This window comes from Larimichthys crocea, chromosome XIV (assembly GCF_000972845.2).
Source record: "Larimichthys crocea isolate SSNF chromosome XIV, L_crocea_2.0, whole genome shotgun sequence".
Lineage (NCBI taxonomy): Eukaryota > Metazoa > Chordata > Actinopteri > Sciaenidae > Larimichthys > Larimichthys crocea.
Window position 1 is genome coordinate 10,107,448 of NC_040024.1, and position 72,089 is coordinate 10,179,536.

The window sequence follows — 72,089 nt, forward strand, 5'->3', positions numbered from 1 at the left end:
GGGATAAATATGTCTACTTTCTCTTTTTGCGATATTTCTCACTGTTTCCGTCACCTGCTTGACACAAATGCATAGGCCTCATGAGCTATTTCAAAATAAAAGCCTCTCCCCATTCAAAGTGGAAACTGTGCATATTGGCGAGAGTTCCCACTTTCATCTAAACATGAAAGCAAAGAAATGGGGGTTTTACACATCAGGGAGGTTGTAGCAGACATATTTTACAGATCTTTTAGACATTTCCAAAGCCACATTTGATTTGTCTTGCAGTGGAGCATTTGTTGGGTCGATCATGCTAAGACCACAAATGGATTTGTGTCTATATTAAGGGTGTAATTTCTTCTCCATTCTCCATACAGCCTTGAGTAAGATGTCCAGCGTGTGCATCCCTGTTAGGACTTCATCACCAGGCGCACTGTTTGTTTGGGAAAGCACAGTGACCATTTTACTTCTTTCAAGATGTTTGCCTTTGATTAATAGAACAGCCTTCCCTCTAATTTAATCTTCAAAACATTTTTCCATATAAATCAGGGAGTAAGTTGTTTGCGTCGACGAGGACTTTTGTTTAAAAAATGACTTTTTCTAATTGGAAGCATTGAAATCTTCGTGGGAATGTTTTCATGGACGCATATTCTCGATCTTTCAAGTATTCTTAATTGCATTTCCATTTATTTTGTTCGATTTCACTAAATGCTCAACTTTGATCATTTCTATTGGCATTACTCGACTTATTTTTTTACCCTTACCTTTAATCTCTCATTTCCATTTAATTACTTTTGGGTTTGTTTTTTTCTTAGACATAAGGCCTGGTCCAACAAAAAGCAGCATAGTATTATCTGCTCATCTTTATAATGGTTTAGAGACATAGTGACTCCAACATATCCTAAAAGACTGAATAGGTCGATTGCCAATGACTCCCGAAATCACATATGACCATCCCCATAACTGAACCTTTCTTGGATTACTTTGTGAAACAGTTGCAGTCTGGTTAGGTTCAGGTACCAAATCTGCTTGGTTAGGATTAGGAAAAGATCCTGGCTTGGGTTAAAATTAGTTTATTTACCTTACATACATAACGTTAAGCACATTACATGAGTTAACTTAATATACTTATCTTACTATGTAAGATAAAATAGGTGAATATTGACTTTTGGTTTCAGTTTTGGAACATCCTGATGCGGGCATTTCATACTATATCACCTGATACTTTCGAAACTGTAGAGCCACTAGAGTTCACTGCCAACAATAAATGTACATATGGGTCATAACCAAGCGGTAACCTCCATGGCTGTGAAATTAAGCCAATGCAGAAGTTCCAAAAACTGCATTTTCTAAAACGGCCTATTGAGGCAATCTCCATAAGACTCCATGTTAAAATACCCTACGTGTTTATAGCCTGGTACAGAAAAAAGTACAGTTTGAAACATGCTCAGTCACAATATCTCCCTAAGCCTCTTTCTATTTTCTCTGTATTGAGTAGTTTGCTTTTTTATTGCACATCATTTAATTAAAGAGTGTTTGAAGAAAGACGGGGAAAAAAAAGTTCATTCAAAAGACATAGTCATGAAATCAAAATGCATCAATCGTTCCAGTGCAATTTATTCTCTACCTTGTTCAGACTGCCAGCCAAAGAAAGCATCTTTCCCTTTAATACGTTTCCACTTTATAAGCTTGTGTTAGTTTGGCTAAATCTATATTTTTCACTTTCTTCTTTTTTTCTCTTTTCATTCCTTCTCTCTCTCTCTCTCTCTCTCTCTCACGCTGTGATTTCTAAAAGGCTCCTTTGTGAATGTTTGTTGACATTTTAACTGTATCAGTTATGTTAATTTGCTTTTGGACACAAACCGAATGTCCACCCAAGCTTAAGTCTGGCCTGCAAGAGGCTTCCAACATTGTGTGTGCGCGCGTGTGTGTGTTCAAATATACGTTTGTATATGTACGCGTGCATGTATTTACGTGTCTGTCTGCCTACGTGTGTGTATTCACGTGTACGTCTCGTGTGTGTTTTGCAGGGTAGTTAGGATAATTGGGAATGGGCTCAGAATGCCAGTCTAGGAAAATAGCCGGGAACGTCTCGGCTCCTGTGGATGTGTGTGTGTGTGTGTGTTTGTGCGTCTCTGTATGAGGGTCGGTTTTCCGGACAAGGAGCTGGAAGCTGTCAGGTGGAGGGTATCGAATATCGGAATGCTGATTGGAGCTTGGTATGTGTGTGTGTGCGCGTGTGTGTGGAGACAGAGGATAATTAGCTTAATGGTCAAATGGCTCAGCTAAATCCTGTTAGTATCCCTGTGAAAATAGCAAAATTGCAGGCACACAAACACACACTGATACAAGCCGGGATAGGGTCTACTGTCTATATAACAGCATACTGTTTCCATTGAAAAAGAAAAAAAAAAGAACATAATGAGAAAGAAGCCGGTGGCGTCAACATTCCCAGTGGACATTCAGTTTTCATCATAATCATCATCATCCTCCTCGTCCATGCTCTTATTGATTGGGTCCTTGAGTTACCCTCGTTCAGCTGGTTCTCTCTTGTTTCACTTAATTTATTGAGAGATACGTGCAGCGTATTGGCTCATCAGTGCATCATGGTATATATTTATCATTTTGTAAAAATCCAAACATTTCTGAAGGGGGGGATTCAAGTTACTGCCTTCAACTTTCTTTCTTTCTTTCGGCATGTCCTCAGAGATCCAGTGAAGAAACCCCCGTATGATTAAAGCACCGGCATTTGTTTGAAGTGAAACGGGAGTCTACACTGTGGATGATACAGCCGTGCTAGCAGATCTGAGCAATGGTTGCTTTGAACTAAATGCTAAAATCAAGGGTGTCGTTTAGCTCAGTTGGTAGAGCATCCAGCCCCATGCAGAAAGACTCAGTCCTTGCCGCCGCGGCCCAGGGTTCGAATCCGACCTGCATTTGCTGTATATCATTCCCCATTCCCCAATCTTGAAAAGGCCAAAAAAAAATAAATCTTTCAATCCTTTAAACAGTTGCTAAGATTTGTAAATTTGGATGAAAGTGGTGGACTCCCATTGCCATCATTAGAGACATGACAATAGCGACTTTTTTACAAATAAGCTGATAAGAACAGTTGTCAAATTACAGCTTCAAATGATGACAGGTGAGAGCAGAGTCTGAGATATCCTAAGATGACTAACATGCAGACAGTAAACTCTCACATAGGTAACTACATGGTGTGTCTTTTGCACTACCCTCAGGCCAAACCAAAGTTTAAATATCAGTGTGTCAGTGTTGACGTTCCAAGCGTCAGTGTAACAATATCTGGTATGCAAGCGTACACTGGGAATGGCGTTGTCATGATTGGATGACTACCCTGTCAGTCAAGCTTCTCACGACGCCGCCTGATGGTCTGGAACTTTACTTGCCTTCACACAAGTTGTGACCTTGACTTGCGCAAGAAAAAATGACTTTGGCTCGACTTTCATGAGACTTGGACCGAATGAATCGCGTGTCTGCAACGCACGACGATCGAGTTCTTTGGCTGTCCCCGTATCTGTTTATCTTTCCTCTTATTCAATCTTTCTTTTTGACTCCCTCTGTTTTGTTCGAGTTCATTATGGGCCCCTGTTCTAACAAATGTGTCATCAGCCGCCCTTAAACATTTAACACACTTTCCCGTGTGTCTCACAAACACAGCACTGTTCTGAACACCCCACACATCTCTTCTCTCTCCCATCTTGTAATAATTAGTATAAATTGGAAACTTGCGTCGTCAGGGTTTGTTCTGGCTCGCAGCTTCCAACTTTTCAGGTCATACCCTCGTTGACACTTTCATTTTCTCCGTCTCTGTCATTTTATTCTTCTGTCATTTAATTACCTTTCATTTCTAGTGTGCTTTATTGGCATGAAGAACAATAGTACCCAGAGCAAATTCTGCTCCGTCTACAAATTGTAAACAGATTCAGTTTGAAGCCTTGACATTACCAGCAACCACTGATCCAGTAATGTCACATTCAGAGACCAACAAAACAACAAATGCAACAGATCTATCTCAGACTTTTAGACTGGACTTAGACCGACCAACTGTAAATGCGGAAATCACAGTTGTTATCTTTAATTTGTTTGATTAGTGCTTCAAGGAATTGTCATTGTCACCTTAAAACGTCTGTACTTCATGATCATGAACTAAGCAGCATGTGCAACATTTCTGGAAGATACTGGTGGTACAGGAGAAGAAGGAAAGTTCCAAAACAAATGTGATATATGTATGTTTTCATGTTTCCTCGCAACTGGTTGCAGGATATCAAACGTGTTGTAGAGCATCTCCAAACGGCTAACTCACAGGCCGGTTCCACATTAAGACACATCACTCACAGAGATGCGCAAGGGTTCAAAGGAAACTGGAAATGAGCCACTGGATCTGGTCGGCAAAAAAATCTGGCGTCTGTTGAAAGCGCCTCATCTGAAGGCACCTCAAGAGTGACGGATCACACTGTTGCGTTTTTGTCTGTGGAAAGACTGGAGCTCACCTCTGGAGAAACATTTGGTCAGAAACTCAGTTTAGTCAACACCTGGAGTTGGTTTGACCAAGATAGATGATGGCTGAGGCCCTGACACACGGTCAGACTTCAGATAGACAAGTTCATCAGTTGCAGTTGAGTATTCTTTACATTAACAGTAGATAAACATACTAAAGTAGTGCGTAAAGAGATGGTTGTAGTGCTGAACCCTACAGAGCCTTTTACCCCACAATGCTAAATCCCTAAAAAAACACACTGTACAATATCAGGAGACCAAAACAGCTTGTCCCACCGTCCCCAAAAGAGGACAGTGAGCATTGGTATTAAACTCAAGTTGTAAGGGTCCTTACATTACTTTTGTGTCTGCTGGATCATAAAAGCTTTCGTAGTCCTTTTAAAGTTGTGTTGAGGTTGCCTTCAGGTGACCTTAATGCTAATTGTTGCCATAGAAAGTTGTACTGTCACCACTTATATTATTTGAAGATGCATCTGGACTGATCAACATCTCACAGGGCTGCGGTCACTGCAACCAAACTGATTTAGCCTGGAAGCCAGACGTGCACTTCTACTTTTCTACTGTGAAACATTAGAGTTCATGTACAATTGAGTGGATAGAAAGTCTCTCTCTGTCTTTTCTTTTCATTCCATCTTTGATTGCATCTTTGATTATTGTGGAAAACTAAGAGGTCACACACACACACACACACACACATACATACAAACACAAGTCTCTAGGGAAGGGACCACAGTCTTGTTTGTCTCTGCGCAGGGACGGGGAAGCGAACTGGAACGTACATTGTTTTCAAACCAGGCGCTCCCCACAAATATCTCCCCCTCAGAGCTCAATGGGAGGGAGAGGACGTATTTTAGGGGTGATGTGTGTGTGTGTTTGTTGGGAGATGGGGGGGCGGGTGGTAGGAGGATGGCTTGGTTTTGGTCATGTCGGTGTGTTTGCCAACAGCAAAAACCAAAGCACAGCTGAGCCTGGGATCCCTCATTATGGTCTCTTCGTTCTTTTCACTTTCTCTCACTGTTTTCTCCTCTTTCTTTCTGACCTCCTTCTATCATTTTTAATCTTTGACTCAATTATTCAATTTCTCTCTCGTTCTCTTTCCTTTTGACTCCCTTACCGTCTTTTACTCTCACTTTTTTTACCTCTCTATTTACTACTATTTTCATGCACTCAAGGAAACTCAAGGTCAGCGGGAGACTTGAGGCCAAGTTCCAAGGCTAAAAATCATTTGCGCATGGAATATTTTGTGCTTGGAGATTGGTGATGAAGTGATACTTGAAATTTGTGGGTGACGACTGTAATATTCAAGCTTTCTCCACTTCGGACTTGTTGGTTCTCTCAGTTGCTTAAAGGTTAGCGCTGTCAGGATGGTTTACAATTTGGTAACGGTGCAAATTCACGTGTCAAAGTCAGGAGTGACCAAACCTAAAGTCAGGAAGTGTGTTTTTTACTATTTTTGATTTATTTTTAATCATTTAATTTAGTGCCTTCAGTTTCAGAGTGCAATATCTCTGTGGTAAACACGTGCATTTGTTCTGATTACTTATGATCAAAAACTAGCAAGTCGACAACTTTGCCAACATCAAGCAAGTTCCACAACACAAGACGTAGCAGCCAGCTAATATTACTTACTAGTCCAACATAGCAGTCAGCCCAGCTCGGCGTCAGTCCCAGATTTACTCTTGTCTGGCGGCTTCTTGCTCTCTCACTTTCTCCTTTCCTCTTCTTAGCTTCCTGCATCAGTGTCTCCTTTGTTCTTTTCAAATCTTTCGACTGCCGAGCCTCCATTACATTACCCATTTGTCAAGCTCCGGTTCTGGCATGACAATGGCTGTGCTGCTGTCCTGGCTAATAAACTCCAGAAAATCCAGTTTCACCAAAATCAGTGAAATAGCTGGTGGTGTGAAGTGTTATGTACTTCTTGTGGGTAAACCGGAGCACAAAGTTACCTCGTGCATTGTTTCTCTGTTTATTCTTTCTAATAAATGTTCTTTCTTTCTGTTTGCTTTTTTTTTTTGCATCATCTCAACACAAATTTAATGTCCCTTGTCCCTCATGTTTTCTCTTGTCTTCTCAATTCTTTTGGTTGTATTTCCACACTTTTTCAAATGCTTCAGTCTTTCCCCTCTTTTGCCCGATATATTCTACCTTTTTTTGCCTTTTTCTTCACCTCTCTCTCTCTCTCTTACAAAGAGAATCAGGAGTCAGCCAACCTCATGGACCAATCAGAGAATGGCTTCTCTCCCGTCCACAGCGCTAATTTGCATAAGTGGTCAGCCCGCGAAAAGAGTCATGACTTTTTTAGAGAACACACTCCTCGATGCATGTGTGTGTTTGTCTACTTAAATCCCCGAATACGATATATGTGTGTGCCAATGGATACACAAGTGTTGAAATCCTTTGTGCGTACTACTGTGATTTTCCATGTATTTACATATATATGTGTGTGTGTTCAGTATTCGCCAGCTTTCCAGCATCTTAAGCCCCCTCCAGTCTCTCGTGGCATCAGATGAACTTCAGCAGAGGTCTGGGACACAAACCAACATCCCAGTTACTACATTAAAGACCATCATACCCGCTCCCCTTCCCCAGCCAACAATATGACAACAATAATATTTTACCCCATCGCTTTCTTCTCCAACAATACATGGAGAAGATCTGGGATTTTAGTTTTTTAAAGAGGGGGCAGGGATTCTTTTGGGATTTGGTGACAGTAGGAATAAGAATCCATGAGATTTAAAACATTGGCAGAGATTTGCTCAAGTTTAGTCGTTAACGTGGCATTTTGAAGAGAATACTGGGGATGTGGTCTTTCATTTTTTCCATTTTCTGTTTTATTTATTTACCTACTTACAATGCTAAATGCTGACGCTGCTGGTGAGAGCAGTTGCAGTTCAGCAGGTGTGGTTTCTGAGAGTGTATACCGGATTTGCACTGGTACGCACCATTTGCAGGAAAAAGCAAAAGCCTCACACCTTCTACTGCCTCCTTCGCTTTTATATGTTACCTGCCAGTGATTGAAAACGGAAACATTACAACCTTAAACAGTGTCTCGAATTCAGCCGGTGACTGACTGAAACCTGTTTTCCCCTCTGGGCTTGCTGTGTTCTCAACTCGACCAACTCAGCTCTGTACAAGATTTCATTATGTTATCAGCTTTATGTAATATTTTGAACGAATTATGAACCATAAGTTGTTTTACTTCTACTCAGAACCAGCACATCCAGCAGTATTTCCAGTGAACAAGTGAAAGATAATCCAAACAGATGTAGTTCATTATTACTTCAGTGTACAAGTATAAGGAAAAGATCAGCAGCTGTCTGTGATGAATAAAAGAAAACAAAAAAAGCACTGTGACTGGAGCGTAGCCCCAGTACGAACATGTCCATATATTTGAGCCTGTCTAACTTCATCACTGGATCTCTTAAGATCCAACATGGACTGATTTACTTTCCATTTGTATGTTTTGAATATTTATTTTTTTTATCCATTGTGCTTGCTCAAAGACAACCTTTGACCTCAGAAGTTGTGACATTTGAACATGGGGACTTATGGAGACTGACATACTTCTGGAGCCAGCCTCAAGTGGACGTTTGAGGAACTGCAAGTTTTTGGCTTTGTTTCCAGTCTTAAAGCAGCTGCTTCACATTTAGCTTACACATATGAAAGTGGCTTCTCATATAAAAATATTCCCTCAAGTCACAGCATGTTTTCCGATATGAGAGATTAATAAATCCAACGAAATGAGAAAACAATCACACCATGAGAACATTTGGCCACTTTAGCCACTTATAACTTACAGCAGTACTATAGTTGCACTGTTAGTTAATGGCAGTGCAACAACATTAGCTAACTACTTCCTCCTCATTACCGAGGCTACAATTCAAACTGTCTTACCGTTCAGTTTGTGTTGGCACGGACGCGGCGAGCAGCACAGATGCAGTGAAATAAACTATGAACATTTCGCTCATTGACAAGCTTTCAGCACTTGGCTGCTTTTAAGATCTTGACTGTTTGAAATCTGCATTGGTGAAAATCACCAGCTTCATGCGTCAAAGAGACCAAAATGAATTAAAAAAAATGTCCTTGGCTTTCTGTTAATTTACCTGGGCGGTCCGCCTGGATATTAGCACTGTGTGGGAAATGCTGATTTTGTAAATGAACTCTTCAAGTGTCAGCATGACAAACACACATTTATAGGGCAAGGATTCATTTTATTACAAGGTCATGTATAGCTGGAAGAGGGGATATTTTCTCTTGTTCTGTTTCACTTACACCACTTGTTGAACTGCCAACAACCAAGGGCAATAGCAGTCCACACTTTTTTGTCCAGTACTTTCTGCAAAATGAAGGTTAATAAAGGTTTTTATCGAGCAACAGATTCTTGATTATTCAAGATTGTCCGGCAATTGGTATATTAACTTCCTTCAAGAGGCTGAAAACGTGATTCCAATGTATTACCTTAACAAACAGCCGCTATTAGTTCTCATTTGCTCCAACATCCCTTCGATGTTATGTTCTTCTCAACATGACCATGGCCTTAAAAAGTCGATAGCTTTAGGTCAATTTAAGGATGTCAGCCCATCACCTCCATCCAGACTCAACTACTAATTTGGTTTAGCACCACACTTTGAGTCTTTTAGGAAACATCTCAACAAGTATTGGTTGTATTGTCATGAATTTTCTATAGATATGCATAGTTTACAAATGATGATCCTCTAACTTTTACGTTAGTGTCAAATTGCTGCTGGATGGATTGCCTTAAATTTTTTACAGACAAAAGGATGAATTTGACTTTGGTGATCCACTGACCTCCTGTCAAGCCAGCAGCAGGTACAAATTTGACTTAGTTTAGGACCAAATACTGACCAGCCTGAACTGTTTCCTTGTGTGAGAGAACCAATGCCTCATGAGAACACTTATTTCGCTCACTGATCAGATGTGAAAATGTCCTGAAGAAGGTCCTATCAGCAAAAATATTAAGAGGGCAACACACAATATAGTCCAGATCAGACTTAAATGCATCAGATACCCTGGATAGATGTTATGTTGTTGTTTTGTTGTGCACGTTTACCTCAAACCTCTAGATTTAGTCTTGTAGTTCGGTCAGATCGAAGTCGTTTCGTGTTCCCACCACAGTGGAAATGCTCTACAATCTCAGTGCAGTTGCTTTCGTCCACACCGGAGTTCGATTGTTGTGCTCAGATCCACCCTAACAAATCATAGAAGAGATGACAATGAGTCCAATTCAACCAGACCAAACAATTTAAAAATGTCCTTACTTTTGTTGTAACCCAAACCATGATTTGTCCCCAACTTTACCCAAGTAGTTGTCATGTTTTTGAGCTTACACTATAAGCTTACTTAGGGTGGTATTGTATCTAGTGGTCAGGACTAATTCCTGATGTCTGTCCTTTCCTTCCACAAAGACACACAAGTCAGGTGGATCAGAACCCAAGACATTTCCCTGCCTCATGCTTCGACCATGCTGGGACTTGCCCCAGCTGCCCACCAGCCCCTTAAAGCACATATAAAGTATGGGAAATGAACTCTTCACTTCTTTGTGTGTTTGTTTCTTTGTTTTTTGGTCTTTCTTCTGCTAATGAACAACAGTGCTGCTTCTCTCCTCGTCCCTTTCTCTACATCTGTCTGGCTTTCCCTCTCTCTTTCTCTTTCTCTCTCCCACTTCTCTATCTCTTTTTTCCTCCCTCCCTCTGTGTCTTGTTCTCTTTTCCATAATAATTAGCTCCCCTCCAGCCCGACTTCAAACCCTGTGGTCGGAAATCTGCATTCCGTGGATGGAGAGAGGCTGAGGAAGACGAGGGGAGAACGAGAGGAGAAAGAGAGAGTTGGACAGAGAGGGAGGGCAGACGGCTGAAAGAAGCCATTGTTCCTTCATAAAAACAGATAAGAGCCCAAGAACTGGAGGGCAAGTGTAGTCAAAATAGTCAGTGTGTGTATGTGTGTGTGTGATGGCACTGATAAAGAACTGGAGTTTGCCTCAACAATTTAGATGTTAATGGGCTGATAGAGGAGGTCAGCTGCAAGAGCCAAGACACAAATCCGATACACACCTCCTCCTACTTTTGCTTATTTTCCCCCGATATTTTACTTTTTTTTACCATTATCTTCTGTTATTTTATTCTCTCTCATCATCTTCTTTCTGTCTTTTTCATTTATCTTCTTGTTACCTTTTATTTCCGATTCATTGTTCCTTCCTGCCTCGTTTCTTCACCTTTCTTTCCACCCTTACTTTTTCTCTCCTTTCCAATCCCTGAAGCGAAAGTTATCATACTGTTTATCCGCCCTTTCTCCTCCTCTAATGTTTAAGTAATTTTTGTTGACTTTACTCCCCCTATCCTCTTTTACCTTCTTTGATTTCTCCACTGTGTCTGCCATCCTCGGTTCATCAAAACCCATCTGAGTCCAACTTTTGTTCCCCTTTCCTTCATCTCAATTGTATCTCTTTCCCTAGTTTTTCTTTCTCCTTTTCTTCCCTCTCTTACTCCTCTCTTTTTCCTTCACTTCATTCTGACCTTGCTGTCTTTCTCTACTCTTTTTCCCTTCTCCACCACTTTCCTTGTTCTCCTTCTTTTTTGCATCTCTGTTTTTCTCTTCACCTTCCTTCTGTCTTCTTTGTCTTCTCCTTCTTGAATTTATCACCCAACAGTAGTTGCTCTGACTCTTTTTTTTTAACCCCAACCAACCACTCAAAGCACTTTTTGCAACACTTCACCCACTGACTGATGGCAGAGGCTGCCATGCAAGGTGCCAAATGCTCATCAGGAGCAGTATAGTGATTTCTATCCAATGCACTCACCCATGCACACACATCCACCAACACCACAGCCACCAGGAGCATTTTGCAGTTTAGTATCTCTTAGACACTTTGTTTAGACTGGGGAAGCCAGGAATTGAATCTGTTACCCTCAGATTACAAGACAACCCGGTTCTACCACCTACTCAGTTGTGTCTGCAAATGTTTCTCTTTTTCCGCTTCTTTGATTTCCAATGATTGATTGAGCAGTATATTTACAGACTGGAAAGATACCTGAGAATGTGATATCCATTAAACTCAAATAAAATAAAAAATGTGTTCATGTAAAGTACATCATAAAAAAATCAGATCCTATTTGTATTGTTGTACAAAATATTGACCCATCACTTTCATTGATCTTCCTCATCTTCCTTATCAATCAGCTCTATTGATTATAGATACATTTGACTCCCCTCTTAGGGTTTGGGGTTACAGAAAGATTATACCAAAACACATTAAGATGAAGAGATCATGTTTCTTTTTACTGGCACGTCAATTTGTCATCATTGATCCTAACCCTCTGCTATACAGGAAGATAAATAAGAGAGCTGTTTTTTGTCATCAGTCACTCCGAGGATCCATATTTCTGGTCTAGTCCAGTTTTGTTTTGATCTTAGACCAAGAAATCTGTTTTTGTAGTAATAAATATCAGACATGAGCCAGTCGGTGTGGTCTTCCTCTGATATTCAGGATGTGCCTTTCTGATCTGAAACTTTCTGTGTTCACTTAGGGATTCTTTCTAAGACTGGGATTAATCGTAGTCTTTAAACTGAACAGCAATAAAATTGAAACCGTAGGCAGTACCTCCAGCTTGGTCCAATAAACCCTACTGGTTGGATAGCTGGTGGAAAGCTGACATTCCTGTCACAACACTCTATTATTTGGTAAGGACTTCCACACTGAGGTGGAGCATGGGATTTAGCATAAAGATGTACACCAGTTATGCTCTTCCAATGACACTTGTGAAATGTCTCCATAAATAAAAGCAGAGCCTGATGACATGTTGATATCATATAGTTATATTGGACTAGGTGTCACCTGTAATTACTGCTGTTTTTTTTTGATAGAGGTCTACTGTGGCCTTTCCTGGTCCACTAGGACCAGTAAGTACTTTATTGGAATCTGATTCATGCACTGGAAATTACAGGCTGTATAATAAAGTTGTACTCAGTTGGTCAGTATTTCCCAAAGAATGATGGTAGCAGTGGGGGGTGGTGGTGTTGAGCTGGCTTTCCTACAGCATTTGTCTTACTCTCTCTTCAGCGGTGAACTGACATAGCTCTGCTGGAAAGCGAAAGTCTGTCTGAGTGCAAAAATATTTTTGGTTCATTATGAAATTGTGGTGGGACAAATAAGACTATGTTGGCCCCCCACAGTCTAGGTAATTAATGGGAACACTGCCACCTGCAATAAAATGTTGCATGACTCAGGGATAGATCAGACAAAAACACATTGCTACAGCTGCTTCAAAAATGCATTGGCAAAGTCTGTCGGGCAAAACAGTTGCGCCCTAAGTACAACTGGGCGATCAAATATGATTAACTGTTGTACTACTGGAAGAGTAGGAGAAAAACCAATAAAGCCAATAAAATGTGGAGGTCTTTGGGTTCATGACATACTGACTACATACTGTGTCCTCTCGTCTAGTCCTACTGTTCCCATCACATCTACCAGAATCAAAACAGCAAGGAAGTTGCAAAGTAGTAGTTTTTTGCTTGATTTGATTGGGTTCCTTGGCTGAGTGGGACATTGACGAGTCGTACTGAGAGATTAGAGTTTGTTAGTCATGGTTTATTTCGACATGAGTGCAAACTCTACTTCCCAAAAGAATGTTGTTTTTCAACCCTTCAATATTGTTAACGTATTATCTGAAGGCATTAACTAAAATGTATCACCCATCTGTATTTGAAATATGGAAAATGTTTCTCGTTCTCAACTATTATTTGTGAGTTAATAATAAATGTAATATTCTGTGCATGCACTGAGATTAAACCGATTCCATTTGTTTGGTTTAAGTGGACAGTATAATGTAATGTTCTTAAGTGGCATTTCATCCACCAGAAAATAAATTCTTGGGATGATCTGACTTGTGAGCGTAAAACCAGTCAAATGGAGATATAATGAATACAACAACATCTGTACTGACATCAAAGAACGCTTGAATTGCCACTAAAACATCTGTAAACACGGAATACTTAACGTGGACATGTGTAAGTGGATATGTAAAAAAGTCAAAGATCAATAGAGTGATGTCATAGACGGTCCGAACCTGATACAAATCTCATTATCATCTTCATCAATAATTCAGCTTCTCTGGGGTTGCTCTTTCTTCCAGTATCTGTGTAGATTCTTATAAAACACATATGTACTTTGATTGTATCTTTTAATTTCATTAAAATATTCACGTCCTTATTTAATATTCCTCTACAAAACAAATTTTATTTGATGATGTATACGTTTGCTATACATCCTTTTTTTAACAAATCATTTAAATAACCAATTTTATATTCCACTTATATGTTTTTACTGAGGGTTTTTTCTACCCTGTATGCTCCCGTTGCATTTTTACAAAGACGCTGTTCAGCACTGTAGGAATATCTGTGAATTCTCTAAGTGTTAATGTGAAAGAATACCAGAGTGCTGTAAAAGTGAGATGACTGCTGACGGCTGGCTTTCATGTCAGGTCATGCGTGTTTCACATCAAAGCATGAGCGCTCCTTGGATTCACTTCACACACAAAGTTAATACATTTTTTATATGTTGTTCGAGCTACTGTGCTGCATATGCGTTCTGTTGTTTCTGAGACTCTTTTTTCGGTGTGTGTGCCTTTGATTCACGCGCTTCTATCGTTGTGAGGACCGACTAGAATTTTAAGCATTTCGAGGACGTTCTCGGAAAGTGAGGACATTTTGGACGGTTAAGGGTTAAGACCTTTTGGACGGTCTTAAGAGAAAGATTAGTAAGATACATTATTGCAAGTCCTCCAAACTAGTATATGAATACAAACTTTTAAGTGTGTGCTTGCATCTGTCTGTGCTTGTTCTTTGAACTCTGTTTGACTTGTGCACCTGCTGGGCTTTAGATTCATCATCATGAGTTCACCGAAAGTTCATGACCCTTCACATGCACACCTGTGATAACCGGAGTTTATCTGCGATTTTATCTTGCCATCATCACCTACGCCTCCTGTCACTTATTCTTTTGCTTTTCCTTGTTACGATGACGGGGCTTCCTTCTAATTCCTTCTCTGCCGCCCACACTCTCGCTCCCTCTGTCTTTTTCTCTTTCTGTTGCTCCGTCTTTTTTTTTTGTTTTACTTCACTCTGCCAGTCATGTTGTTACGCAACAGTTACTTCCCTGTCTTTCTTCCAATTCTCAATGAGTCACACCTTTTCTCTCACTTTCATTTTTTTTTCTCTACTGGAAACGGAGAATTACATAAACGAGGAAGTTTTAACTGCACACTGTTTCATTATGTGACCTGGGTCAAAGCAAAAGTGTTTGAATATCAACTGTTCTAATGGACTTCTGGGGGTCATTGGCAGCAAAAGGGCTAAATGAAATGGAAACAATGGATTTTTTTTTGTGTCAAAATCAACAAAATCTTCTGTATGCATCTTTGTTTTTTAAGAGTCCTGTGGGGACTGTGGAAAAACCTTGTTTCGATTACTTTTAGCCAAGCTCGCAGTGTGGCTTCAGGGATGCCAGTGTTGGTCAGTGGGTACTCTGAAACATGGCTCTGACTTGTAAATGAATTACCGTGAAATTTAGTACAGACATTTATGGTTCTCTAGCAGATTGACTAAGATTATGTTTTTGGCCTTTTTAAGCTTTATTTGATAGAGACAGCTGAAGAGTGACAGGAACGTGGGGAGAGAGAGACGGGGAATGACATGTGGGAAAGAGCCATAGGTCGGATTCGAACCAAGGACTGAGCCTTCGCACATGGGGCGGCTGCTCTACCAACCGAGCTGGACGCCGCCCCGAAAATTTGTGTTTTAAATCCTTAGTCCTAACCTCTGAAATGTCTTGACAACTACCTGATAAACTTCCGTGCAATTTGATCAAGGTATTCATAGTATTTGTGAACACTTGTGAACTTTTTTTCATAAACAATGAGATAAAACGTATTGTTGTCAAGGTGTTGATCCTAATTCCTGAATAGTTGACACGTTTGTGATGCATGATTTTCAGTGAAAAACAGTGTATTACGCATTTTTATTTTATTTATTGGGACAATCACCTGGACTTGCACTCAAATCATTGTCACATTAAGTTAAAAAAACGTATTTAAATTGTTTGCCTGAATACCCCACATGTCAATTTCTTTTGGTTAAGAATTCTGTTGAGCTTCCTCTTCTCATTTGACAGTCATGGAAGAACTGGAAATATCCGGATTGTATACAACAGAATTCATCTGGAAAACTAGAGAAATAAAACATTTTCTGACTGAGTTTCATTCTCTGTATATTTGGCTGTACACAAGACTGTGGAGTGATTGATCTACGGATAGATGGAAGGAGGGTGCAGCCTCCTCAAATGGGAATTTCACAAACAAAATATTACTGTACATGAATCAACTTGAAAGTCCTTGACATGAAAAATCCTGGAACTGTCTTCCACTTTTTGACGAGACTAAGAAAGCAGACTTCCAAAACAACTTCCATCTCTATTCATTCTTTCTATTGATTGCGAAAGGATGTTCACCTCTCTTGGCAAAAGCTTGGAAAAACAACATGTCGTGTTGCTGAGAATATTTTTGTCATACCAGCATTGGGTTGCCATTACTATTTTCTTTGGAGGTCTGTCAGCCACAAACTGCAGCAGGATGTGTCAGATGTGCGTTTCCCCCGCTGGAGTTAAGAAATTACAAACCAGAAGCAGTTCACACATGTTTGACAGACCATGTAGGGAAACCCCATGATATTCCACTGAGGAGAATTACACACCTACATACTGAAACACCAGTTTAACGGACGTTTCTGATGACACTGACAACACATGCATGCGAAGTCATATGCAGGCAATGAATGTAATAAATGAATTGCACGTACACACATGATTCCAAACCCTTGTGTTCCCCAGATTTCTTTTCATTACAGCAGACGCTGTCCATAAACACTCCTCTCTTTGATTTCGATAATTAATAAAGTTTTATTAGTTTTTATTCTTGGACGTGAGATTGACTGTTTCCTTCTTCAGCTTTGGACCAACAGTTCCTGCTGCTTCATAACGAAAAAACATGCAGCTTCTCTTATGAGAAACAGTGAAATGAAACTAGATAAATCAGTTTCTGTCAACATGTGTATCCTTTATAAACATTAAACAGCAGTTTGCCCTCAGGGCAACCCTTACGCAATTAACCGTGCAGACACTTCCTTCAACTTTAGGTCACACCAACTCTTGATCTCAACCTACCTGTTTATTGAATATGATCACACTAGTGGAATATAAGTTAAATGTTTCCAGTAAAATTCCCCGTGCATCCATGCGTGAATTCATTGCCAGGAAACATCTGTAGCTTTATCAAATAAGGAAACAATCGTCTGTTAACGCTGGCAACTATGAATCATGAGCTGTAACTTTCCAAGCCGAACAAAAACCCCTAAAATTAAAGATTGATAGAAGATATCTTACACAACAGTCTACAATCATACTGTTGACTGTGGGGCCTTCCCTTGAGTTACAGTGCAGTGATCTGAACTATTTGTTAACACCCTCATAGTAGCATGCTCATAATGACAATGCTGATGTAATACAAACACTTATTAAAGTTTTGTAGTGATTAGCTACATTTTTATGCTATTTCACAATCCATATCTTTTGAGTTTTCTCATACTCCAATCTAGAAATCACTTCAGGGGCACTTACATACATCAAACCTTATAGTTTTTATCCCATCTATATTCTGAAGGTTTTTACAGATGGGTTTGTTTATCCAACAAATGAAATTAACCCTGTTCACCTGTAGAGTCTCTCACCATTGACGAATGTATTACAGTTTCATCCTAATGACGCTGGAACTAAATTTCATGGAAATCTTTTCAATACATGTTGAGACATGAGCCGGTAGTCACAGGGTATGTGACGTAACCCCAAAACACCGGCTGTTGCCTCCAGAGGCCCAGTCGTCATCAGACGTTAGCTCATGGGTACATTGTCCACAGATATCTATGGATGTCTGTACAAAATTTCCTGCCAATCAAACGGTTGTTGATATGTTTCGGTTTGGATTAGTGTTGGATCGACCGCTCAACAGAGTGACACCAATGTTTGCATCCCTGGAGTTGTGCCACTAGTATTGCTTCTTGTAATTCCATGCATTTAAAGAGATATAGAAGCATTTAGAAAGACAAATAACACATGGAGACAAACAACAGTGTAGCATGTAAAGTTAAATTTGCCCCTAAGAGTCTCTAAGAGTTTAGTTTGTAGGAATACTTTCATGTCTTTCTTCATCTTCAGCACTTTCTCTCTATGTAACTTTCACTACTCAGACACACAGGATTTGGATTCAGAGATCTAAGGCATTAAGTTTGTGATTATTCAGTTCCTCTTCTCTCATTTTAGCTGAACCGCATCATCCTGTGGTGAGATGGACGGTCACACTTCTGCTTCCAGAGCAGCCTGAATCTGTTGACTCAGTGTGCGTGCTGATTGGTTATTTTCGGTGCTCGGTATTTCTTATGATCCCTTCATACCTGCAGCTGAGGGTTCAGCTGTGTGTCTCTGCATCCAGTCCGGTGGATAATAACTGGTTTAATCCTTCCGAGGAGATGAGTGTCACAGCTGAGAGGACTCTCAGATTCTTTGCTTCCTCCCCTGTCTCCGCTTCTTCATTACTTTCTCTTTGTCTTTTCTAGCTTTTTGGTTTTTTCTTTGTTTCTTTCTTTCTTTTTTACTTACACACAAATGTAGAATCAGAAATCCCCCGCCAAGAACACTTACACACTATATCAAATCTGTTTGACATAAACATAAAACGGTTCTGTTTTCCGGTAGATATGCTGTATTGAAATACACCGTAAATGTCCTTCAATCATGAAATGTAGTTTTTCCTTAACTTTAGCCAAGTTGTTCTCAGGACAAAGGGTTTTTATCTTATAGTGATGTGTTCGAATTCTGCTTTGGTAAGAAACTCCCCAAAACAAATTTAGCCTCTTTTCTTTGAGTCGTTTTCTGTTTTTTGGGGGGTTTTTTTGCTTAAATGTAACATTTCAGGGTTTTTTGGTTTTCAAATATCATCCAAGTGTAACAAAAGATTAGAGAAGGTTTCATCTCTCACCGTTTTACTCTTAATGTTATCATTGGAAGCATGTCGCCCGAAGCAAATTTTTCGCCTCGTAAAAATTTTGCTTACTGCAGTCGTATGAACCTGGTTTTGCCCCGATTTTATTGCAACAAGCGGATCAAAAGGATGCCAAAGTAACTACAGCATGATGTCAGGTCTGTCCACAAGATGACAAGCAAACAGCTTCGGATCAATGAAAGCTACATGCTATAGAGGCACATATTTTCAGCAGATACCAGATAGTCAAACCTTCTCTCTTGATTTGTCCGGTCTCTGTTTAAATATGAAGTAGTATCATGGAGCTCTGGGTGGCCACAGATGGCTACAAGTGGAGGACGGCACCTCCGTTACTCGCTGCTGCACACAGGTTGATAAATCCACATTTTAATCCCAAAGGTTTAAGAATTAAACTCCGAGCTCTTGTCCCACAGGTTTTCAGATCAGAGCAGAATCCGGGTGTTTATTCCTCCAGAAGCTCCCCGGCACTCAGCAGCCGTCTCGGTCCTCCAACACCAAACACTCTGACTTTGTCAATCAGAGTTCAATGGCTTCAACTGAGTCAAATGGCATGAGAATGTGAAATTCGTGCAGTCACACGACCCAGTTTGCAACACTCACGTCGCCTGGCGTGACTGGTCACAAATTTGCGTCTGTACATTCTCTTTTCTTTTCTATAAATACACACTTAAGCAGTACTCTTATAGAACAGACATGAAAGTACAGAATATATCCTGAAACAGTTAAAAGGATAAAAAGAGGCCACTGAGTCAGTGATCACAGAACTTCAGTCCATTCATGAAAACCATCAAACACACACACTTGGTTCCCTTGAAGTGGTTCATCTTGGAGTACTTAGTGTGGCAAACAGTCTCTCCTGGCGGCGAAACTACAGACAAACAGAATTGAACTCCTTGTTCCTCTCACAAGCTGCGTGCATTAACAAGTACTATATGTGTCCAAAGGGTTTCTTTCAGTCACATTTCATATTCACGTTATTTGTATGAATCTGTGCGTTTCTTTATCCGTCGCCATGTGGGTGCACACGCCCAAACCATGTCTTTGAAGTGAGTGTAGTTTTTTACATCGCTGTAATAGCTTTCTCTCATTCTCTGTCTGTTTCTGTCTTCCATCAAGCTAAAGGAAAACTCCCGGCGAACATCACAGCCTGTTTCTTCTTGATGTTCACAAACCACAGTGATCTGCTTGCTGGGAAATAAAAACAGATATGGAGGCATTGAGACATCAGTCATTCAGCGTGCTGAGAGTTTAAACCAGACCACCAGTTTCTGTGTGTTCTCCACATGACGAGTCTCAGTCCCATTGTTAGACTTGTTTTGAAGAGTTCAATAACAAACTGGTTGCAAAAACAGGAAATTATAAAACAGTTTAGTGTTTAATTTCATTTACAGCAATGCATTGCTGAATGCATTGCTGCCAAACGTCATTTTAACAGATGGAGCAATCTGGCAGAACCATACTTCAGGAAAGAGTAACTTAATCAAGTCTGTGGACTTCTTTGATGAGAGATTTCTTAAATGGTGTGGATCATGTCATCGTAGTCAAAGAGACCGACTATAAGAAATGAACAATGAACATTAAACCTCAATCTACCAACTGGCATACCTGCTGATCCCAGAGGTTTACATTTCATCACATTCATCATCTTTATTCACTTTTATTTCCTACCATTTCCCAAAATACCAATGGATAGGCGGCCTGGGGGATTTCCTGATGAGTAAAACTGCTTCAAACTATAACTGCTGTTATCTCAGTTTGTTAGCCATCTACCCGGTCCCACTTGGTCCAAGGAGGTTTACAGGAGGTGGGCGCAGGGGAATGTTGTTGGGGAGAGGAGCTGGTGTCGTGCCAGAACCAGAGCTGGGCAATGTAACCGGGCTCAGCAGCCTCTATAGACATACTGAAGGGGACATGGACATAGGAAACAAAGAGATAAAATGAGAAAGTGACCAAGCAAGAACCCACTGGACAAGACTGACTGACCAGTGCTTTGTGAAATAAAAGGCTGGAAGACAGATGCCGATCTGGGCGTCTTGCTATTGGACTTAAAGGAGAGTTATTGGCTGTTATCACCACTTTGTATTAATATGTTCAGCTCAGGAATTTTGTACATTGAACATTAGAAATCAGACTGTGTTCTGGCGACCAGACCAGAAATCAAATCTGGTAACAATCTCTGGATAACATATTAACTGTATACAGCATTTTAGCTGCTTAACTGCAACTATAAATTCTTCTTCATGTGCAGACATTATTGGAATATATATTTCAGCATGGCAACTTAACAGGTTGGTGTATTGTAGAAGATACTGTTGATGAAATGGTGCATCTCTGCAGCTCTTACTGCCATTACCAGTTTATTTAAACTGACAGAAGGCACCTGGTCTCACTTGTTCCCCATCCACAAGCTTTCTGACCATTCTGATTTACATGTTAGTGCTTTCAGTGTCCCAAACTCGTTAACATATACACAGGCTGCCCGCCATCTGTTTGATTTGCGCGTTGGATGTGCTTGCTCACATACTTTTTATTGTTGTCTGTGTGCTCATTTCATGTGGTTTAGTTGCTTTCACACTTTATCTACGCATGCATTACCCATTCTGGAAGTGGTTTGAGATGTCTGGATCTTCTCTGCATTAACAACTTTATGTGTTTTATCAGAATACAGTGTTAACAGTCACGGCACATGGTAATGCCAAGTGTATTTATGTTGATCAATGATCAATCTCCTCTTGTCAAGCTGTTTTACATTTGTAGCCAAGTCCATTTTATCTTTTATCTCTAGACTGTTGCACAGCTGCTTCAGCGAAGCCTCGTAACCCTTAGAGTACAAAATCACTATTCAGATATTGTTTTACTTTATACTTTATTACAGGAGTACATTTAACAATCACGGTAACAAAAAAAAAAGAAATGGAAGAAAGTAGAACAAGACATTCATATTTAAACTAAATGAACATTTTTTTCCTGTAAAAGAAATACAAATATTATGTACAGATTGACATAAGACAAGTTCAGAGAAACCAACAGGTGTGAGGAAGGGGAAGTGTAGTCGCATGGCACTTAAAAAATAGACATACCTCGCAAGTGCTTTCTGTTTTCCATAATTAATATCAAATAAAATGCAGTGATAATAAGTCTGAATAACAAAACAAATAATAATTATTACAGTAATCAAATCAACAAATATTAACATTTTAAACACTGTTTACAATATAACTGAAATACATAACATTCTAAATACATCCAATATTTACCAAAGACCTTCTCATTTAGGCTAAAAACTCTAAATCTGTAATAGAATAAAAAATAGCATTTCAAATATCTTATAACAACAATATTAATCGTACAATAACATTAATATTAGGTTATTAGTAGACGTAAATAGCTGATTTTCCCCATGGCTTGCTAAAGAAAGGAATATTGTACAAATTAATATACACTATAACCTATTAATGCTCTTTTTGCTTTCACAAAATGCAAATATTTTAATCAGCTACATGTATATATGTATATATATATACATATACATATATATGTATATGTATATATATTATAGGGAAAGAAATAGCAAGTCTCACTCGATACAAACTATTGCAATCTAGAACTCTCAATTAGAAAATATACACAAGAAAAGCAGCAAAAAAAATCTATTTTTTATATAACTTTTTTTTATCATGAAGAAATCAGTGGTGTGGTTGGTAGAAAGAGTGAACAAATGTCTAGCGCAGGAGTCCATCTGGAGGATGCTGTATTGGACAACACGGATTGTCCAATGAGAAAAGCCCTCTGAGCATGACCCCGCCCTCCCCCTGAAACCTCATTGGTTCTTCTCTCTCAAGCTCCGGTTTTGAACTCCGAGATGTCCGAGAGTTTTCCACTAACGAGTCCCAGAGTCCCGCCACAGGAAAGCACGCTCCATATACGGGTAAACAAGAAAAAAAAAACATCTTCCTCTCTCTCATCCCAGATTTATGGAACAAGCAAAAGCTCTGAGAGTTCTGATTGTGCAATCACCTCAAACAATAAATCTCTTTTTAGCTAATAAAGTTGCTTAAACCGTGGAACTTATTTATGTTTTTTTTTGTTTTTGTTGTTTTGTTTTTTTTTGCATTCTTAGCGTTGATTGGAGGAGCAGCAAGACAGGATGTCACCTTCTCCACAGAACTCAAAATGGCTGCCCCAAGGAGACGGATAAAAACAAACAATAATAGCATACAAAATGAACAAACATGACAAAGCAACACTCAAGCAGCATGTATGTAGGTCTTCTCCTCCGTCTACCCCCCCCACCTTATCCCTCTGTCTTTTCTCCTCCTCCAGCTCAGGAAGTTGCGCCGCTTACGCGGGAGCGAGTTCTTTATATCTTATCCTCGTTGCGGGATAAATTCACCGTCTGAGAAGTACGATCTCAACGCAACTTGAAAAGTGTAGTTTATGTATCAAAGCACAGGTTCAGAGAGTTTACAAAAACAGACCTGGACCTCATTACTGTCTGATCATCATTCATTAACTTTGACGCCAATTGGCAATTCCTGTTGGTTGATTCTGCTTGCGCCACCAAAATTGCTTCCTTTGGGAGGGATACAAAATGGTTGCAGAAGGTAATACATCAAGTGAGAACAAACGCTTATTGGAAACCCCTGATATCTTCTTGTGGACAGAAAGCAAAGTAACTGACAGCTTTTCAAAAAGTAATCGGTCCAGCTCTGAAACTACAACAGTGAGTAAGTGACATTATTTATGTGCAGTCAGTCAGAGTTAAATATCAAAAAGCAAAGGCTTATTCGTTATTCACCACAATGTCTACTCTGCACCTGAGTTCACGCCACCAAGATTACTGGGATATGCTATATATAGTGTATATGGGCAACATTTTGAGTCAACGCTGATGGGCAACCTATGGGTAGCAGAGACTTAAGAGGAGACTGAGACTAAAGGTAAAGACATAAGATGACACCTACTGAAACCTTTTTTGGGTTTGTATTTTGGAACCCCAAGATGCAATCGATTTGAACCCTCTAGGGTCCTGTCAGTGGTCCTATGAATTGCTTTTGCAATCGTGGGCAATTGTTGGGATCCCAGAGGGTTTGGAGAATGATGATGGCATTAATCTCCCAGCAAGGATTTACTTCCTCAAGATTATACCCTTAAGCGTAATCTAAAACTACCTTGCTCCTCTCTGCCTCTTTTACTCAAGCACTTAATCACTTGAATAAAAGCTCTACAGTTGTTACCCTTTATATCCTTTTACGAGTGGGAAAGAAGGTCGTAAGAAATTGAACGAATTCCCCAAATAACATCAATTCAAAATGTTGTTTGCTCTGCCCCTTAAATACACAGCCCTGTATATCTTCCCCATCAGAACTACATTGCTCATTTCTAAGTGCAGCCTTTTCCTCCGCTGCCTGAATTGGTACTTGACTTGAATTAGCAGTACAAATTTAAGCCAAAGTAGTTATTGCATCATGACACACTTGGCTCGAAGAAATGGTGCAGCGCCAATCTGACAAGCTGAGCAACACAGTGTATCTGTGCCACAACCTGCTACCCAATGTGCTATGATCCCTTTGACTGCATCTGTAAGCTAGTAAACAATCTGAGTCTTGATGGAAAACACAAAGCCACTACTCAATTCTGTCATTCTTTCAAATCTTTTTTTTCAAATAAGCAGAAAACATGAGTTGATTCTGGGTGGCACTACGAAGAATTCTGGCTCAAAATTGACCAATTTCGACCAAAAAATCTGGAACTTTCAGTCTATATATCCATCTCTTTTACCCTGCTAGACAACTGAAATGGTTCACTGCATTTGATTAAGCACAAGCAAAATGCTAAAATATCATATTCTTTCATCCTATACCCTGTTTCATCCATCACGCCTTCCTCCCACAACCATCTTTACTTTCACTTTTCTAATTTCAACACTTCATTTCCCCAAAAGTACCACCATACTTCTCTTTCTCCCGTTGTGCACTACCCACATTCTCTTTCAAATTATATTACATAGCTTTTTTTTTTGTACATACATTTTGTTTGTATATTTCTTTAAAAAAATACACAGAATAGAGCATAATTAAGAACTTTTTTGGCAGCTTCTTCCTTTCTCAGAGGAAAGTCCCGATAATCATCAGTTGTAACAAGAGACGAAGACTTCTGCTTTTCTTTTAGTCTGAAAAGGAACCTCCAACTTGGCAGAGCAAAGGTGGAGAAGAAAAAATAACTCTGAAATTCTTTCTTTCCTTCCTTCAATCTTCTCCCTAAAGACTTTTTCGATCACTCACCCACCCCTACTCGTCAACTCTCCCTTCAAACAGTCGCTCCCAGCAGCTCTTCTGACTTGGCCATGATCTCATTCTGGTTGGAGTCTAAGCCGTAGAACTTGACCTTCAGCCCATCGACAGGGTGGACCACAGGTACTGTGACCACGCGGGGGAACTGCCGGGTGGCCAGCTCGAAACGGCTTGTGCTGGCCAGCTCGATAGCCAGGATGCGAAGGAAGAGGGTGGCAAGCTGCTTGCCCAGGCAGGACCGGACGCCGCCGCCAAAGGGCAGGTAGTGGAAGCGTCCCTCTTTGTCTTCTCCCCGTTCCTGACTGAAGCGGTCAGGGTCGAAGGCGTCTACGTCCTTGAAGACGGCTGCAGTGTCGTGGGTGTCTCGAATGCTGTACATTACACTCCAGCCTTTTGGAATCTGAACTCCCTGAACACAGAAAGACAAAGAAATGAAGCCAATGAACAGGGTGCAATTATGGCTGCAAATAGGCCAGAGACTTTGGAAGTTCATAATCGAGTGGCTACAGTATTCAGTCGGGAACTATCTCTAGGCTACTCACGTCAAGTTCAAAGGTCTGCATGGCAGTTCGATAGGCCCCTGAGACAGGTGTAAAGAGTCTCAACACCTCCTTGATGACACAATCCAGGTACTTGAGGCTCACGATGGTGTCCAGCCTCAGCTCTCCTTCGGGGCATAGGCAACCATTGTGGAGAAGGCCCCTGGCTCTCAGCTCCTCCCTCAGGCGCTCCAGGACTTGAGGGTGGCGGAGGAGCTGCATGATGAGCGAAGTGCTGGCGCTGGCTGTGGTGGCGAAGGCAGCGAAGATCAGCTCGATGGTGGACTCCTGTGGGATGATAGATGATAGTAGATAGTGCGTTAGTGCTTGTGATAAGAGGGCTCTTCATTTTCCTATTGGGTAAGTTTGGTAAGTATAACCATGTCCGTATACAGCCCACACTAGTCACTACGCAGCCAGAGTTTAGGAAAAACAGCAATTTTAGCGTGAGCACAATCTTACACTGTGTGGAGGGCATATGAGTTGATTTGTCTTTACTTTGTGGGCAAGCCAGCTGAATTCCCCCTAAGCTCCTGATGGACTAATTGCTTGTCACTTGAATAAAGGGTCCGGAGAGTGGAAATATAGATGGTGGCGTTATGCGCTGAAGGGTCAGGGTGGATATTAGCCAAATGCCCAAGCATAGGCACGATTGCTGTTCTTTAAGTCGTAAAACCACGAAATAGAGAACGCACGATGATGAAGAAAACACATCTACTCATGCTGTGTGTCATTTTTGTAGCTACCTTACCTTTAAACCTTACTTACTACGCTAGGGCCAGAAAAAAAAGCCAGTACATAATAAAAGTATGTTGTTTTTAATTCCTGAAAAGTAGCGTGTTTGGGAAATATGAAGTCTGAATCCAATAACAACATTTAGCATGCTGTGCCAGGCCCATTATTAAGGTAGTGGAATAAATAACACTGTGGTTCGGGGCAGCACGACTCTTATTATAAACCTCTCATCTGCCATCATCTGTGTCAAAACACATCTCAGCCTCACCCTACATGTGTGTGTTATATATGCGTGCGTCAGAAAACTGCAGGAGAGTGCTTCAAGCCTGGGCCTCCGCGACAGGGGCTCCCCAGTTCACTTTGAGTGTGTATTTATATATATATATATATGTGTGTGTGTGTGTGTGTGTGTGTGTGTGTGTGTGCGTACAGGAGGCCTCTTTCAGACCCCTAGCAGGGGGAGTGTTGACTTATTTTTGGCCCTGGACTTAACCCAGAAACCACAGAGAGAGGCAGAGAGAGTTGAGTTTCCACAGAATTCCTCAGAATTACTTTAATAGGTAAATAGAGGGTGTGCCTGTCCATGAGTGTGTGTGTTATACTGTTACTGTCTGCCCATGGGCATCAGCTCAGCATCCCTGCAGTCATATTTTACATAAAGCTGTGTATCATAAGTCACTTTCATTGCTTATGTTCCCAGGATTATTTCTCGGACAAATTACGATGATTGTTGATGTATATGTGTTCAGTCAGCCACGACAGGTTCCCTTTGGCAGCACTTTACTAGGTAAACAGCGATCCTTATGTGTGACTGCGTGCAGGTCTGAACACACGTGTGTGATCTGAGTGGCTTCTTGTGCATCTGGCTTCTCTCCGGCGTATGTTTGCGCACCTTTTCCTCTCCCGCTCGGGCGATATTTGTGCGTTTACCTTCAGTTCCTGCATGGTGAGCTCGGTGCCGTTCTCCTTGGCGCTCTCCATCAGGACGTCCAGCGCGTCGCTGTAATCCTTCCCCTGGGAACACAGCGGCTTCTCCCTGATGGCCTTCTCTATGCTTTTCTGGAGGGTGTCTCTCGCTCGGATACCCTGCGAACAAACGCACAAAAGGGCGATTTAACACTTGTCTACGACGAGCTCTGCAAAGTTTGCAGCTTTAAAAAGGAGTAGACGTACCTTCCTGTAGCCGCTAAACGGCAGGTCTATAGGCAGGCTGAACAAGTTATCAACAAAGTCCTGGAAGGTCGAGAACAGATGCCTCATCTCCTCTTCGGACACCCTGAATCCCAGCAGCACCCTCACCGCCATGGTGAACGACAACCGCTGGCTTTCCCTGTGAGAAGACAACCAATCAGGACCTCGAATTAAAGCCACTGTTGCTTCTTTCTTCTTGAGTTCTAAGCAGCCTGAACTTCTTCTTTGGAAATTCATGTCTACTCTGATGTTTCTACCATTGTTCCAAGTCATAATGTTTTTCCATAGGTCATGTTTCTTCTTGTAGCTATGACATCATGATTTCTGTAGACTATATTAGCAAGATGATGATCCTACCTCCAATTTCTAGGTGCAATAACAATGACATGTCTACCTCTACTATGGGGACCGCACTGGTACCTGTAGACGTTGATGGGCTCAGGGTTGGAGCTCCATACCCGGAGGCTCTCCTGGATGACCTGCTGGATTTTTGGGAGGTAGGACTCCAAGGCCTCATGGCTGAACACTTTGGCAAACACCTGTAGAGACAGAGTAAAGGAGGCACGTAGTGTCATTTTAAAAATGCAGAATGTGACCGCACCTGTCTGTTCATGACACACACACAGATAAAGATCAACCTTCTTGTAGATGCTCGTAAATTTTCCGACTTGGCGCACAGACAGAAAGCGTAGAGAAGTCTGTTTGAACCAGTGCAGGTGCAAGCAGAGGACAAAAGCACTGATTGAGCTAACAGACTGTATGTCATCTACACACAGTACAAACTCTTTAGGAAAGCTCTGAGCATTGCAAATCCTGAGTGACACCGTGTGTGAACAGATGTCTGCTATAATATTTACACTTATTAAGGTTTTTCAGTCCCATTTGTTTGTCTGTCTGTCAGTTTGCCGAACATTTCAAATATAATATAATCTCTCAGTGATTTGCAAACATATATCCGAACATATATCTTTCTATATAGGTCATTTTTTTTCCACCACTCCTACAAACTGTATCCAAATCATTGCACCAAAAAACGATTCATGACTGTGTATACTTTTTTTTTTATTTCATTCAGTTTTCCAGTAACTGGCGTGATCTATTTGTCAAACTCTTGAGCAACACATGCACATCTCAAAGACGAGCAAAATGTCACGGTATTCCACCTATGGATACAGCAGCATAAAAGGTGGCTTTCACTCAACGTTCGTGAGTCTGACTCACTTGACATTTCGCAAAAGTTGATCCATGTACAAATTTCCTAATATTACCCTTTTTTTTCTCTCTCTCTCTCTCTCCTGTCATATCTCTATAACGTTTTCTATCCACTAATCCCCTTCTCTCCTCTCTCGTGAATTATACCTAGACAAGACTTTCCATCGTGGGTTCATTCTTATTCATTTTCTGTGATGCCCATTCCTTATTCATCCCCAAATTTCTCCTTCACCCCCACCTCTCTCTTTACAGAGACTTATACATTGTGGAGGTTTTTTTTCCCTGTAGTCAGCAGAACTAGAATGACAGGCAGAAAAGAGCAGGAGGGAGGAGGAGGAGGGGGGGTTTAAGTCTTTCCTGGCCGCTCGTAGTATTTCTTAGTATGAATCAGTCATCAGTCGTCAGTGTTGTTTGGACAAATAACATTCCATCTGATTTAACCTCCAAAACTGCCCTTAAAACAGTCTTGGAAATGATTTAGAAGTGGAGAACATTGGAGAGGAGAGGAGAAATGTGAGCAGACCGGACTAGAATAGGGCTTTTATATTAATATGAATCAGTCACTAACACTCAGCTTTATTTGGATAAATAACTTGTGCACTTAACCTTTAGCGCTCTCCCCAAAAACAGCCACAATTCGGGTCTAAATATACAAGACGAGAGAATAATTAATATCGCCGCTGGTTGGGTCTTCGAAATGTCAACTTTTCAGTGAGGAACACGAACAGAAAGAGTACAGTGTTCGAAACCGTGGAGGGAGATCCTTTAAATTGAGTTTCACAGACGTTACGATATTTGGTTTTTATTCGATCGGCAGCCGTTGCATTGTCGAGTGCGGCTGAACGGTACACATGTTTTGCATTTTCTAGCCCAGTGAAATGAGGCTGGAACATTTGAACAAAGCAAATTTGATATTGGACATGAATACGTTTGTCTGATGATCAGTGGCTGGTCAATCAGACCCCTCAATTTTACTTTAAGAGCCTTACGATCGTTTTGGAAATGCTAGTTAAGATGCGGGTTGAGCATTTGCATGTACATTTGTTTGGCTTTTTTCTTTATTTTGAAGAACGTTTTGTGTTTTTTATTAGCTCCTTCTTCATTTTCTAGCCTGTTTTTGTTATTTTTTTCAATTTATTTTATCACCGTGGGTTCTTTTTACGACTTTCCTTCTACTTTTTATAACCATGCAGGTGTACTAAAGTAGGTTTAATATCATTGGACACTTTCTATGACGGGTTGTCCTCTTGTTAACTTCTTTGACTTCTATCCAGAATTGGAAAACCATCGTGAAGCACGCCGTGGTGTGTTTACATTCATAGCTTTTTAAAGCACGTCGTGCACAAGGGGAAATTACTTTATTGTATTTTATATGTTTTCCATATGTTTACTCACTGGAGTAGCGCAGTTATAAAGACAAACTGTTCCTGTTTCTTTTTATTGAGACATAATGGAGGCTAAGAGGGAAGAAAGGAGCTTCCAGTGGGATTTGAGCCCAGGCCAGTGAGGGTACATGTGGTTCCTGAGGTCGATGTTTCAGCCACCAAACCATCAGTTGGGCACTTGTACTCTTATTTTGTCCTCTGCCTCATTTTCCTCTCATTTTCTTTCTCCTCTGTTGCCCTCTTCTCGCACTCATCATTCCTCCAAACCCTGCTTCCCTCCCTCCGTTGCCCTCAGAATGAATGAACAATAGTCCACTGAGCTAGTGCTGTGTGCATGTGTGAATTACGTGTATGCACTGCATGGTTCTATATATATATATACATCTATATAGTGTATACGCTGTGTGTGTGTGTGAGGGAGTGGTTAGTGCAGATCACAGAGCCCTCCAAGACGTTAGCGGAGCTACATTTCCTCTACTGCCGCACCCTGGGGCCGCTGGTCACAGATCAGCTTACATGACCTGCTCCCCAACCCTGACCACAGGAGATTACACACACTATCTGACCTCAAAACAGCCTGAGAACAAAACACAAGGCGGTCATCACCATGGCCGATCTTTTGTTTGTCGTCAATGCACAATTGATTTGGTCAGTGTTCGTTCATGTGTTGGTGGTTTTTGGAGACGATGGTTGACTTTGGGACATCCATAAATATAAAAGTTACATTGACCATCCAGTGGAGGTTGCACATTGACAAGAGTTTGCACATTTAGTTGGTTATCGAGCTTTAATTTGGCATTTCATGGGTTTCTTCGTCAGTAAATTAGACACTGATTGGTGGGTTAATCGTCCATTTGATGGTTTTAATTGGTTTCCAATCAATCAGCTGTTCGCCTCAGTGGTTTCTACAAACATGTTTAAGAGTCGTCACGCACAAAGACAGAAGAGAGAGCGAAAAGGGCGATTGGGTGAAATATTCGTTAAGCCAAAGCAGCTTTGTGTAACGTCGTGAATTTAGCTATTTAACCCGTCTGCACTGGATTATGCATAATTGGTCAATTTGAGTACTTTGCCTCTTCCCACACACACACACACACACACACACACACACACACACACACACACACACACAGCAGGGCTGAGCTACTGTAGGACCAATGAGTCAGTCAGTCGTTCGTGTGTGTGCAGACGAATGAGAGGCCAAGACTTTGAAAAGGTAACTACAGGTCAGACAAACACACACACACACACTCAGACACACATGGTATCTCCCCACGCAGCCTTGCTGCCAATCAAACACAGTTTTTTATGCAGCGTCACTTTGGGACGTTCCAAGTTCCACACAGGACGGGGGTGCTGCTGCTGCTGCTGCTGCTGCTGCTGCTGCTGGTGGTGGATTGTTCAGTACAACAGTCACCACAAAAACGTGACTGTCTTCTGTAGCCTGCAGCGCAAAGACACAGGCTTAAAGACACACACAGCCGCACACACACACACACACACACTCCCCTAGACTCTTGCGCATACACTGATATAGTCACACACACACACACACACGCATACACACACACTCAGTCGTCCTAATAACGTCCATATGTCTTAAATTATGTGAAAGTGCTGCGAGCTGCTGGTTCCACAGACATGTAAAGACTCCTTTATTCTTCTCTCTGCCCTCCTTTCCCTCCGTCTCTCTCTCTCTCTCTCTCTTTTTACTCCCACCTCTTCCCGGTTCTCCCTGCCCCTTCATCCATCCTTTTTTCTAAAATACTTTTTATTCCCCCCCTTTTTTCTCTCATTTCTTCTCAAGTCAGACAAGAGGTCCAACGCTGCTTCGATCATCATCATCTTCCAATCGGGAAAATGCTTTGTGAGGATCGGAGCAGCCGGGTGAAGTTAATGTCACACACAGGAGGTCGCTTTCTTGAATATACACGATTATTTCTTTGTATTTGTGTATTGTATGCGCTCCTTCAAGCTTGAAGAGCATGCATTTAAGTCTAACTTTGAGTATTTCTGTTTTAAGAGCATGCATTTAAGTCTAACTTTGAGTATTTCTGTTTTTTAAAGCGAAATATTGTCACCAACTATCCCTGCAGTCACTTGTTACCCTGCAGAATAAGCATCTACGTGCACTTTGAGTCGACTTTAATGCAGTCGGCTCACTTTATACTTGAACTCCACTAGATTCTTAAAGGAAATCTCCTTCAGGTGCAGTGTTTAGGCTAAAACATGCAATCAAACAGTAAATTATAATACGTTTTTATGGATTAAAGTGCAGCAGCAGCTACATTAGTCATCATTTTCCTCACTTCGACCAGCTGCAACTGGTCACACACCAATACCGTGATCCATCAGAGGAGTCACTCTGCGTAATGAGTACTTTTATTTTGTAGTAGTAAGTATTTGAGTATTTCTTCCTTAACGTTCTGTTACTGTAATGCTCTGATTTGTTTTAAACCGCTGTGGACTTCTGCTGGGATTTTTGATAATTCCTGCTGGCTCGAGCAGGAACGGGAATATAAAAAAATCACCTGAACCGCAGCCATTGGCTTTTTTTCTCCAGACAGCGGTGACACGGCGTGCGTGGCTGCGAGTCTGCATTCACCTAAAACTCTGCTGCTGCAGATGATCACTTTTCTTTTAAAGTGGACCTCAGAGGGGACAGACAGAACGGGCTTCAGCTCAGTTATAATTGGCAGTGCCCTCTACTGGTGATGAGCAGAAGTACACCAGACTCACCACCACACAGAAAGAGAGACAGATACTGTATGTGAAAAGAAAAACAGGTTAAAGGTGACACTTGAATCCCTCCACGTGTTTATTCCTCTGTTTTTTTTCCCACCTGTGCTTCTTCTTTTCCCCCTAAATTTAGGGATGGAAGGAGGGAAGAAAAACAGGAAAAACAAGGGGGGGAAGGAAAATGTGGAGAGGGAAGGAAAGAGAGAGAGAGAGGAGGAGGAGGAGGAGGGAATTTAAATAGCAGAGGAACAGAGAAGACAGAGTGAGAGGTGTGTCGGGAGGGTGAAAATAAAGAACTGGCTGCCACTGTCAACATCAGTGTGTATTTGCATGTGTGTGTATGCGCCTAACTTGGATTGACCCGCTGTTATTTCAGTATAGACGGACTTTTTTTCCACTGCAGGTCAGGTCGGGCTTACAGAGGCCATCTCAGCATGTTTACTACGGCACGTTAACTCTGTATTTTTGTTAGTTTATATTGTGGAGAGAGGTAAAGAAAGGCTCCTTAATCTTTTTTTGGAGGACAAATATATGTAAAAGTCAAAGAACTGAGCTAAAACGCCGCTATGCAAGGACAGTGCAGACATCCATCCGTTATTTGTAACAACGTATCTCCATCAGAGTCACAGTAGGGCTGGAGACAATGCCAGCTGACTCTGGTACGAACATTTAACAGCTAAAACGAGACATTCAAAGATTTATAGTGGCTTTAATCGATAGTTTTATATCAACAATGTGACGAAACGCTCGGAAAGTCAGCCTAGAGTCTTGGTTTTAAGATGAGATTTCAGTTGATGTACCCAAACTGAAGTTTGTCAAGTTCATGTCGAGTCCAAAATCATGCAGATCAGTTTATTAGGACACCCTCATTTAGTCAAAATATGTGTGATGTACTCTGATGAAGTCCTGACTAGTCTGGAGTGCCAAAGTTCATTTCAAGAACTGACCGAAAAACACTGACATTTAAATGCTGTGTTTAGAAAATCATCCCCTAACTTTGCAGTTCCTCCCAGCTCGTTGTTTTCTAGTCTACACTCTGGGCCTAAAAGCTTTAAATGAGGTTTCAGTTGGACTTACATGAACTGGAATTTGTCAAGTTCATGTCGGTTTCATAGAGTCCAAAAACATGCAGATCAGTTCATTAGGAAACCCTAACAAACAAAATCCGAACACAAAGATTTAAAAGCTAAAACGAGACATTCAAAGACTTAAAGTCGGCATAATTGACAGTTTTATATCAACGATGAATCACTACTTGTGTATGGGATGCAAACCCACAGTCTCTCGGTCTGAGGGCCTTTAAAGCTCTGGGATCCGAACAACGGCCCTATGGATTACTTTTGCAATCGCGGTTGATTGCTTGGACCCCATGGATGGTTACATGAGACTCAAACTGGAGTTTGCATTCTTTCTGTCGGCCCAGACACATGCAGATTAGTCAGTGCATAAACTCCAGCTCTCAACTGTGCATGAAATCTGTGTGAGGAGCCTTGATGTGCTGACAAAAGTGATAAACTGTGTCTGTTCCCGTCAGAAATACACTTGGCTGATGTTGTTTTCAGTCTAGGATGACGTGTACGCCCTGGCCCGGCCCCGTTTGGACCCTGATTGGCCTGTAGTGGAAAACCAGGCCGCCTTCCTAGCCTAACACAGGGTTATATGGAAACTGGCTGGCTCTGTCGATTCACCAAAGGCTAATGTGCTGTGTGTGAAGATTGTTTTTCCGTACAAAAACCGCAAGGAGGATCCGACACACACACACACACACACACACACACACACACACACACAGAGGAGCAGTTCTGGTCCATTGGGTCAGACAGTAAGCCAGTCGCTCATTCTTTCTCTCAGTTGATGTTGTTTCGCTTCTGTCTGTTGACTTTTAGTTTTATTACCCAGAAAACATGAAGGAGTGCCGCCAATGCACACACACACACACACACACACACACACACACACACACACACACACACCTACATAAGAAGCCTTGAAAACTGTTTTTTGTCACGGAACAGCTACCGAACGTAGCTTTTCATTTTAACAGGATGGAGGTTGAAATACAATGAAAATGTCAGATTAGTTCACAAATTCAGTTGCACTCAAGTCTGTTTAGTCATTTCTGCTCTCCGGAGGAGGAGGAGGACAAGTTTAAACGGCCTGAATCATCTGTCAAGCAGCCGAGTACTGTTGTTACGCACGATCGGGAGCTTAAAAAGACAAACGCCAAAGTGCCGACCACTTCCAGGAGCCTGACGGGACAGAGCGCGAGTCTGTGATTGATAGACGACGTGTCCATGCGTGGGCATCACGGCATCGTTTTAGCCACGTTTCATCGTTTCATCAGTCGATCTCTGGAGGGAAAACCTCTTTTCCTCGTGAAGGTCAAACGTCACAGACGGCCCGGCAGCAGGTATGAGGTTGCTTGTCTTGCTCAAAGGCACCTCAGCAGCACCAAAAACACACGACTATGAGCAACGTTACCGACCTCCATCTCTGTATCTGGCTGTTCGGGTTAAGAGAGGGGGAATGTTCAGGTGTGTGTGTGTGCACATATGCTTTGGTGTACTGTTATGTGTGTGTTGGGCCCCCACAGAAAGCCCCTCTTTGTGCTGTGTTGGAGGCAGCCTTCCTAATCAGGGGTCATTACATGAGGTTAGTGCGGGGGTCTCCAGGGAGAGGAGAGGGGATCAGAGCCCAGATTAGACCCAGCCGACCCCTCACTGTCCCCGGGCACCACGGTAACGAAACCTGACCTCCGCCTCCAAACCCCTCCACCTTCCTCTCCACGGAGGATCCAGAGAGAGAAAACTAGAGAGTGATTTACAGGAAAACACACCAGACTCTGCTTCTGGTTCTTTGTCAGATGTGTGTTTATGTGTGTGTGTGATAGAGAGAGAGAGAGAAGGAAGGTATGTGCCCCGGGGATAACGGGATAATAGGAGGGAGAGGTAAGTGGCTGATTACCTGAAATGGTCCTGGCACAGAAACGAGAGAGAAAAGGGGAAAAAGGTCGGAAGTGGAAAAAGACATATCGAAGGAAAATCCGGAAATCAGCAGAAAAAGTTCGAATGAAAACCGAGCGAGCGAGCATTGACCTGAACTCCGCTCAACCTCTCTCCCTCTCTCTCTCCATGTAGATGAGCGGAGGAGAGGATAGAGCGATGGAGGGGTCGTTCTCACGCTTCAGTAGCCAGAACAGCGCTGATAAGGGAAGGAGGACGGGGATTGCTTTACACTGATACTCTGTCTGACTTGTTTGTGTGTCCTACCTGCCTCATTGTGCAGCAGATGACTCCGGTGCTTTCGACAAATGAGTGTGTGTCTGCGTGTGTGTACATTACACGTCCTCTTTCAGACATTTCAAATGTTCCGAAATGGCAAACGTGGCAGGATCGCTGCAGGTAAGAGCCGCGATGCCAGCACGGTAATTTGGCACTAGAGAAGTCCTTTTTTTACGTTCCGCCTGCCAGACTAAACCACGAGTGGATTTTCTGTTCACAATTTATTAGATATGAACTCTGTAATTCTGTATTTTATTTTAGTCTGGAGTGTCGAAGAGCGGTTTCAAAATCCTGACATTTAACTGCTGCGTTTGCCGACACGCACAAGTGATTCTGTTGGATTTCCGTCCAGGAAACGACAGTAGGAATTATGACTATTGTGATTTTCTGACAATCTTTTATTTTCATCTTGGCTTCAATCGTGTTTTTCTTTTTCTCTTTTGTTGCGTGTTGTGTACAGCTGAGGGAAAGAAAGGTCAAACGTACTTTGGTTTTGTCTCATTTTGTGTGCTGAAAGCTAAAAATGAAGGCGGTTCTTTGTCCTTCCAAATCTCTTTTTTCGCCTCGAGTAGATCTGGATAAATTCGAGCAACGATTTGACCCTGTCAGTAAGACGTTAAGCCGTGCTAAAACAAGTCATTGAAAGATTTAAAGTGTCTATAACTGATATTTATATATCAACAATCAATCGCGTACTTGACATCACCCAGCTTTGCAGTTCCCCTCAGCTGTAGGCCACTTTATCCTCTTTCAGCTTGTTGTCTTCTAGTCTAGTAGAGATTTCAGTTGGACTTATCTAAACTGGAGTTTGCAACGTTTTTGTCATGTTCATGTCGGTTTCATAGAATCCAACAAATCCTAATTTTGTCCGAATGACGATTACCGTGCCTCTGTGAAAGTCCTGACTAAAGAAAAATCTCCTGGATTTTTTTATCTAAGAAATGTAAGGCGACTTGATTTTCTAATATCTGATTAAAAGGTGGAATAAGACATGTTTGATGTGCTTATTCATCCCTGTCCATGCGAATTTTAGATTTTAAAAAAGCTGCTTGTAACCATTCAATTATTCTCGGTCCGATTACTGGCAGGATGCCAGCACGTGAACTTCCCAGAACATTCATGAAGTGTCTATTCTTTTCCCTCATATGACTGACACGCAAACATGTGCACGTGCATGCACGTAAATCTATGTATTCTGACCTTCCTCCTCTTGCGGTGGATGTCTCCGATGCTGTTGGCCAGCGAGTTGGGTCCCAGCAGCGTGGCGGTGCTCTGAGGCCAGTCCACCGTCACCAGCGTGTGCTCGCCCATCAGAACCTTGCGCACATTCTCGGCGCCCGTCACCCGGATCAGGGGGCGGCCGAGCAGGTGGGTCTTGAAGACGTTGCCGTACTTCTGCCTCCGCGACGCATGGAAGCCCGAACCCTAGACGAAAAGGGACAGAGAGGACGGTTAATGAATTATTTCGGTATCATCTGCTGTAATTCATCTCATGAAGATTTATGTTTATGTAAGAAGAAGAAAGCGTGATGAAACGGTGAGGTGGTTTTAAATTAAGCCCAGGCAGAGACAGACTGTCGATGTGAATGAAACTGGAAGGTGGAATTTCCCTTTACCGGCAGAGAGGTACAGCAGAAGGTGTGAACAGGACATTATTTTGAAGGAAATCCCCAAACACTCCACCCTGTTTAGCTGACGTTAGAGAAATGCTTTTCCTGTTCCTTGGGTTGATGGAGATCCCCCTCATCTCCTACTTCTGACTTTCTATTAGTTTTCTTGTAACCGTCTTGCGCTCCACAACCCGAAAGTAAAACCAAGAAATTTGCTAAACAACTCAAACCTAATTAAAACCTAATTTTTAAAGGTGTATTGTACAGTTGGGACAGTCATCATTCTCCTCAACGTTTCCGAGATGCTGATAGACAAAAAAAAGTGACTAAAACCTTCAAAGTTTAAGCTCTCGACTGATTTTTACGCTTCCTATTAATTTAAAACAGCTATTTAGGATCTGACCTTCACTCCAGCTTTGATCTTCACCTCTAAAAGCTCTGAGTAAGTCTTTTCTCTTTCTCTCTCCCTGTGGTTTGGGGCCCAAACAGACCATTTTGGGGTGAGTCCCCACATGCTAAAAGTTACTGATGTTTCCATCATCTCGGCTTCCAGAGCAAAAGTAAACTTATACACGGAGACTGGAGATGTTTAGGAAGCCTGTATACACCAGGTTAATTCAATGAAAACTGATTTGGGATGCCTTCGGGATGTGATCTGAGTTTAACTTAGGCTTAGGATAAAGGTTCTCAAAACATTTTTAGCTCAGGCTTCAAGTACAGTAAATTCAATTTCTCATCCAGAAGGACCAGACTGAAGGAATGTAAAAAGATCTCGATGCTGTCCCCCAACGAGCCTCGTCCTGCCTCCTGAAATATTGTTCAATACTTAAAGTCTATCTACAATTTAACGGAACCAAACATGCATCTAAAACGTGTATTTCAGTGTTAGAGAGATACTTTAACGCCTCTTCCAATTCAGCGGTTTTTGACTTGAAACAAATGAAAGTTGCGATCCTTTGTTGCAGGTTAAGCAAACAGATTTTTCCTTCTTGGATTGTTTCATTTGAACATTTTGGACGCCTGACGAAGTAAAATTATCCATTTTCCTATTCTGGTAAGTGTTTTATGACCACTTAGGTTTATTAACCACCAGGTTGGAAACAACTGGACACTTCCAGGACCTAAGATTTCTTAAATTAGTCAACTTGGCCGGTAATATTTCTAATTTTAATCCCACTCATCCAACCTATCTCCATTTCATGAACTCTCATCTTTTCGCCAGTTTAAACACTGGTAGGAAATCATGGGTCTAATGTTTCCACTTCCCCAACCAATGAGGGTGAAAAGACGAATACAGAGGGCCGTTACTCAACCTAAACCTACGGACACTCCAAGGAGCAGGACGTCATAACCGACAGCTGATTTAAAGAACCTGGAGCGCGGAAACACCACAGCGGTGAACGTTTAGTCGCCCAAACTTCAAAAATGCTTGGACCCGTGATAACAAGCCACAACGCCCATTTCGGACGCCTCGCCCCGCAGTTTGAGCTGCCCGGCTGTCAGTAAAAAACCCCCAGAGGACCGGTGCTGGAGTCAGTTAGCGAGCTGACCTGGGTTCAGCTTTGACGCTCACCTCTAAACGGTCCGGGTCACGGCAGAGCGAGAGGGAGCCGACCCCAGAACTGTAAATGGGCTGTTTGAGTGAAAAGAATATATATCAGCCGGAGGGCAGCTTACTGTGTTACACACACACACACACACACACACACAATAACTCGCAGACAAACACATCATTCACACACACATACAGTAAAAACACACATGCATGTACAAATTCTGCAAATTCACACACACACACACACAAAAACGTGCAAAGCAAACAAACACGCAGGGGCCTAACTGCAAATTGCCGTGACAACACTAACTGGTTTGACCCCAGTTTACTCCTGGGGAAAGAGATATGTATGACTGTGAGGCACACACACACACACACACACACACTGGTAACACATGTAAACATAGCAGTATTATGAAGTGCCGTAAAACAGTTTTTATTAAAGAGACTCTGGCATTTATTTCTGCATTTCTATCGACGTCTCACTTTCTTTTCCCCTTTTTCATTCTGATGGGAATTAACGTTAAGAGCAACTGTAAAACCGTCCACGCTACAGGAAACCAACAGGATGTTTGTGTGAGTGAGTGTGACAGCGAGAAAGAGCTTCACAGTGTACGAAACATAGGTTTATGTGTGTGTGTGTGTGTGTGTGTGCAGCGGCTAATTTTAGCAGGTAGTTTGTTTCCTGTTTGAGACACACCTCTCACAGCAGCGGGGTGTGAGAGTATGTGTGTGTGTGTGCAAACATAGCTTCATCTGAAGCTGCAAATTTATCCTCACAGTCATTTACGGTTGTAATTTGCAGCTCAGGGTCCTGCAGCGAAATGTTGATACATTTAATACAATCAAATCGAAAAGCCGCTTCAGTCGGCGAGAGCTAAACGGAGGAAACACAAAACTGACTACCTGCTAAGTCACTGCATGTCTCTCTGGCATTCACTGAATATAAACTAGAAACTGCAGGTTTGGTGCTGGAACTGTTGGTTGTTCACGCTGAGTCACATCTGTTCATCTTCTGGGTTATTAGCTACTACTGTGTGCTTAGTTTTAGGATTGTACTTCCATAAAGTTGGTGAATTCAAAAGAAATTATCAAAATCAAAGATGCAGCGGTGTCCAAAATTGATTCTGCACTTACACTAGGACTTGGGGTTAAGGGTTAGGAAGATTTCTCGATGACTCTTCCCGAGCTGTCCGACGAATCGCCCGGTTTGGCGTAGAGAGTCAAAGGAAGGGAGATGTGGTGAGGTGTGCTGAGTCATTAGTGCTACATATTCACCCCATTGGGGGTAGGAGGAAGGGAAAATGTTCTCTGGTCCAGGATGTAGATCTCCAGAGAGGATGTTTGGGCGTTGTTGAGGATAAGGATAACCTATTGGGGAGATCAAGGATGTAGTCAAGATGTCTGGATTGGAAGTGGTTAGGGTTCGGCAAGGATGACTGACTGTCAGGGTTAGTGTTGGAATAATGCAACCTCTTCCGTTTGACTTTGTAACTCAAAATTTATGTTAAAAATGTCTTGAAAGCTACATTACAACCGTAGTAAAACTGTAGGTAAACCGTAAAGTTACAGGCAACAACTCCCCGAACTCAACTGGTCGCAGCAGATGCCGGCACACCATGAAGTTTTTCCTTGCCACTGTTGCCAAGTACTTGCTCATGGTGGGACCTGTTATGACTGTAAATAATTTCCCCAACTTTAACCATACAATGTTGTCATGCACAGGTATCGTAGACAGTGGGAATTCGCCTTCGGCTTTGGTGGACAGGTGCGACTCGTCCGCGTTCTTTTCTTCATCGCCTAAATTACGCAAACGCGCCAAACCGTCGTCAAAGGACGGACGACGCGTCTGCAGCCTCGCCTACTTTTTCACTTCCGTCCGTGGCAGTCACAGCTCATCCCTCTCTCTCTCTCTCTCTCTCTCTCTCTCTCTGCACCTCACATCTTTAACGTTTCTCTGTGTGAACTCGGGCCTAAATTAGGCACAGATGCTTCGGCCCTCTTTGCAGCTCTGTTGGCTGTTTCATGTTGCTTTGAAAACTCTTGATTGCCAGACTCCTTTTATAGATGAAAAATGCTGCTAATTAGCATTCAGCCCAACACGCCCCACCTCTGTAGCTGTGTGTGTGTGTGTGTCATTGCGCTTAAGCTACTTCAGATGTTAAGACCCTTTCATGAGGTGATGACATTTTATCAACACCGTGCATTTTGTTGGGAGTTAAAAAAACGTTACCCAACGCGTGAATCTTTTCTTAGAGCTGCAATGCATTGGGGTCGACATACTGCTGCTGGATGAACGATGCATCCCGTCAAAGCGAAACGGCGACTCGAAAGCAACCCCTTTTTGATTTTGAGGGATCGCCACCAACACCAGATCATTTAAAACTCACGTCTTAGATTGCTGCCATCGACTTCCATCTCAGTTACTGGAAATAAACTCCTAAATGTGGCTCATCGGGTCGATTTTTTTCTCTTTCAAGAGTTTAAAGAAACATTCTTTTACCCCCTCGTTCCTTCACCTTTGCAGATTTCGGTTTCTTTTTCTCGCTGTCGGTCTGTCTGGGTACAAACTGTTGACCTGAACTGTTTTCACAGCTCCTGTACACTTCCTCTTTTTACTGTGGCATGCACACACACACACACTCACCCACACATTAGCGCACACACACACACCAGGTCGTCGGCTGGCCTCTGGAGCCCTCGGGGTGTGTGCGTGTAAGAGTGGGGTTGTTTTCCAAGCTACATTTTGCTGCCACATGGATGTAGAGTGGTTTAGTATGTCTGCCTGGCAGGCCTGCTCACACACACACACACACACACACACACACACACACACACACAGTCCAATTCGAAGGGAGTTCCTCAGGCAGCCAGACAAGGCTCCCTTTCACACTCCAAGATACAGCATCAGATTGGGCCGATTGTGTACTTTTTGTGGTGTGTGTGTGTGTGTGCATTTTGTGTGTATCTCTTCATACATTTTCTCTTTCCATTTCTTTCTATTTTCTTTTCACACACACACACACACTTACAAACACACACACACATTGGCAGTCTTATTCCCCGCTAGAAAACGGAAAAAAAACAGTGCGTAAAACAAAAAAGTTACACTAAAATAATCTGTGTGTGTGTGCCAGGGGTGTGGTCTGGATGACATTTAGCATAAAAGGTGAGAAGTGTACACCCCCCCCCTCCCAAATCTGGCAACACACACACACACTCACAGAGAGAGCAAGCATGGAAAAGTTGTGATGTAATGACGCCACACTTCTTCTTGCAGGAGAACACGTACATAACCGCACGACGGGATTACAACACAACACACACACACACACACACACAGACGTCGTCGCCGCCGCCGAGACGTCAGGCGTCACACGGCTTCACACTGATTGCGCCGGCTCGAACACACACTCTCCCTTTCAAACTTCAGTGAAGCGGAGGAGCACTTCGCTGTAAACACTCACTTCGTTTCGCAAAAAAAAAAAGAAAAACCAAGAAACCAAAATTGCTACCACAACATTACGGCTGATTTTTACCGCCGAGGTCACAGGCAACAAACTCTGATGTGAGCTGAAAACCATAAAGAGGTTTCTCTTAATGATGGCGGGCATAAAGTTTTAAAGCTTTTTTTTTTTCTTTCTTTCTTCTTCTTTTCTGGATGTGTGTTACCTAGCAACTAAAAAAAAAAAAAGTACAAGCCGGTTGCCGAGGCACAAATCATGATGTGTGCGACGTGTGCGGAGAGCTCCAGCACAGTTGTGAACGTGAATAATCCTTTAATTGATTACAAAGACGTCGAGCATCACATGGATTTTGCGCTTGTTACTTGTGTAATTCACTTAGAAGCCCGGCCAATCAAAAATTCCTGACGTCGTCTGACTTGACTTTCATTCGTCGAGATGAAATAACCTTAACAACAATGGACAAAACTGTTTACGGGACAAAAACATGATTTATTTTTTTTAAAACATGAACTTTAAAGAGACATTTTAAAAATTTAAACAAATCCTGTATATTCACTTCAAGTTGTCAGGGGTCATTAGGTTGTAAATGTGACGTGACAGTTGGAAATTAAGACTCACTGCTTCGTTAAAAAGCATCTTAACTCTTAATATGATATAATGCTTTTTCAGCTGCTTCATTCTCCGTTAAACTTTAATGTTCAGTTTTTCGGGCTTGCATGTATATTTTTATACGGGTACGTTTACTCTAGAGAAAGAGCCCGGGCCATATTTACGGTACGTCGAGCATATCAAGGCTCCACGATGCCCCTAATTTCATCACAACGACCCACACGATAAAGTTTCCGACGTCGTCCCTTTTTGCTTTTTGGTTTGTACGCAACCGGTGAGCTCACGAAGCAATGTGCAAAAATATAAAATCAATGTGTGTCAGTCTCACACCCACTGATCGCTTTAATATAAAAATAAAAACCGGCGCCGGTGCACGTCGAGAACAGCCATCGCAGCTTCAAACTGGACCCTGAGGCGCCGTTAAGGAGGAAATCCAGCACGGAGCTGCAGGTTAAAGATTTAGGATCAGAAGTGAAGCTTGTGTGAGGGTTAGAGGTTACGTACGCGGCAATGAGGGTCAGGAACAAAGCGTGGTGTTTGTAAGTTACAGTCTGGACAGCGCTGCGCTTGTAACCAGCGATGTCAGCTCCTACAGAGTCCCTTTTATATTTCTTTTTTTTTGAACAGAGATTTATCAGATTTTTTACAAGAGCCTCAATAAAGGAGGGAGAGTGGCGACGGAGGGGGGCGAGGACTTTCCACACACACACACACACACACACAAAACCTTTCATTCCACACTCACATGCACTCCGATTTTCAGACAAACGCCGCCACGATCACAGAAAATCTCATAAAAATCTCCCCGTCTCTCTTGTTCTCTCTCTCTAAAAACACACACACACACACACACACACACACACTGTCCGAGCAGAGCTAACTTAACGCGCCGGGCCCGTGCTAAAAATACCCCCGTCTGTTCTGTTGGGGTTGGCCTGGGGGCGAACCTGGGCCCGGGCTTATAAATGTCCTCTTTGTAGCGCAGTGGAAATGTCCAACAAATGACTCTTTTATTAGGGCAAGACAAAAAAACACAGCTAATTATGTTTACTCAGATCAACGCCGCGGCTCCACCAGCACACACACACACACACAGGGACAGCGAGAGTGTGTGTGTGTGTGTGTGTGTGTGTGTGTGAGAGAAGTGAGAGGGAAAGTTTGGAGCCGAAATATTAGGGTGACTGCTCAGAGAGAGTCTGGCTCACGGAGGAACAGTAGCGGGACACGAAACTTCTAAATGCAGCAAAGTCGCGGACAAAGAGTCGATTACGCCACGAAGATTCAGATTAAAGATAGAGTGTGTTGTATTAAATATTAAGTATTAAACGTCGTCGTCCTCTGGCTGAAATTCAGACAGTTTAACTCAAAGGCACACGGATGTGACGTATCGTACCGTGCATATATGTGTGGGTATCAAACGCGTGATTTGTGAATCTGTGAGTAAATGTTGCTGCACGACCCACCCAAAATAACGTGCAGTAACGTTAAACCCGGGGACGGTTTTTGGGAATATCATTTGTTGATTACGCCACCGTTTTCCGTCGCGTTGCAAATCGACCGTTCTTCACAGGTGACAAGTTTCACTTTCATGACCGCTTTCGCAGTGGATTATTATGCAATAACCCGAATACACAAACGAATCTAGACTAATTCAAGCAAAGAGATGCTGACTGGATGTCGCCTGTTTCTACGGGTGACGGTGGCGAATCGTGACGCGTTGGCCGATCTTTCTTCGGTCGCAAAGGAGCATGTGGGTCGAATGTTGAGCGACGGGAAAATGGTGTTTCAGAAAGAAGAAAAAAACGACTGATTCGCCAGGGACTGGTGCCAAAAGTTTGTCGGAAAGGTGAATCTCGTGGGACTGCGACTTAAACGAAGGTTAAAAATGAAAAAAAAAAAAAAAGCCAGAAAGCGGCAGCGGCGGCTGCAGCAAAGAAGAACAAGAGAGAGGAAACGAGGTCAAAGGCTGTGAGGGAATTCCTTCTTTCTTTTCAGCTGTCAATCATTCAGCCGGTGCCAGAGATACCAAGGAACCAGTGTGAGTTTGAATGGTGCGATAGGTCCTCGACTTGACAATGAACCCCGTCCCTTTGCGGTCACGCCACCACATCAGAGAGGGGGGGGAGACAAAAGGGGAAGGAATAGGAAAGTAGGATGAGAAGGAGGAAAGGAAAGGAGGAAGGAAAGAGATAAAGAATGGAGGAGAAAAAAAAAGGGAAAGTGTGAAAGGGGTAAGCCGCAAGTGGAGCAAGAGAAAAGCGAGCGCAGAGCGTGGCAGGAGGAGGCGGAGAGGTGGGAAGGGTGCTGGTTTCATAAAAGGACGGATTAACGAAAAAGGGCTTCGGATAGTTCAGCCAAAAAACAAGGAGAATGGAGGGAGAGGGAGGGCGGGAGAGAGAGAGCGGGAGAGAGAGGGTTGGCCCCTGACCCGGGGACATTATAGGGAGGGAGATTATGGTTGTTCAAAACTCTCTAAGCACTCACCCCGGGACCCCAGCTAATACCCTGACACACACACCACACACACACACAGCTACAAGCGAACAAATGCATGTAGAAATCTGGTGATGGGTTATATTTCTCTACAGCAAATCCAATAAAAAGACCAAGAACCGACAAGTATCCAAGCCTGATTGTCTTAAAACTGGTTTAGCAACAAACGTGGATTAATCCGCCGCTGAAAATAGTCCCCAGCAAGTTCAGCTTTCGCTTCAGTTTGAGTGTTTGCTGTTTTAGGAAATGCCTGACTCTCATTTGAAGATGAATTACCAGTTATACGTTTGTGTCTTAGCGCGGGCAGGTCGTAACGCGTAAAAGACGCGGCGAAAACATCCACATTTCTATGAAATAACACGTCTTCACGTTTTTACGCACGCATTCAAAGGTCATAACTGTTTAAAAAAATAAAAAAAATCTGTTTCACACATACACACTCATTGAGAAAGAGAGCTTAACATTGGCCCAGGACAACAGCGCTGTTAGCAGGAAGCAGTGTGTTCTCGGGGTGAAAGAAGGGGCAAGGGAGACCGCTGCCAGCACCTCCTGCTAATCTGAACAAGAGGAGGAGGAGGAGGAGGAAGGCAGGAAAGGATGGATGGATGGATGTGAAGAAGGAGAAGGAGAGGGGAAAAAGCTAGATGCTTTTACCGGAATGTTAAGGTTTGATTTATGTTGTTGTCGCTGGACGCTTTGTAGTGATAAATCTATGTCGTACGTCGGTTGAGGAAAAGTTGAGGAAGATAAAAATATAGACGGAGATGGTGCGGAAAAGATAGGAAGAAATCGGAAACAAACGGAAATAAGAGTCGCGAGACGAGGGAGAAATTCAGCGATGACGCAAAACACACAGCGGGTTTTTTTTTTACTTTTATGAAGAAAACTCACAGAAACATACCGAACACTCGATTATCGATCAATGAATCGAACAAAACGATCGAAAACACGAGCGACGTGAAGAAAAGATGGAGCGAAACCTATAAAAAAAAAAGTTATAGGGGTGTTGAGAAGAAGAGTCCTCGGAGGTTCAAGGGTCCTGCCTTGAATGTTAACACTGTTACACCACACACACACATAAAGGGCTGCCCCTTGTGCCCGCTCAATGAACTATGTATCTCTCACCCAACAAACACACACTTGCCAGTTCCCTGCCACTCCGAGCAAGAAAGAAAGAAAGAAAGAAAGAAAGAAAGAAAGAAAGAGTTAATCATTTGTAATGCGATCTGACCGAGCTCACACACTTCAGTGCACGTGTGCTGAGTTAGTGTGTGTGTGCATGTTACATCTACATACTCTATATGTACTCATAGTATTTCCATTTATGTGTGTGTGTGTGTGTGTGTGTGCATCAGGACTGTGTAACCACAGCTATGCAGCACACAGCGTGTTGGACCGCAGTAATGGAACCTTAGTACAGATGAAGCCACCAGGCCTCACAATCCCGGCTCTGTCTGAGCTGGTTAAAGGGACAATCCACCTTAAAAAAAAACACAAAGGGCCCCACATGTGCTGTAAACCAGTAAAGCTGTGAGGTCATCAGACGTCTTCAGCGCGCGGCGTAGCGATGGTTTTTTTTAACCGCGATGTGGTCGTGATGGGTGGTGGCTTTTTTTTTTTTCTTTTTTGAGGATTGTTCGCCGCCCGACTTTTCCAATCAGATCGTTCGAAGCTGCTCGTGCTCGGAGTCAAACAGCGAGTGAACATGAAGAGCCACAGGACCTGAGCACATGTCGGACTCGCATTAGAAACCTCAACGATTAGAAAATGTTACATAAACTCCAGAGAAGAAGACAGTTTTATGTCTTTTTAACAATTAATCAGACGGGACGTGAATATTAACGTGAATATAACTCATTTGAACCATTTCAGGATTTGTAGTTTGAAGCGATTTGAATCTATATTGTCTTTTTATTCAGTTGTCTCTCTTTCCGTAATGTCTGTGTCTGGTAGAACGACCTTCCAATCTACCAAATCAGTCAATGAATTAGAGTTTTCGAAATGGTTAAATCGCCACTTGATCCCCGAGATTGAGCTTCTTAAGAGTTGAAATCAGAGCAGCTTTTTGCAAAAGTTAAAAGACGAGATTGTGTCTTTTAGTTTGGGGGGCTTACGTTCTTAGTTTGACAGTGCAATAAATGCTAAAACGTGGAAGTACGCATGCTGCAGAAAAGGGACGTTAATAAAACTTCTTCTGACAAGTTCACATGCAGCAGGAATTTAATAAACTTCTGCATCTTATGTGAATGCATAAAAAAAACGAGAAACTTCCCACTAACAAAAGTCACGAAAACTCAAATTAACTGCTGACTTGAAGGCACCACGAGTGTGTCACGAGGGACAGAAAGAAAATTTGAAAGAAAGGAAGTTGTAACTGAGGAACTGCTACAGGGAAGAGTCAGAAGGGACAGGTGTAGAAGAAGAAGGAGAAGAAGAAGGAGAGAGAGACAGAGAGAGAGCTGTCATCACTGTGAGTGTTTGGTCTGCAGGACTGTTATTACTCTGCCCACCGTCATTTACACTTCATCACTGCAAAACAGACAGAGACAAGAAGACAGACTGGCAGACAGCAGGACAACACATTAGTGTGTGTGTGTGTGTGTGTGTGTGTGTGTGTGTGTGTGTGTGTGTGTGTGTGTGTTGCTGCTAATGCTCGTCCAATTCTGACTAATTAAAAAAAAAAAAACTGGAAACAATCATTGATAAGTCTTTGTGCATAGAAATCTACTGTGTGTGTGTGTGTGTGTGTGTGTGTGTGTCTCTGGCTCAGGTTCATTCACAAACTTAAATCACACAACACACACAAACACACAGTACAGTCTGAGTCTCTGTGCCATGTGTTCATTTCCTTTGGTCTGACCCAGATTCAGTCCAGCCTGTCTGCACCGCATGCGAGTATACTCGTGTGTGTGTGTGTGTGTGTGTGTGTGTGTGAGAGGTATTGGGTCCAGACCAGGAGAAGTCAGAATAGTAGATAGTTTTCCCCTCACTGACGGGGGAACAGCGTTTGTGGACGTCTTGAGTCGATATCGAAAAAAAACTCGCGATGCAGCTCCCCTCAAAGGACTTCATTACCCAGAAATCTTAGAACATTTCTTTAGTAACCTGATACAAATAAGCCACAAGGTTGTTTTTGTTTTTTAAATTCACATCTAAAGACATCAATTAATTCAAAACCACGTCTGGGAACTTTGCACTTTGGTGACCTCAAGTGGCCGCAGAACGTAACTGATTTGATTTTTTGAAGAGTTTGCAGATAAAAAAATCATGTTACGTCCGTTTGAAGAATCGTGCGTCTGACTTGAACTTTTCACGTCGACGTCGAGAAATAGTCTGACCTCTGTCCTGGTGGAGAAAGTTTCAGTTATGGAGCGTTTTCAAATCCGAGAAAATCTCCAGCGTGTTTCCGTTCACGTCGACCTCGATGTTACACGAAATGCATGTTGCATGCTTTCCGTGTCCAACTTCTAAAAAATATCTTTACTGGATTTTTATGAGTGCAGACGTACAGTGAAGGGTTCACGCGGACGTCCATGCACCTGCACGGAAAGCATACTTGCATGTGTGCATAACTAATGTGTGTTTACATCGATATAAACATGAACCTGTACCGTGCACGTCGTGTTTCGCTGCCTGTGTGTGTGTCTGCTCGGTAGTAACGCTCCTGCTTGGCACCGTCCCGTCAGAAATCTCCAGCTCCTAATGAGAGCGGACAGGTCTTTGGCAGGGTGACCGTGAATCTATTCCTAACTGCAGATCGTTTTTTAAAATGGATCGGTCACAAAAAAAAATGTGCTTCTGCTGTCGAGCGCGTGTGTGCGGAGTTAAAAATATACCGTATGTATGTATACTCGCATTTAGACAGAGAGAGTGTTTATGTAGGAAATCTGGAAGAAGAAGTTCAGGGAAAAGGAGACGCAGAGAAACAGGACAAGCTGTGAGTAAAGGTTGAACATATTCAAGGTGGTTTGGACTACGGCCTCTGGTTCACCTACAAATACGCAATCTGGAACCCAGGAGTCACGTCCGCTTCGTTAAAAACTTTCAGAATGAGTTTAAATCTAGTCCCCCGGCCCTCGACTGTATCGTTTTGGTTCCCATACAGCGTCCCCTTGTACAGACAGACACGGTTTGCAATGAACAAGTGAACATAGTTGAGCGTTTAGCAGCCAGAGAGCCGGATATTCCACTCAGGAGGTGGTGGAGACCAAAAACGGAGATAAAAGAGGAGTGAGTGTTGGACTTTAGATTAGAAACGGTGTAAATGAGCAACTCTGTTGCTATGTTTGTGTTGTGTACGCAACTTGCTGCCCCAAATATGGAAACAACAAAAACAAAAATGACAATGCCTGTGTTGTTTTTAAGTTTAGGGAACTAGAATGTTATTTCAGCTTCAGGGAACGTGACACACTGTAAAACTTCTGCTCAACTTCTGAACGTGAACATTTGAACTAACGGTCTTTAGGATTTGTTGTTGTCGAAGCGATTTCAGCGACCGATATCAAGAGACAAGTTTGTGTCCAATGAATCTGAAACTCTCCGGCAGTACAACCTTTGGCTTTCGAGGAAGCGACCTTGACGTCGATGTATAATTCTTCATGCTGTGCTGTGAAGTCAAACAAAGACTCTGACGTCCTAATGGACAGGAAAGAAACCATCTGCCGCTCGGTTCTCTTAAATCCTCGAAGTTGATGGAGCTCTGCGTTTTGCTTCTTTCTTGTCTTTCGCAGAGAGACAGAGAGAGAGACGGCTGGACCCTGAGCAGGTCTGACATGTCGTCTCTGTGAGCAATCAGGCAGCAGACTAGTAGCTGAGACATAAAACAGCATCTGGGCAAGAAGGTCCCATCAGATCTCCATCTGTGTCTGTCTCACTTTCCCACAGAGCCCATGATTATTAGTCTCTCTCTCTCTCTGTGTCTCGTACACGCAGTTTAACAACATTTATGAGGCATTTCATTGGCTGCTCTGAACCTTAACTCTCAGATTAGGAAGACGTCATCCCAATCCGAACCCCCCCTCCGACATGAAGCAGCCAGACCCCGGCCTCGCTCTGTGCTTGTGTGTGGGGGGGGGGACATACAGGCACACTCAGCCTTTCATTCCTCTCTATCTGACTGACATAACGCCACCACCCACCCACCCCTCCACCCACCCTCACCATAAACTTGGCCGTGGTTCCTCGGTTGCATTCCGGGAACGCGTCTCGCTCGGTGTCAGATGTAACGGAGGTGAGGAGCACCGCGAGTTCAAGCCCCCCTCTTTCTCTCTTTTCTTTCTTTTCTCTCTCTTTTTTACTTCTTCTCCTCCACCTCCACCCACCAACCCACCAACCCACCACCTCCCCGACCCCTTTTCTGTCCGCGTGCTCCTGGGAGCCATCAGCTCGCGCTGACAACCGCTGCTTAGTAGCAGGACTCGCGTGCAGCCTGAGCTTTCTTCTCCCAGCTGATAAAAGTTTTCAGGTTTTGTCCACAGCTCCATCTCTCTCTGTCTCTCTCTGTCTTTGGGTCTGAATAAAGGTTCAGATTGACGGATTCAAACACTTTAAGAGTTCCTCCTGCACAGGAGCCACTGTGGAACTTTTCTGTCTGTTTTATGGCTGATTAAACTCCTTCAGTTCTCTAGATCTAAAGGTTAGGAGCCAACTCAAAGAGTTCCTCCTGCACAGGAAGGGTTGGGGAACTTTTTTCTGATTGATTCATTGATGATTGGTGGACAGGTAGAGGAGGGAAGCAGATCAAACCACCTCAAGCTTGTCAAGTCAACTTCAAGTTTCTGAGTCCGAGGTGCGCACTTTACCCTGACTCCAACCTTTTCCCCGCAGAGCTCTACTCACACATTCTTCTCATTTTTTATTTTATTTTGAAATCTCGCAGCCGCAGCTGTGCTCTGCTCTGCTCCGCGCTCAGACAACCGGCCGTCACTTAATTGCCACCGTATCAGATATGAACGATAGTCTATCAGCCTTTTAAAAAAAACTGCAGCTCGACCCCCTCCGCTCCGCTCCGCGCCGCGGCATGGCTGACCCGACACGCTCCTGTCTGATAATAAAACAACTGATTTGATCGCCCCGGTGGAGCCACAGTGGAGTGTGGAGACAGATTACAGCGCTATAAACTAATCAAAAGTGAAGTGAAAGTCTTTGATGGTCTGAGTGTGGAGTCTGCATCACAGGCGCGCTGGGATGAGGATGAAGCTCCATAAACACACAGATTTTACAGGGGAATAAAAGCTCTCTCCTTCAGAGATGAGTCTTTACGAGTAGATCTAACACTAAGCATCATGGGATGTTGAGTCAAACTGATAAAAAAGTTGTGAAATGATGCTGGGAAAGGCGCAAAAAGCGTTTTGAGCATCTCCAACGTCGTAACGCGTGTGGATAAATGTGAGAAAATGTGCAACAGAGACTTTGTGAGCTGATCGTGTCACTGTCCCGCTGTGGAGCGATTCATCAGTGACTTCATGTTGCAGACAGAGTTTCATTGAAGGGTGGAAAAGTGATGAATGAACTCAAAAGAAACGCTTGTAAACGTCTAAATGAGCAAATCAAGACTGATTTCATCACACGGATAAAGTCCCACTCTGTCCCCCCGGCGCAGACACACCGGGACCCGCGCTGTGACCCACCGTGTCGCGCTTCACCAAGCTCTCTCTCCCCCCCTCTTCCCCGCCCCGAAGGCGCGCTTACCTGCAGGAGCCAGTGGCAAGTCTCGCCGATGAAAGGGAAGCCCATGGATCCTTTGGGCATGGGGAGCTTGCAGTTTTTATCCCGCGTGGCCGTCCATCTGAGCTGCCAGAGCTGCTGGGAGACGGCTAGGAGCAGGGCCATGGACACCAGGCAGGCGGCCAGAGTGGCCAGAGCCGAGACGAGGTCGAAGCTGTCGAACAGCATGGTTGATGGAGAGCCCGGCGATCTCTGGGTGACTCTCAAAAAAAAAAAAGTTTGTAGATCTGGATCCTCTGGATGATTTTTTTGGGAAGTTTCTTTTCACGCGTAAAATGCGCCTTTACGCACTCCAAAAGCTGATCTGGAAGAGGCAACGCGCGTGTTTTTCAGAATGAATGAACTGCGGGAGTTCAGATCAGATTCAATCTGCCTCTTAAAATAGTCACAAAGTGGCGTTTACTGTGCGGAGGAGATGCTACAGGTGAGCTGCGCAGCCCAGACCGTCCCCGCGTCTTCAGTCTCACACCCAAACAGAACTCAACTCCGCTTCAATGATTTAAGTCACACAAGCCTGGGGACTGTCCTGATGTTTGAGAGCTCATGTTTGGGTCTCGTTTGTGGGTCAGTGACTTTTTTAAAAAAAATAAAAGTTTTTTTTTTTTCTTTGAAGCAAAAAAAAAAATCTCAAGGTGACACGTTTCTGTCAAAAGCTGGGACAGCGTGGGGGGGACACGTGGAAAAAGTGAAGCCGGAGCCCTGGAACCAACAAGGGCTTTACTTTCTCAAACTTCTCGAGGGATGGAAAGACTTGGCTTGGGGGGAAAAAATGAACGAAAACTCTTCCAGGAATCGCGTCTCTCTCTCTCTCCTCTCTCCCCCTTAAAAGTTAAAAATATTCTTAAAAAGCTTCTTTGCAAAAAAGAAAAAAAAAGTTTTAATCTCTCTCTGGAGCGGAGGATGATCAAGTGTAGACTCTTTTCTTTTTCTTTTTTTTTTTTAAAGATCCGTGAGCGTGCAGGAGTGAAAAGGTGCGCAGAGATGCTCAGCAGCCACCGTCCTCCTTCTCCTTCTCTCACTTTCTGTCGTCCACTCTCTTCTCTGTGTACCTTTCTGTTTCTCTGAGAGCGCTCCTCTCTCTCTCTCTCTCTCTCTCTCTCTCTCTCTCTCTCTCTCTGGCTGCCTATACAAGTCACCCTCAGTGTGTGTGTGTGTGTATGTGTGTGTGTGGATGCGTGCGTAAAGTGTGTGTGTGTGTGTGTAATGTGTGTGTGCGTCAAGCCAGAGGCACCAATGAGTGTTTATATAGTGCGGAGGCAACTGGAAGGCGAATAGGCGGCCAAGGGCTCCCGTCGCCCCCCCACCCCACCTCACTCCAGCGTCGGCTAAGAGAGACTCCCCTCCCCTTCCCTCCTCCTCCTCCTCTACCCTTCCTCCCTCCATCCCTCCCCTCTGCTCCACCTCTTTCAGCTCCTGGAGGACCCCCCCTCTCCCTCCTCCTCCTCTCTTCCCCTCCCTCCCTCTCCCTCTTTCCTCCGCTCTCCTCACAGAAGGAGGGGTGGTGTAAAGTGAGCGGCAAGAGGAGAGGAGGCTTGGAGCGTGCTGGAGCTGGCAGAGCGCCAGTGAGAGAGAGAGGGAGACAGAGCTCGCAGTTCCGTTTATGACTTATGTCTCCGTGCAGGACGTGCGCACTCGTGAACTAATCACCTGCAGGCTCGAACAGCGCCGCGCGCACATCAGGACTGATGTCAACTCATTTTCACAGACGAGTCGAGGCGTCAGACTCCAAATCAACAACAAGTTTCACCGCAAACAGAGTTACATCGCTCAAATCTCCAAAGGGGGATCCAAGACGCGCCTTTACGCACGGAGCCCGGCGCGTATTTGTAGTTTTGTACCGTGGTGTTTTCTCCTGTTCGTGTTCCCGGTGCATCATGGGACACGACACGAACACCTCAGACCGAAACTTTGACACGGTTTGGTTCCAAAAAAAAAAAAAAACGATTCCGTGCCAAACTAAAACTAAAATCTGTGTGAGTGAGTGGAAACGTCTCACTGCGTAAAATCGATTCATGGCTCGTCAGTGGTCATTTCATTTACGGATTATCAGCTCATGTGCGCGCGTGGAAGTGTGTGCGCGCGCGTGTGTGTGCGTGTGTGTGTGTGTGTGTGTGTGTGTGTGTGTGTGTGCGTGCTCAGCGGCACTTCAGCAGAGATACAGAGGAAAGTTCAGGGACAAACTTTTTTTTGGTGACTTCTTCCAACATCTCACATCAGCAGCCACTCTTTCTTTCTTTCTTTCTTTCTTTCTTTCTTTCTTTCTTTATATTTTTTTTATCTAGCAGCTTAACAGCGTGTTTATTCGAGCAATCCCTGATCTTAAGACGCATAAATCCCCCTTTGATGTTCCCTTATCAGCCACCTTCCTCCTCTTTTTATCCCCCCATCACTCCCCTCTGCCCTAATCTCTCCTGGATCATAAAATAAAATAAAAAAATGTCGTGGGTTCGACTCCCAGGACTTTCTCCTTTCTACGTTTCTTTAGAAAATAATCAGATCAATCAGTCTCAGGCGTCAATTCAGTTCCAAAGAAAATGACTGGCTTCAATCAGGTCCTCTGAGTGTGACACACACACACACACACACACACACACACCTGCAAATGTTCATTCAGAAATCTGAATTGTTCACTCAGTTTATTACCTTCTCTCTCTCTTTTATGATCTGTTGTTCTGTTTTTCTACTTTTCTTTGTCACTATCTAAACTTCTCTCCCTGCACACATCACTTCTTCTTTGCCTCTCTCCCTGCATCTCCCTCCCTCCTCTTCATCATCCCTTTCTTCCTTCGTTCCCTCGTTCACGCACATAATGAGGAGCACGTCTCAGCGGGATTTCTGCCTCGGGATATTTCCCCTTGAAGAACTGCAGGTCTTTTTTTTCTCTCTCTCCTCTTCTCGGCGGATCTCTGAAGACGGCTCAATGCTGCCGCCTAGCGGAGGAGAAGCACATGGCAGACAGCCAGAAAGAGGAGGAGGAGGAGGAGGAGGAGGAGGAGGAGGGAGGAAGAGCTGAGAATGACTGGAAAGAGAGAAAACAGAAAGACAGAGATTGTTTTGATTTTCTCCTTTGTTTGAGTTCATGGTGTGCACTTTCTGTCTCCCTCTCGTTAAAGTAACAGAAGTTTGGTTTACATGTACTGTTCACACACACACACACACACACACACACACACACACACACACACACACACACACATGCTGACATGAGAGAAAAAGTTCAATCCAGTCTCAGATGAGTCAATCTGCTCTTCTTCTAAACGCTTATTCAGGATTTTTCTAGGACTCAATATCAGACGGTGACTCAGTACTCCTGTTGGCCTTTCTCAAGCATCAAGATGGGAATCAACAGGAAAAGCTGATTTCAATCATTTTAGACATTGACTGTGAGTGACAAATTTGTGCAACTTTCCATGCTGAAATCATATTTCCAGTTTTCCATTTCAGGTGGTTGTTAACTCCTTTCACGTACCGAGTCATGTCCAGGTTCTAGGTTAATAATAAGCTGTGAGTTCAGCTTAGAAAGAGAACCTCAAAAAGCATCAAAACTCTCAAATGAAACTCTTTTATCAGTCTAAAACTAAAAAAAAAGAAATCTGCGTACTCTCACGAAGAGCAGGCGTTTATAGAACTAAACAAAAATGTAGGAAAACACAAGAAACACATAAATAATGCATTTAAAACACTCTATACATGAAGTACGTCAGCAAATATACCATGACCCATGGATTACTGTAGAGAAAAGACTGTATGTAATGTATGTAAATCCCCAAACAAAACAGACTTATGGTACAATCCATCACATTCTTACGCGGAGGAGTTGTTTTTTTCCACAGATTATGCAAAAGGTTATTTAAACTTTGACGGCATGAGGACCGTTCAGCCTGGGAACCTATGCACTCTGCATTTATGTATGAGGTCCAAAAGGTCGTTCAGAGTTATAATTGAAGAACTAAAAAAGTTTTAAGCTGCTATCTTTGACGTGCAATATTTTTTACAGTATTTGTAGTCGTGTTTTTTGTTTTTGTTTTTTTGTTTCAGCACAATTATGGACATTATGCGTAAATTAATAACAAAACTGTTATTTGAAGTATTTCTCATATATATACAGAACAAATCACTATATTATTATTTACAATATTTTTATTTGTACAGTATTTTTCTCTTAAATTACAAACAGATTTACTTAAAATCTCTAATTCAAATGTTTTTGTCCATACTAACAATTTAATGTTTGTCTTTGTCATTTTAAGGTAAGTATTTTTAGTTTTACATTCTAATTGTGAATGCAAATCTATCACCTTTTTTCACGTTTTTTCAAAGATGCACACACCTCTTAAGTTTAACACTTTCAGGCATGTTGCACCCGGTGAGTAAAAGTACATGGTCTAAGGTTGCTGTGGCATGTTCTAGTACTTGATTTATATTTTACTTCATGTTTGTTATGCAGCAAAAACACCAAGATAAATTCCCTGTACGTGACTCGGCTTGATTTATTGAAGGTGTTCGATCGCAATAACTCTGGAAAATCTGTAAAATAACGGCGTTTCTCTGTAAAAACCTGGTCTAAGAGTTTCAGTACATTTATAGTTTGTTTGTTATATCACAGAGAGTTCGCCTCGCGATCAGCTTCGGTCACCGTTTACATAACTGCTGAATCAGAGCAACATAAAAATGAACTTTGGTTGAGACGGTGGGAGTGTCAGCACCACGGATAGCGTCATAGCACTGCAAACAGACACAATGTCGCAATTTATATATATTTTTTTTTTCTTAAAAATGGCAAAATAAAGGAGAGACAGAAAAGAAATCGCTGACTCGTCTTCTTGGAAACTCCTCTGTCATAGTCAAAGTTTCTACTGCATATGTTTGGCATCTCTGTGGTCAGGCAACCAACCAACACTCCACGAATACCATGTGTCAAAACACAGAGACATCATTGTATGTAAGGGTTAATAAATGTTGTCTCATCAGTTGAACATTGTTTCAGTCCTCCAAGCAAAGACTTGACCACATGCCATCCATAGTTATGTTGGATTGGATGCTTGTTACAGTTAGGATCATGCATTATATCACTAATACCCGAGCAGGAATTCTTTACTGCGATTATGGGTACAAAAGTGATGTAATAAGACACCGTTGGCAGCATTAAAGAAACCATAATCACAGAGGAAAATGCCCCTGAAACATAAGTAACATTTTACTGTTGCAGCTGGTCAGAGTGGAGCTAAGACTCCGTGTACAGTTCAGGAGTTTAGTCTCATGGTTCCCAACTTTGGGATCGGGCCCCCACTAAAAGTACCACCACTCAAATTTGTATTCTGTTTTTCTTTTCTCCACTCTTTACTGTTTTTGAGGGTTGTTTTGTTTTTTAAAGCAACAATTTAGTGCCTCCGGTTTCAGAGTGCAATCCCACTGCGGTAAATATGGACAGCTGTACACGTGTATTCGTTACGATTATATTACTCAAGATCTAAAAAAAAAATAGCGAGTTAATCTACAGCCAAACATCAACAAGGTCAACAACAGCAGTCAGCCCAGCTCGGTGTCTGTCTTTCAGCCTTTTATTTCACCAATGACTAAAAATGTTCAGGCATTTTTTCGACACGTCACTGGCTCATGTCCACATCACTAATCGCCTGTGCCCCGGGTCTGAAAACCTCCCAGTGGTCCAAAACGCCTGTGGTACAAACACAAACACTCCCCCCGTTGCTCTGAGCTCATAGTCCTGGCAGTCATGCTAACAAACTGACCTAACAGCAGCTACAGTTTACTTCACTGTCCATCAGGAAACTCTGTAAATCACAGAGAGGGGAAAACCAGAAAACATTTTCTCCATAAAATATGATCCAGTTTCACCAAAATCAGTGACTTAGTGCCTTAAAGCGTTACGTACTTCTCTTGGATGATCGTACCCGGAGCTCAAAGTTACATAGTGTGCGATTTCTTTTACCTCTTTGGCCCCTTCAAACAGTTTAAATCAAAAACTATCTTGGAAGTTTATGGTGGAACTGCTACCTCAGACATCTCTGCCAGGTCTTTATAGTAGTAGTTGTCAGGATGAGAGTGAGCACCTCCAAGTCTGAGGCCATGATTCTCTGCCAGGAAACGATGGATTAATTAGCTGCAGCTTTCGATTTTTCCAGTTGCTCCAACCTTCACCTTTGACCATGAGCTTTTGGTAGTGACCAAAAGAATGAGATTGCGGACAGAAGCAGCCAAAATCAGTTTCGAAACACCAGCCAGTCGAGCAGTTTCTTTGTGGCTGAAGCTTCTGCCATCCATGCCCCAACAATGAACCCTCTTTCAGAGTCACTTAAATAGTTTCCACTGACCGTTTTGTACAAAATCAGAATCAAACAGACCGAGCACGACTGGATGTTAATTGCCTAACTGTACCATGCAGTTACCACTCACTTATTAAAGTCTTTTCCATTAATTTCTCACGCGTCTGTTTACAATAGTCATTTAAGGTTTTTCTTCGGTCAGGAAATAATATAAAGTTTTGCTTGTTTAAAAAAAAGTTTTCATCCCGAAGGAATGAAAGGATCGAGTCCAGTTGAAATTAAAAAGCGCTCTGGTTTGATCGAGTCATGTCCATCCAGAAATAAGAAATCTGATGAAGTCGATAAAAGCAGCTCTGATTCACAAACTTCTGATTGAGCGGATTGTGGTGAGAGTTCAGCAGAGGTTCAAACCGTCTCTGATTCAAATAGCTCCTGCGTGTTCATAAACACGCGACCAAACCACTCCTGAAAATCCTCCACTGGAGCTTTAGGTGACCTCATCTATTCCATTACAAGGTCACGACCTCTTGTATAATGTGTCAGACTTCCAGTGTTTCCATTCCAGCTTCAGAGACAGGAAGATTTGGCGGTGCTTCGCCCATTAACACCGCTTTGTGTGTAAGTTAAGATAATTACCGCTTTCGTGCGGCTGCGGCTGCACGAGTGAGTGTGTGTGTGTCTTTCTTTGTATAAGCAAAGACGCCTTATCTTTACATTCCACGGCTATGTCCATTTAAGCTTTTAACACTTTACCTAAACACACGCACTCGCTTACCTCAGTTAGCCCAAGTGGAGACAGTTTGGGCGTGTGACGAGAAGAGATGATGTGTGCGAGCCTCGCTCGCGAACGTACTTTCAATTTCCTCTGACCCTGGGACGACCTTTCACAGCCGAGGTGTTTAGCTTAGGCTTTAGAGAGCTTAGCGGGACACAGGAAGCCAACACGAACACACACACTTACACGGGACAGGAGAGACGAAAGAGGGATGAAGGTTTTTAAGTTATACTAAAAAGAGATCTCTGTGCACTTCAGACAGGTGCGTGGAAGATTCACACGACCACCGACTATTTCACAGATTTTGGTGAAACTGGATCATATTTTATGGAGAAAGTGAAGTAAGCTGCCGACAACTGTAGCTGCTGTTAGCTCAGTTTGTTAGCCGGGATGCCCAGATTGTGAGCTCAGAGCACCGGTGTTGTGTGTTAGTGTTTTCTACCACAGGAGTTTTAGACCACCGATAAGAAGAAGAAGAAGAAGAAGAGGTGGTTTTCAGGGCCCATGGAGTCGGGAATGCAGGTGGGGAATGGAGACAGTGTCGTGCCAGAACAGGAGCTGCATGAGCGAGCATTGTAACCAGGCTCCGGAGCCTCTATGGACATAATGACGGAGGCAAAAAGAAAAAGAGGAAGCTAAGAAGAGAAAATAACAGAGTGATGGAGCAAGAAGCCGCTGGACAAGAGTTCATCTGCGACTGACTTTTAGTGGTTGGTGAAATAAAAGGCTGAAAGACAGACGCCGCAGTACTGCTGGGATAAGTAAGTGTAGGTTTTTTTTCAATTTCAAATTGTAATAACGACTTGCTGCTGTAATCACATTACTGTAATACTGTAAGTTACTGCTTTCATGCCAAACTGACGGTATCCTTTGTTTTTTATGTTTATTGATAATTTTTCTTCTTTTATTTCTTTTTTTTTTCATTTCTTCTTTTTAGTTTGGCTTTGACATGTGATCATACTCTATCTGAGCACCGACACAGGATTGAGTCTCATTCGAGAGTAAATCAAAGAACCACCCAAGGAAGTTGCACAATACGTCTATTTAGAGCGTAACGCAAAAACAAAACAGAGACACAAACAACCGCATTTTTTTAAAAACAATAAAAATGAAAAAAAAAAAAGCATGAAACACAGTCAAGATGTGACGCATAAAATTTAAAATTAACTCAATATTTAAAGAAAAGAGTTGAAGAAAGAGTCGAAAACAAGACTTGAGGTTTTACAGTCAGGATGACCTCATTACCACACACAGACACTCACATAGTGGCACCCTGGTGACCCCACAACCTGCGTTACATTAGAGCACTCACTGTCATATGAGGTCAATACAGTATGATATCATCACACACTGCCTACTGACTCACCTCACACACACACTAATCACAGATTTACAGTAAGATTCACAGTAACACGCTGATTTACAGGCAGTGCAGTCAAATAACAGCCAAAAGCTCATTTATACCCCGCTGAACGTGGGGGTTAAGGGAATTACGGGAAGTCACAGCCAGTGCAATCGCTTAACGCCGGAGGGTTGCTATTATGTGTTGATGGAGCACAAGCTATTTACAAATTAGGACGAGGCTGGTTTGGCATGCGGCGGTGGAGATTTAGCGGATGCATCGCCAAAATATGTTGCCTAACCTCTCCGACCTCGACACAAGAGAGACGAGTGGTGGAAGAAGCATTCGGACCCTTTATTGAAAAGTTAAAACCCAAGTTAATGATCAAAATACACCCGTGGCCTTTTGCATTAACATGTAAGCAGCATTTTAATGTTGTAGCTGGTCAAAGTGGAGCTTATTTTACTGATTAATATATACTGACAGTTTTATATACACTATTTTATGTCTATAATCTCAATCGACAAAGTAACTATAGCCATAATACAGTAAAAGTAGTTGAGTAAAATGCAAAAGAAATTTGTAGAAAGCTTTCGAATACCATTTCTTACAAATCTACTTCTGTATGTAGAACTTTTAAATAATGGTGCCTTCAGACGTATTTTTTTGATTGGTATCATTTCTCTACCTTGATGTTTAAAGAAGTACAAATCTATTCTCCATCCATCCATCCATTTTCTTCCGGTGGCAGCAGGTTTGTGTTCCAGACGTCCCAGCAACAAATTTGAGGTTCTCCTGGGAGATCCTGAGGTGTTCCCAGGCTAGATGGACTATATAGTCCCTCCAGTGAGTCTACCCTACCTCCCAAATGGACGTGTCCAGAGCACCTCCAACGGAAGGCACCCAGGAGGTATCCTAATCAAATCCCTGAACAACCTCAGCTGGGTCGTTTCCACACAAAGGAGCACCCTCCAGATGTCCAAGAGCTCCTGAACCCTATATCTATAGGCTGAGCCCGGCCACCCTGCAGAGGAAGGTAATTTCAGCTGCTTGTATCTGCGATCTCATTCTTTCAGGTCACTACCCAAAGCTCAAGACCAAAGGAAACGTAGATGGACTGGCAAATTTGGAGCTTTGCCTTCCGGCTCAGCACCCTCTACCCCCACAATGGTCCGGTAAAACGTCCACAATACTACAAACGCCTCAACAATCCACCGATCTATATCATACTCCCATCACATCCCATTCTTCGCTTGGGGCAGCAATCTCTTCTCATTATTTTCCAGTTATTGTTCATTGGTGAAAAAGCACCTCTGAGTACGAAATTACCAATTTATCTCGAGTTTAGTATTGAGTTTTAAAATTTGACTCAATCGTAGCGTCAGACAGTTTCAATCATATATGAAAGAAGCATGAATCTTTGATTTAAAGCCACATCTGAGGAGAAACTGGAGTTTTAAGAGGTTAAAAAAAATAACTGAACTGAAGTAAAGGTCAATTTGAACTCCATTAGTTTTTGGACATTCTGACTGGAAAAAGACGATCATCGGAAAAGCTTTTATTATATTAATTTGGAATGGTTTGGTGAACATTTCGCTATGTAATCACAGGCTGCACCAATTAGCTTTGCACATTTTATCATCGTCTGTGCTCTTAGGTAACCTCCATTAGCCAAATTAAATCTGTGTGTAGAACAGCTGGGCAGCTTCAGATCCACGGCGGTGAATAAACAACAAAGATGACCTGGCAGAGTTGAAGAGGACAAACAACAAAACAACAGAGGAGCCACCGTGAAGGGAAACAAAAACAGAAAAGAGAGACGTTAACTGAATGAACTGAAACGTTAAAGTCACTCAGTAGTTGCAGATGTGGCTAATGCTTCATTTGACTTTTTTTACTCTTTGTTTTGTATCACCATGTTCACTGTGGATTTAAATGCATATGCTGCTAGTGAACTATAACCTTGTGCACTTTTCCCCATTGTTAATAAACATGCCGTGAAAGACAGATTAATTAAAGTCACAGCTGTTTTTGCGTCTGTGGTGGCAGATCAAGACCTAAAAGTTCATTTTGTTCACTTTCCAAAACAACTTTTTCGTATTTTATAGATTCAACTTCAACTTTATTTATTTCTATAGCACCTTTCATACAGAATTGTAGCCCAAAGTGCTTCACAGAGCAGAGTAAAAGCAGAAATAGACAACAACTAATAAGTTGCATGAAAAAGAAGAGTAAAAAGCATAAAACTACAACAACGAAACAGATAAGAAGAAAAATGAAGACCTATACGGTAAAGGGCATAATTTAAGAACAGTTGCAGTAAAAGTAGATAAGATAAGTAGATATTCAAGGAGCTGTGACTTCAAAAAACAAAGACCGAAACTCAAAAGAAGACACATTTGCTGATAAATTTCCTTGGAAGAGAAGGGAACTATCTGTGCTGGGTTTGATGCCCACAGGATATGGGGTCAGTGACTAAGTGTGGTTAAATGGTACAGGATTCCATGCAGATTCCTTGAACTAATTAAGTACAAAGTGGCCGTCCCCCCCTCCTCGCCAAATTTTCTGGATCGAGGCTTGTGGGAAGACTTCTGAGTAAAACTAGGATGTGGTTTTTTTTATGTTGCTCCACAAGGTTGGTGTGCGACAACTTAATTAGGCCTTCATTTGATCCGAACTGTGTGTTTCCAGCAGTGGGGAAGACAGAAGAGGCGGCTAAGATGAAAAAAAAAAAGCTTTTGTGGACCGTGAGGTTGTGGGTTTAAAACCCTCAGTCTTGTGGTGATGTCTCTTCCCTCAAACATCACTGCTAATGAACCCTCGAGCAGGGCTGCAGTACTCCAGTCTGGTCATGGTCTCAGGACATTTTTCTTGTAGCTTCTTGATTATTTTCTGTTTGTTTGTTTGTAAAAAGGAACAAACCGTAACTATCAGTAGAAAAAAAGGGAAACAAAATGTCTTAAGTGTTAAAATTTGTATTTTCGCAATGTAGCACCCCCCAAATTCAGAGTGTAAAACTAAAGAGTCGACAACTTTGTTAACAGCCAAATATCATGCAAGGTCTAGTCCAACAGCAGTCAGCCCAGCTCGGCGTCTGTCTTTCAGCCTTTTATTTCACCAAGCTCTCAAGATTTACTCCAAGATTTACTCTTGTCCGGTGGTTTCTTGCTCGTTAATGTCCTCTTACATTGCCCGCTTGCCCAGCTCCGCTTCCGGCACGACATCGACTTCGCTTCCCATCAGCATTTGCATGAAAACCTCACAGTCTGGCGGCAGTTGACTTTGCTGGGGGGACATCGGAGGGAAAACATTTTATTTTCTCCATAAAATGTGATCCAGTTTCACCAAAATCAGTGAAATAGATGTGTGACTTATTTTATGGTAGAAAAGTTGCACATTGTTGCTTCAACATCTGACATTTTGTAATGAAATTGTCACAGTACTCTCGTTTTGCTCCTGATGAACAGTACTTGTAGCTTATGTGGCCCTATACATACTTTGTTTTGGTGCATTTGCTGGAATTACCAAAGTTTAGATTGAGTTTTTTTTTTTAATTAGCCGAACCATGACCCAACAGCTGAATTAAATTGAACTGAAATGAGTAAATCTGAAGTGTCTCAGCTCGTGGCAATGTTTCGTTGGGACACTGTGATTTAAGATAATGAGATCCGGATGTTTTGACAAAATATTTAACACGAAGAGCTCGAACTTGCAAGAAACGTAGAATTAAGTAATCGTTATTTACGAGGAGTCGTTGGCTCCATTTGTCGTAATTTCTGAGTCATTTAACCAGAAATTCTTCCTCCTTTCAGAAGAGTCTTTGACTCTTTGGAAGTGAAAAGCTCCACAGGGAACAATTACGCTACTGGTGGGGACGGAAAATGGTTCAAATTAAGAAAATATCTCTTTGTGTTAAGAGTGTGTGAGAGAGTCAGACGGACCTTAATCCACCCTCGTCAGCTGTCGTGGAGAGATACAATGACGCAACTAAAGTGAGGGATTAAAGTAACTTCTTTGATGTGACAAATAAAAACCTCTGATGAAGAAGCCGGGCGGAAAAAAAAGAAGAAGAGTAATGCTGGGAGGACTGCGTATGTTAATGACAAAATTACGTGATAAATGACGAGGAGAGATAAAGCATGGAGAGGAAAATGTGACGACAACAACGCCGTACAGACCAGACAATCAACAACGACTCAAAAAAGTGTTTAGAAACAGAAAATAAGAGAAAGACAGATGATGTTTTTCCCTCAAATTAGCACTCCATCTTTCTCTTTGAGTCATCGTTTTTTCTTTCATGTGTAGATTTCCTTTTCTTGGACTACAGTGTCAAAGTTTTGAGTTGTTCTTTAGCCAAGCGAGCAGCACAGTTTGGTTCAGACTGAAGTAACTACTGAAGGGATTGCAATGAAATTTGATTCATGGTGCCCAGAGGGTGAATTTGATTGACCTTTGTGGTCATATGGCTTTTGCTCTATAGCGCCACCTTGAGGTTTGTGGCAGGTATTCATGTTGCCGACCAATACGTGTTAACTTTAGCACCTATTTTAGGTCTCAACATGAAAATGCTCATTAGTTTTAGTCACATTTCGTCAATGAACTGAACTGAATTTTTTTTATATATCTCACCTGTTCAAATTATATTAGGCCACATATGGACACATATTTAATGACAGATAATTGCTGTAATTTTACGTGAATGTTGCATGTTAGTTTGAGAAAGCAGAAAAATGCTGTAATTGAATAATATAGTAATTTTTCTGTGGAAAATTATTTTTCCATTTTTCATTAAATATGTTTTTTTTTTTTAAACAAACTAAAATTATTATTTTCCATAATTCTGTTCAACAATGAGAAAAATAATTTGTCATTGTTGGTATAATAGTCAGTGAAATGTCTCATCTTTGTCACTGACAAACATTTTTTTGTCCAAGTTTCCCATGAAACAGAGAGTAGTAGTAGCAGAAAAAGTTTGCAGCCAGTGCTGTGAGCTCGTGTCATAGTCTACGGCAAGACCCAGGACCGAACACAACCTCCAAAAACCAACAGTCTGCTTGGAAATACAGTAGCCTACAGAGGCGGTATTAGTAAACAGTATATTTGCAACTTTAGCAAGTTATTAGGATAAATCTATCACGATCTATCGCTGAAAGAAGTTCTAAAGTTGTGCTTTTGTACCGTAATCAGTGAGGCCCGGCTTACATATCACAAAGAACACTGGTTAGGTTTTTCTTCTGCAACAAAGAGACGCCAAACGAGGTGATCTCAGACCAGTGTTCGGGATATTGTGTGTGTTCATTGTAGTGCGAACAATCTGTCACTAATTCGATATTATGAGGTCGAGTTAATTGATCCTTGAATGGATTTTTTAAGTTAGTCAGTGGAAAGTTTCGGTCATGGTTTAAATGTCAAAGAATAGCCGACATGACCACATCTCGCAAATAACCAACATTTGTTTTCTCGCAAATAAGTATGAATGCACCATAAAACCAAGTTTTCTGTCTTTCTTTCTTTTTTACGTCTGACTGACCGCAGACTGGCATTTTACTGGGCAGCACCAAACGGCTCGTGACGCCGTCGCCCCTCGCTGACTCGTCTGTAAACACGTCTGTGTGTCCTCGGGGTGTCAGATCTCCTGCTGACAGTCACACCGTTTGGTGCCAACAACGCTGAAACACACATCCCAAAACTATTAGCCTGTGTGTGTGTGTGTGTGTTTGTGTGTGTCCAACAACCTATTCCGACAAACAACATGAGTTACACATATAACACTCCTCGGCTCTCTGACACACACACACTGTTGTAATCAGAGTTTTATACATAACACATGGAGCATCAGTTTCCCATGATGACACACCGCCGTCAGCTAGAAAACACAGTTCATCAGGTCAAGGCGCATACTATCGAGTGAGTTCATACTAATGCATACGTGCATGTGTGCACACAGTGTATTCAGTGGTTAATTGGTGACTGGTATGAGTGTGTGCGTGTGTTAAATCGGGTTTTACGAGTGTTTGTATCTGACTTCAGCAGTCATTCTGACTGTGCGTAGGTGAAGAGGCAAATAAAGACATCTGGGCTCAATGACTCAGCTCTGTGGTGTGTGTGTGTGTGTGTGTGTGTGTTTTCCTGGATTCATCTTTAAATGTTTATCATCCGCGATGGGGAAAAGTTCAACTTACTCAATTACTATGAAAAGTACAGCGCTGCTGTCGCTGCAATAACAAAGATAGATACTTCCCTCATTAAGAGGAAAGACAGAGAAAATTTAAGACGGAACATTTTGTTTGTTTTTGTCAAACTAAATCTAAGAACGTTTTTTGGGGGGGCTATTCACTGTCACATCTGAAAGGAAACAGGCACGACCACTGAAAGGTGATAGAAATACAAACATGTTGTCCGGTTGGTAACATATTCAATGATTCCCCACAAACAGTGGGCACATTTAAATTCAAGACCAAGCAGCAACTGCAATTCCTCAAACTTCCCCGTTCATGACAACTGTACTGAGGGTGAATTTATATACAACCCACCTGTTCAGATTATATTAAGGCTTAAAGTTATGAAAGTAGGCGTCATTACAGCTCGTGATCTAAGGTTTTGTAGATTTTTAGATTAACCGGGAGTTGGAAGAAGTAAAACTACCAATATAGTGGCAGCAGGAGGCCCCACATTCTGACCTTTAGGAAGCTGTGGGTGACCTTGCAGTGCGTAATCAAGTGTAATATAATATATTTTTGTTACCTCAGAATGGGTTTATACATGGATGCATACATGTTGGAAAAGGTTATACCGTAAAATAAACATGTTCATGTTCAGCTTACAAAACAACATCCAGCTCTTCGTGTCTCCAAACCTTTTCAATCTAATCTTTTTGCTGAAGGTGGAATGTTGTTGTTTTGTTTTTTTTCTTGATTGATTTGATCGAGAAGGGAAAACCGGAGCGACCCGGTGGAAAAACCCCAAACAAACATGTACTGTGATGGGATGGGGAAGTCAAGTACAGTTTTTTTCCCCCGTTAAAATTAAACGGTGGCGAACCGGAGCGACCCGGAAAAAACCAAAAGGTGTGAATGTGATTTTTGAATTTTTCCATTTTCCATTAAATGTATTGTTAAAATACAAACCAAAAAAAGCAAACAAACTTATATTCCATCAATATGTGATTTTTTATTTATTTATTTTTTTACAGTGGTAATTATTCTGTTAAAAAATGAGAAATAACTGTAATTATTATTGGCCTAATACTTAAAATAACAGTTTGGTTGTTAATTTACAGATAATGTAAGTGTGTGAGTGTTGCATACAAAAAAAAAAAACGATTGTAAAGATTTAGTTATTTTCCATAAATATGTAAAAAAAACGATTGTAAAGATTTAGTTATTTTCCATAAATATGTGATTTGTATTTTTTTTTAAAGTAAAATGTTTTTTTTTTTCTTATTTGCCAATATTTGCATAAAAATGAACAAAGAACAGATTGGTTGTTAATTTACAAACAATGTTCGTAATTCTTTTTAATACAATTTTTTAAAAACAGAAAACTACTGTTTGAAGTTATTTTGGCAGGATACACAACTGGAACCTTCAAAATAAAAGTCTATCTTCTTTTACAGAGGTCTTGTTTAGAAATCTTGATGTCAAAATGTACTGTGTTTTAACTTATGCAACATCCTCCAAACAGAGGGCGAGTTTAAAAGGTCACAACAGTGAGTGCTCCAAAGTACTTCATCTGAATCCCGCTTCACTGGCATGACGTGTTTCTAAACGGCTGATGACATCAACAAACACAGATTGTGTAATTTACGGCATTATAACCGTAATTGTACCAAAGAACAAATTAGCATCACAGTTAATCTGTGTTCACTAATGCTGCTCAATTCCCAGAAATCATAACAATGATTAGTTAGTCAGTTTCCCAGCTGGATAACTGTCTGTCTCACACACACACACACACACACACACACACACACACACACACACACACACACACACACACACACACGCACACAGAAACACACACATTTCCGAAAATTTCCCCAGAGAGGTCTGTATCGAATCAGATCTAAAACGGCAATTACAGTAATGCCGCCCGACACTTTAATGTTTTTGCATTCACGGTGAATACCATGGGGGGAAATCCAGCAAACACACACATACACATATGTCATAGTGCATGTACACACACACACACACACACACACCCCATAACAATCCCCCTAAAACAGAGAGCTATCGAGTCACTGCTAAGCCTTAATAATGGGCTCCATTATAATTCAGATTTCTTCATATGTGGTCAGGAATGAAAATCTGGCAGGGCTTCACTCACACACACACACACACACACACACATTAGTAGTCTTTAGTGAGAAAGAAATTCTTTAAGTTTCTTTAACAAACATTTTTGGATGCGTCTTGTGGTGGAGAGGGGAAAAAAAAAAGACTTCCAAGTAGAAACATTTTAATTAAATTCTCTGCTTAATATTTTGGGTTTTAGCAAAAGAAAAGAAAAAGCTGAACGCACTTCAGCGTACACGATTGCTAATTATGTTCAAACGTGAATTAAAATGCTCTTTTGTTGGTCAGCAGAGACAGAAAACTCGTCCAAATCCAATCCGGTCTCGTTTATATAGCGCCAAATCAAGTTATCGCACAATATTTTCCGTGTAGAGCAAGTCTAGACTGTACTCTTTATAATTTTATTTAAAGAGACCCAACAATTCCCACCATAAGCAAACATTTGGCGAAGGAGGCAAGGAAAAACTTCCTTTAAGTGGCAGAAACCAGGACCAGAACATGGTGGGTGGCCAGAGATATGATGGTGTCTAAGTTCTGGATTTTACAATGCAGAGAAGCCAAAATGGGAGAAATATGATCTTCGATCTTGGTCTCTGTCAGCACGCGTGCCGTAACTTCAACCCAGTCTTAACTGAGATAATGAGGAGTCGCAATAATCCAGCCTAGAAGTAACAAAGCATGGACTTTTTTGTTTGAGACGAGATCCGCCTGGTGTGTGAATTTTAAGGACATATCCTGATCAAATATACCGTCATTATATTATATTATATTGAATATAAGCTGCACCAGCTAAATTTGAAAAGAAAATAGATTTTGTGCATATATAGGCCGCACTTGAATATAAGCTGCAGGCTTTCATGTTGTAACATGAGATATTTACACAGAAAGACATCTTGGAATCAACACGGGATGCCAATATTACGTGCAGTAGCTGTGTTTCCTTCTTTGACGGCCAGATCGATTTAAAAGCTGCATCAGATGCTTTTCTTTGTGTGTTTCCTGACTTTTTTTTGCCATACTATAGTATGACTTTTTTAAATATAGTATACCGACTTATTTTGCCATACTATACTATGACTTTTTTTAATATAGTATACTGACTTTTTTGCCATACTATACTATGACTTTTTTGCCATGCTATCTATGAATTGTTATATAGTATACGGAATTTTTTTTGGCCATACCTATCTATGGACCCTTTTTGTATATAGGATACTGACCTTTTTTTGCCACAACGAGACGATGACTTTTTTATATAGTATACGGACTTTTTGCCATACTAGACTAATGATTTTTTAGAACTATGCGGATTTTTTGGCCATACGATAAATAGACTTTTTTATATAGTATAACGGCTTTTTTGGCCATTAACTATAACTATGACATTTTTTATAGTTAATACTGACTTTTTTGCCATATACTAGACCATGAACTTTTTTATAGTATACTGTCTGACGTTTTGCCATACTATACTATGACTTTTTTATATAGTAATATACTGGAACTTTTTTTTGCCATGCTATACTAGGAGGTGTTTTAAATATAGTAATACTGAAACTTTTTGCCTACGATACTGTGACTTTTTTCATATAGTAATACGGACTTTTTTTGCCATGCTATACTATGACTTTTTTTAAATAGAGTTACTGACTTTTTTTTTTGCCAGAACTATACGAAATGACTTTTTTATATAGTATCCATGTCCTCATTAAGGCCATGTTACTACTAACCAAACGGTCCCCGAGTTTCTGTGCCTGTCGGCCCAGCAGTTTCTTTTTCTCGTGGATCGTGGCTGCTGCTGTATCCGCACGACGCCCACACAGTATTTTAATGTCATTATGCTACCATATCTTGTTACTACTGCAATTATTTTTATCATTCATTTAAAGTCATTGTCATTTTTATCATCATTGTACAATTTGTTTGTGTTGATTTGTCCTGGACCTGACATCCATTGCAGGTACTGTCCGTCCTGGGAGAGGGATCCCTCCTCTGTGGCTCTTCCTGGGGTTTCTTCCCATTTTTTCTTTTCTCCCGTTAAAAGGTTGTGTGGGCAAGTTTTTCCCTCACTCAACCGAGGGTCTAAGGACAAGGGGTGTCACTTAACTCCCTGGACAATTTCTAGAACAAATAAGATTGATTTGATTTGGATTTGATTTGATACTGACTTTTTTTTGGCCATACTAATACGATGAGTTTTTTTATAGAGTATACTGACTTTTTTGCCATACTGTACTATGACTTTTTTATATAAGCATACTGACTTTTTTCTGCCAGACTATACTATGAATTTTTTGCCATGCTTGTGCTGTGACTTTTCTTAGATAGTATAAGGACTTGTTTGGCCATGCTATACTATGACTTTTTTGCAATCTATCTATGACTTTTTAAAATATGGTATAGTGACTTTTTTTTGCATACTATACTAGGACTTTTTATTGTATTGTGAATACATACTATACTAGGACTTTTTATTGTTTTTTGCGCATAACTTACTATGACTTTTTTAAAACAGTTTTTTTTGCCATACTATACGATGACTCTTTTAACAGATTTTGTGCCATACTAACTATACTATGACGTTTTTTGCTGATTTTTTGTGCCATGCTATACTATGACTTTGTTCAACCTGGATTTTTTGCCATACTATACTACTGACTTTTTTATGGGTTTTTTTTAATACATCTATACTATGACTCTTTAACAGGTTTTTGGCATACTAATACTAGACTTTTTTTGCGATTTTGTGCCATACTAATACTAATGACTTTGTGTTGCTGAGTTTTTTTGCCATACTATACTAGGACGCTTTTTACACGGATTTTTGCCATAACTATACTATACTTTTTTTTTAACAGTTTTTTGGCCATACGATACATTAACTTTGTACGGATGTTTGTTTTTGCCATACTATACTATCCTTTTTTTTGGTTGCT

At 41.9% G+C, this 72,089-nt stretch overlaps 1 protein-coding gene across 1 annotated transcript; it reads right to left on the reverse strand.

The window, feature by feature from the left end:
• Positions 1–21,469: 21,469 nt before the first annotated feature.
• On the reverse strand, positions 21,470–53,543 carry cyp26b1 (cytochrome P450, family 26, subfamily b, polypeptide 1). Its single transcript, XM_010744300.3, has 7 exons — positions 52,420–53,543; positions 37,196–37,420; positions 27,799–27,917; positions 27,361–27,517; positions 27,118–27,273; positions 25,456–25,740; positions 21,470–25,322 (listed from the first exon to the last, which is right to left on the reverse strand). The coding sequence occupies exons 1-7, from the start codon at positions 52,621–52,623 to the stop codon at positions 24,930–24,932; spliced, it is 1,539 nt and encodes a 512-aa protein (XP_010742602.1). The 5' UTR covers positions 52,624–53,543; the 3' UTR covers positions 21,470–24,929.
• Positions 53,544–72,089: the final 18,546 nt, after the last annotated feature.

Excerpts from the sequence above, each read along its gene's own strand:
- cyp26b1 (XM_010744300.3), bottom strand. The coding sequence starts at position 52,623 with ATGCTGTTCGACAGCTTCGACCTCGTCTCGGCTCTGGCCACTCTGGCC. Across the intron at positions 37,421-52,419 it reads CTTGCCACTGGCTCCTGCAG|GGTTCGGGCTTCCATGCGTC; the intron begins GTAAGCGCGCCT and ends CTTTTCGTCTAG. Across the intron at positions 27,918-37,195 it reads TCCACCGCAAGAGGAGGAAG|GTGTTTGCCAAAGTGTTCAG; the intron begins GTCAGAATACAT and ends CTGTCTCTACAG.